Below are 72089 nucleotides of genomic sequence, written 5' to 3'. Positions count from 1 at the left end.
AGTCTTTTCAAGGATTGGCCATTAGGATGACAAAGTCTGAGTTACATGGGCTTCCACTGCTCCCAGACTTCCACTTGCTGCCCATAAACCAACAGTTTAATTCCTTGTTTTGCCCTATGACATCATCCAGCTACCAAAATTTCTAATGCTGTTTTATGTATGAATCTTGCTGGAGTTCTAGGCAACACCTCTTTTCTCACATGGAAGAGTGATCTCTTTAATGGGATTAAAGAGAATATAAGAAATACTAGAGTACCTTTTGAGGCTGTTTTTCAGCATAGGCTAATATCCTCAAATATATGCCTTGGCTCCATGCTTTGAGGAAAAGAGATGGGAGTAGCAATGGAATATTTTGATGCCAAAACAGTAACTGGCCACAAGCAGCAAGGTCACTGCTGTCGTGGAAACTGCCCAGGTTTTGGGTTCTTCTGACAAGTAATGCCTACAGCACGATGGTCTGAAAAGCCATGCCATGTTCAGGATGTGATCCTGTGATTCCTGTGTCTTCTGTGTAATGTAAATATTTCCTTACACAGTTTTTAAAAGAAGGGAAGACTAAGCAGGGCTATTAAACAGCCATCCAGTACCAGAGCACTTGGTGCATAAAGTAATCCTGAAGAATCTTGTGAATCCATGCATGTCATCAAAATGTATGCAGGATTGCCCAACAGAGCTCTTGATTCATGGGACTTGGACTAATGAACACCAGGAAAATAACAGATTGCATTGGGTAATCTGTGTGTTTGGATACCCAATCCTTCAAGCCAAGTCATTCTTGTAGGCCTGGAAAATCTTTAAATGAAAAAAATCTGCCATTGCTCTGCATTCCACCCACTGTGTAACACTGAGAAGAAAACACTGTGAGTAAAATGCCAACTAAAAGTAGATACTTTTTTCCCTTATGTCTACAGAAACTAGACCTTGGATGAATTTCCTGTGAGTCTGATCAAGCACTGTGCATCTGACAGCCAGCCTGGCACTGCCTCATCACACGCAGCAACTGGGCTCCAAGGGATCTCATGTGCAAGGCCTGAAAGGCATATTCATTTTTAATTAAATGTTTGACTTTCAGGTTTAGAAGGCCTCCTCAAGATATGTGTCAGTAATATGTATAATGTTGTGAATAAGTAGGTAGGTCCTTCCCCACTGAGAATAAATATACATATGTGTGTACATGTATATAAATGTTTTTAAAGCAAGACATCTGGCCCAGTAACACCTCTGCAGCAATGAATGCAAGCCTCCTGCCCTGCTCTGGTTGGCCAGTGCTGCAGCAGATTCACAAAGAAACTTGCTCAGGAGGAGGAGTCCCAGACGCTGGTGCAAAGAGTTTCAATTAGAAAGAATAATCCTAAAAATAATGTCATAAGCTAGTGCTGACATGTGTGGAAAGAGCTTGGCAGAATTATGTAAAGAATTGACTGGTGTGGTGTAGATTTCTGTGTAGGGGCGGCTGGCTTAGTTGGGGTTTTTTGGTGAGGAATATCTGGGAAAGAGACAAGAAATGGAAAAGAACATGAAGAGAGAGACAGAGTGTTAATGGTTTGTGCTCTGGAAACTAGAAAATTTATGTTCCCTGTGGAGAGAATTGCACCTGTTTCACCACATGTTTTTTTCAGCTATTTAGCTCTCTTCAGATCATATGAGTATTTTTGAAATTTGGCAGAAAATACACAGAGTCAGACTTTGAAGCCACTCTCTTCTTTCTGGATGCTTTCCTACAACTGGGAAGTTGTAGGAAAAAAAAGCAACTCCAGAATATCATAGCATTTCTTTTCCTAGGCAACTGTACATGTTTTTTTTGTTAGTAAGCGCTCACTGTATGTCACTCTTTCCACAGCCCAGCACTGCATTTACTAGAACCCACATGTGTGTGCTAAATGCCACCGCTCCTGTATATGATGTACCAGTTACACCTTACACAAAACTCCAGTAAGTGAGTTATTTCTCCCCTTTTTGGAAATGTGTTCTCCTGCTCATGGTGAGGACATGTTTGGAATATATTATTAAGGGTAACATTTGTATTTGAATAAGGGATGGCCATTCATTGGGATAAACCCTTTAAGTCAGAAATGTGAAAGCAGTATTAAATAAAAAAATTTAAAATCAAGGAAAAAAAACATAAAAAACAAACACATGCCACTCTCTCTGGGTAAAAATCTACAATTAAATGAATCACCCTTTTAACTAATCAAAAAATTCTTTATACATGTTTCTGCTATGGCAACTGGCCCAGCATTAGGCTGATTGATGGAGCTTGTGAAATGACCTTTAGGACTTTCCAATCTGGTCAAAAATCTTCCCAACTCCAGCTGGCCCAGAGATGGAGCAGGGAATGTCTTCCTAGATCCTGCCTTCAAAAATCCTGCAGTCTTCCTTTTGGCAATGTAAGCATATAAAAGTCTTTGGTACTTTTCCAGCCACTCACTTAAATGAGACCATGTACTGAGCACTAAGTGTGAAAGAAATATGCATGCCTTTAAAAGTCAACAAGAAAAGTAATTTTGTTTGTTTAATTTGAAAGCTGGCATTATGCCTCATGCTCTTTACAGCTGCTAATAGCTGACAGCCTCGACCTCTGCCAGGCCCTGAAGGGGGCTAGAGATGCTGGGTGCACAAGAGGACAGGATTTACACCTTTCCTTTTGGCTGCCTTTGTCTAATTTGGCAGAAGAAAACTCTTTGGCGTTCCTGGTTTTAAGAAATCTGCAAACTAAGCTAGGTTTGCTGAGCTGTTGCCTGATGTCTAGGAGTTGCTAAACTGTGATAGCATTTCGACAACAAAATGGCTAAAATAGCACAAGTGTTGCTCCTCTTATTTCTAAAACACCTCAAGACTACCCTAGAATTTATTTACTTCTATTTTCCTGAAAAATCTGGTACTTGACACAAGGTTTGCAGTTAACTTTCATCCTACATTCACTTGATTAATACACACATTTGTTAAATTAATGTTCTGCTAAGATGCTTGCTTTGCTTAAAAAATAAAATTGGAAATCTTTGAGGAGAATTTCTGAGGGTCTTTAGGTAAGGTGAACCCAAACCCTTGAAAGTTAATTAAGAGCCTTTTTAAAGACAGATGGATTAATGGGGTTTCCAATAAATCTGCATACACAGAGTTCTCCTGCATACTGCAGACATCAGAAATAGCCCTTAAAATGGCCTTTAAAGTAAAACAGAAGGAAATTTGAAGTGATGTTGACCAAAAAATGAAATTGTAGTGTTTTGAAAATGCCAGAGTATTGGTTTTGCTTTGTGTTTTCATGTCCTTTTTGGTTTTTTATACTACATTCATTAAACCAATAGAAATTAATAGAGCACATAACTGGATCCATGTTACCAGTTGCAAAAGGTTTCTGATAATAACATGTGCCTATGCCTAATTGTTATAATTTCTCAATTAGAAGAACCTAAAAAGTTGGTGAGGGAGATTAGGTTAAGCAATTTGTAGAATTTTTTTTTTTTTTTTATTCCTCCACTCCCAGCTAGATATTGGAAGAATTCCATTAAACAGAGAAGAAGAAAACTATCTCACAGAAATAATTCTTATTGTCTGTCTTAATGTTACTACTATTCTCTCTCCATACTAAACCAGAAGTGTTTTACAGAGTCATGTTTTTTACAGTGGTATTGAACTTGCTGTTTGCTCAAATTAAGAAATATCAATGGTGTATGCAATAAAAATTGATTTTCAAGAGTGCTATCTGCAACACAGCTCATTTGAGGAATATTGCTTGGCTTATCCTCTATGGGCAGAATCTGCAGACTGTCTGACAGCATTTTAAATTGAAGTAGTGATTTTAGTAATTACATGAATAAAACATCCCCTAGCCATGAAGCTGGAGCCAAATAAGGCTTGAGATCTGGCCACAGCTGATTTCAATCCCTAGAAAGAATTTGGGTCAGAGAGAGACATTAAGAAATGTGATTGCCAACCTGAATATCACCTTGAAAAGGTGTCACTGTTTGATCAAATATTTATTTTCTTTTCATCAGCACAGGTGGCATGAGTAAAGTGCACCAGTAACAATGAACTTTTCATGATACATTGTATTTATATTAGGAAAATATTGCCTTGCATGTGATACATCCATCCTAGGAAGATGGTCTTGCATATAGATTTTTATTCAGGTGTATGTAGCTCTTCATTGTTTTTTCTGCACTTTGTCTTTTAATGTCTTGAGAAACTGTAGCCATTTCATGGGAATGCTCTCTCACAGGGACATTATTTATTTAGGTACTTCTCTAAAATCAAACAAATAACTCCTTGGCATCCAAAGCGGCTTTCTTTTTACCTTGCATCTGTGTCATGACTGTTCCAAAAGCCAGGCTCAGCACACGTGAGCTTTGCTTTGCCAAACCCACTGGACTCTGCACAGGAGACAGATGCATACCAAGGTGATCTCATGCATGTTTACACCAGGTTCAATATATCTACTGTGTGATCTTTTTCTCATTTGCTTTAGGTCTCCTTTCAGACTGTAAGGACCATAATCCCGTTCCTGAAAACACATCTTCCTTCCTGCCACACCTTTCCCATAACCTGCCTTATCTGCATCATTTGTAAAACTTTTTTTCTCTAAATATTGTCTATTTTTTGTGCTTGTCTAGTGCCAAATAAAAGTACTGTTGGTTGACTCTCAGATGACAGTGTAGTAAAGATAGTAGTAATAACCTTGTGGTTTAAAGATCTTGTCTGAGTTTATTGTCATGGAAGAATAGCTGTTAGAAGATCATTTCTTGCATTGAACTCAGCCTTGTGATTTGAGAGCTGTTGAAGGGCTGAAAGACAGTTGTGTTTTTCATGGGTGCTTTGTATTTTTTAAGCAGAACTTTAAAAAAATGGACAGTTGTACTATGCAACTTGCTTGACTACTTGATGGTCATGTGCCATTACCATTCTGCAAACCTCTATGACTGCTGAAAGTTTGCTCTCTCTGACTCCAGTTTTGCATTTTCATCACAATCAGGAGTTACCAACAGCACAACTCTGCCAAAAAGGTGTATCCAGGGCAATTAATGCTCACTATTCTGTTTCAAGCAAGTTCTGCTGGGTTAGATCAAACAGCTGCCAAAGGCAGGCTTGACTAACCAGCATGCTTTGTCTCAGGCAGATCAGGAAAACAGTAGCACAATTCCAGTTCATTCCAGGGAGAGCCTGGTTTCTGGGAATGCCCATTCCAGATGCCTGGCAACTTTAGCCTGCAGAACCAGGTCTGGAAGAGGATGTTTACCAGCTGTCTGTAAAATAATGACTGTTTTCTGAGGCTTCAGTCACGTGTCATTGTAGAAATGGCTTTGTGGCACTTGAAGATGTCCATCCCAGCCATAAGCTGAAAATTACCTTCTTCCTGGTACAGCTTAGATGTCAGAATAAATCACCTGGGCACTCATCATGGGTTTTAGTGCAAAGACAGCAGGTTAGTAAGTGCTGGTGGGAGTGATGCGAGTTCACCCATCTGACTTTTTCACTGGAATTTAGACATTGATTTTTTTTATTTTTTTTTATACAGCCTTTCATACTCTGGGCTTACTGTACAGCTTCTGCAGAGTGATGATAAACACCTGGATGTTGGTCACATCTTAAACTGGCACAGCTGCTTGCCACTTAATACCTGAGGTGAGACTGAACATGAGTCGTTTTGCAGCACAAGACTTGCTGTGGCAGTGTAAAGGACCTGGGAAGGATGCAAACTGCACCTGGGTAGCACCTTCTCCCATGCAGAAGTAACTTCTGGAACAATGTGTACATTTTACAAGAGGAAAATTCCCATATGGGAAACCTAGAGTTTTACCTAGATTTAGAGAATGTGAAAAGGCCACAAATGTACAGGCATTTTAAGCGTGCAAGGCAAGCAATTCTCTGCCACTTAGCAAACAGGAAACGTCAGAATAGTTGAGGCGTGAAAGTCAGTAACAGCCACAAATAATCTCTGATGAGTGCAGCCATGAAAAATGTGAAATGTGTTTTTCCCTCAAGCTTCAAAGTAACTTCCTCCAGGCCCAGAGAAACTGAATTGGTACTAAGACACTAGATCTCATAAGATGGAAGATTTGTCAGCTGTCTCAGACATTCTCCATCAGCCCTGTCTGTGCCACGCAAAGCTGAGGGTAAATGCTCCCAAAAGTCTGCATTGCACACCTGCATCTGCAGACGATGCCAAGAGCTGCTGCTACTACTAAAATGAATAAATCCAGAGGTTCTTGAAGAATGTGGCACTCCTGACAGAACTCACCCCATTTGGACTCTGACTTGGTATTTACTAAGCTTCATTTGACAGGCTGAATAATGAGGGATCTGTCACATATGTAAGTAAATAGTTGTAAGGAATAATTATCTTTGGTGTTGCATTGTTTTTGATCTTGCTTCAGTTTCCAACCAATTTGTAGGACTCTCTTCCTACTAGATTTAAATGGCAGTACTCTCAGAAAGCACTTTCCCACTTGGGTGCTTTATACACCAAGAACAAGTTACCCCTAACCTTTTGGTGGGTGCTTGTGTAGTATGATGGCACTGGTGCAGCTTTTTTAATTTTCCTTGGGTTGGTGCACAGTATTTTCTTCTGTGGTTTGTAACAGAAAACATGTTGGGTTTTTTTCCTGAAAGGTTGCCTTGAGTGTTTTGAAGCATCTGGCTCTTTGAGACTATCGTCTGACACAATATATTCACATCTGTTCAACAGAGCAGATTGTTGTGATGGGATAGGGAAAATATCTGAACCTGAACCATTTGTCTGACCGCACCACTGCAGCTTTCACTCTTGGCTGGAACTCTGTAGCATGATTTTTTTTTTTTCTAATGGGAGCCTTGCACAAATGATTTGCTCCGACTAAATCTCCTGTCACTACAGAAAGGCTGTTTATACTCTGCACTTGATAGTGAAGCAGTGGTTTCACAGCTCAAGAACAGGGCAGTAAGCCAGGAGCCTGCCTGTTCCTGATGAGAACCCTCTCCTGCAGCAGCAGTCACAGCAGTGAGGACACACACACAGCAGTGAGGACACACTCACAGCAGTGAGGACACACTCACAGCAGTGAGGACACAGACACTCACAGCAGTGAGGACACACACACAGCAGTGAGGACACACTCACAGCAGTGAGGACACAGACACTCACAGCAGTGAGGGCACACTCACAGCAGTGAGACAGACACTCACAGCAATGAGGAAGGACACAGACACAGCAGTGAGACAGACACTCACAGCAGTGAGGAAGGACACAGACACTCACAGCAGTGAGGAAGGACACAGACACAGCAGTGAGACAGACACTCACAGCAGTGAGGAAGGACACAGACACTCACAGCAGTGAGGACACAGACACTCACAGCAGTGAGACACAGACACTCACAGCAGTGAGACACAGACACTCACAACAGTGAGGACACAGACACTCACAGCAGTGAGACACAGACACTCACAGCAGTGAGACACAGACACTCACAACAGTGAGGACACAGACACTCACAGCAGTGAGACACAGACACTCACAACAGTGAGGACACAGACACTCACAGCAGTGAGGACACAGACACAGCAGTGAGACAGACACAGTAGTGAGGAAGGACACAGACACTCACAGCAGTGAGACACAGACACTCACAGCAATGAGGACACAAACACTCACCCACGGTGCTGCTGCAGCCCCGGTTAGACAGAGAGCAGGCAGGGTGTGAACGGCGCAGTCCTAACAGCGATCGCTCCCATCAGAGAAGCTGCAGTGCTGGGGCATTACAGGCCATCGTTTGCTCGTGTCTTTTGCAGTCACATTGTGCAAGATCACCGTCAGAAACCTGCACCAGAGATGGGAGTTTGCACTGGAACTGACACCTGACTTAGTCTGTTAAGGACTTCAGTATTATTCCTACCATCTTGGAAGTGGGTCAGGTACTGAAAGGGAAGCCAGTGGTGTTTGGACAGCATGAATTTTGGTTATTATGTGCATTGTCTGGTTAGACCTGTTTTTGAAATGTGCCACTACATGATGTGCTCATTACAGCAAGCTCATCATCTGCTCCTGCCCGTGCTCAGCACTCTGCTGTAAACAGTCCACTGCGAGCTGGCCGGCATTGCAGGCAGGTCTTGTGCAACCAGTGCTGCTGGAGCCTGCTCCTGCAGCCTGCTGCTGGAGCCTGCTGCTGGAGCCTGTTCCTGGAGCCTGCTGCTGGAGCCTGCTGCTGGAGCCTGTTCCTGGAGCCTGCTGCTGGAGCCTGTTCCTGGAGCCTGCTGCTGGAGCCTGTTCCTGGAGCCTGCTCCTGGAGCCTGCTGCTGGAGCCTGTTCCTGGAGCCTGTTCCTGGAGCCTGCTCCTGGAGCCTGCTGCTGGAGCCTGTTCCTGGAGCCTGTTCCTGGAGCCTGCTGCTGGAGCCTGTTCCTGGAGCCTGCTGCTGCAGCCTGCTGCTGCAGCCTGCTCCTGTCGTGCCAAGTGATGCACACAGCTCTGAGGGGCAGCCTGCCTTCAGCTCTGCCCATCAGCAAGGGTTTTGTCTCTAAGTCACGTCAGTAACAGAGAAAATAGGGTTGAGACAGTACCTCAACATCTCTCTTTCTTCCTACTTGCAAAAAAATATTTGAAAGTAATCTAGTCTGATTTAATTTTGAAACTGTTGAACTATTTAGACTGTCATATTTTAGCATTTACTGTGTTTGTGGTGGCATTTAAATGCAACAGGAATTAAATTTAAACGCATCCTAGCCAAATATTCCAAGCAACAAGTTTCCATGAGTGAGCAAGCAACTAACTTTATGCTGCTTGTTTTCCTTCTTGTCTTGCCACTCCACAGCCTTTAACTGCATCCCCAGCCCTCTTAGCCACCCCTACTATGTCAAAAAGAATCCCAAACAAAACAAAAAAATAAAACCCAGCTGTATTCCTTGTTAAAGCAAACAAAATACTTTGTATGTTATTCCAGAGAAGGAAGAAATAAGGAAACAAAACAATTCCAAACTTACAGATCTACCTGAAATGCAAGTACGTAGCTTTGTTATACTTCTGCTTAAACTCCTCTGAAATAGTGATTGAGGAAGACAACAAGCTTTTTCTTCATCCAGGACATATATGAAAGGAAGAAAAGTGTCTAAATGGATAGAAATAATGTGAAACGTTATGCCTTAAAATTGTTCTGTTTCTTCAATGAGAAATGTAATAAATGTCCTGGTAAATCTTATTTCTGAATATTGATCCTGTTTCTACAGGAAGCTATTGTTTTTATACCTACTGAAATCTAGGAGCCCTGTACACAAATCAGTTGGTTGTGGTTAGCAGGGAAGGCATTAAGGCATTACACATATACATTTATCTGGTTATCCTGAGCTTTTTTTGTTCTTTCAGTGATTTAGAATAAGACTCTGCTTTTGGCAGAACCCTCAATACAATCAGTTAAAAGCCAGACTGTGGTTCATTCATCAGATGCTTGAACTGTATATATGGTTACTGTGTCACATATCAATTATGCAAATCTGAAAGCAACCATCACGTGCAAAGAAAAAAAAGTGAAAAAAAAAAAAAAGATTGGGGTGGGAGGGAAAGCCCTCCTCTTGAATCTGGGCTTTACAGGGAGGGATCTCACTGTTTTTCCCACCACATAAGGAATTGGTTTTTTCCTACCTTACAGTGAGTTCAAGCCCTGAAATGCTTGTCCCTGTGTTTGCAGTCGGGCATTTAGGTGCTCTGCAGACCAGGATGTGGTCATTCTGCATCCTTCTGTGGTATAAATACTTTTTTTCCTTATGCTTTTGTATTTCAGTCTCTCACCCCTGTTTAAGGAAGACCTGAGATACACATGTATGATTCCTTGGAAAGAATGGTTGCTTAAAAAAAAAGTAAAAATCACAGTTCCTGGCTTTGGTGAAACACAATTAAGCCTTACTAACCAGAAAGTCACCATTTGAAATGAAAAAATCATATTTGCACAGGTACCTAGTGAATATTTTTCTCGAAGTTAACACAAGCTATGTTCTGCCTAAAGGCCTAATTATAAAAAGGTAAATTTAGATTGATTCTAAAGTAATGTGCTATTTACATTCTTCTAAAATTTCCAATGCCTTTCACATGATTAAGATTATATGTTAAGATATAAATCAGATTTAAAACCCAGTATTTAAATAACTAAAGATTTGCTGTGACCTTCAAGACATACAGGTCAATGCAAAGGGCCATCCTCCTGGTGCTGACAGCAGGGTGGTGACGTGTTCTTCAGATGGAGATATTCTGTGTGGACTGGCAGGCACCAAAGCAATGTCCCCTGCCATTCAGTGATATCATCAGTATCTAAAATCAGAAGACTGATAGGACTTCAGGAAAAAATAAAACCCAAACTGTAAATGACTTCTTGAGATGCTGAGCTCTTCTCTGTACTAGGGTAAATTATTCTGGGGGTGTACATAGCTCTGCCTGTTGTTGTGGTTGCTGCGAGCTGGGTTTAAGGCTGCTCAATGCTCAGGTGTGAACTTTCCAGCAGGGGTGACCTCCTGTGCACAAGAACCATTCCCTCGTGGCCGGACCACAGAAGGACATGAGATGTTTGGGAATAGCTGGGGTGACCCAGGTAAGCCACAGGGTCATCACACTTCCTGTGCTAATCTGTCCTCCTCCACCTGTTTGTCTTCCTTCTGGCTTTGACCCACCTGGAATTAGCATTAAAAGCACTTAACAAACATCTCAATTAGTTCTCTGTGTAAGCTCAAAAGGTAACTTCTAGTGAAACTTCATTTTGTAGATTGTGTATGGAAATAGAAAATCTGCACTAAAAAATGGTAATTTTCTCCACCTTGGACAGTCACAGAACAGACCTCAGACATGAAAGGAGGAGCTACAGACGAATCTGTGTTAGCAGATATAACACACTGGGTCATAAATCTGCACCTAAAGAAGGCTTCAAATTCAGCCTTTAGTAATAAAATTAGAACTATCATTACACTTGTGCTAGTGTGTGGTAGCTATAAACTCATGTGTAAAAGAAAGCTATTTGACATGAGAATTGAGATTACTTGGTAGGAGCATAATTTTATTTTTTGTGCAGTGTAATGTGCCAGCCTGAACAGTGTCTGAGGGTGAGTCAGCTCTCTTCCACTTTTAGATAAAAAAATATGCATTAAGAGCAACTTAGATTGAGAAGGCAAAGAGGCTGGGTGTCCAGGGCTGCCCTAAACATAAGGCCAGGAAGCACAGAAGCAATCATCAGAGAAGTTAATCTAGAGCATCTACAGTAATGGGGGACAGTAAAAGTGGTTTTTTTCTTCTTTCTTGAAAGAAGAAATGCCAGTTCCTCAAAAATGGTTTCTGGAGAAAGTTTTGGGTTTTGAAAACTGCACTAAATTTGTTGTGTTCTTGCAACATTTTCAAAATGAAAAATCTGTGTTTTAGTATAAATCTACTTTTACTTTAATTCTGCAAACTTTTTACAGGGGTCAAACATTTTCAAATTTTTTTATTTTAACTGTTATGGAATGGGAAAAAACCCATATTAACATAAGAGGTTGTCCTCGTTTGGCAAAGGAAGTACTTAGGAGTAGAAATGACATTGAAATTATATTGAAACAATGTGTAAGCCATATTCTTCATATTAACCACTGGTAATCTTTCTCATCTCATCTTTGTTTGATCTGCATTTTGACTATACTGTAATTTTGAAAAGGACTGGTTCCTATTGCATAGTCATGTTGCAATCACTGTTTATTGTGCTGCTCTTATATAACACCTACTCTAGGCGTATATACTTAATTCTGATCAGGAGATTAAAAAAATATGTTGTACATGAACACGTGTAGTCCCAATAGGAAGTGTTTGTAACCAGCTCCAAGAGACAAAACTGGTGAAATCACTGTTACAGAAGGTAAACAGCTCAGAGAAGGAATGCTGCTTCTGTGCCCTGTGAATGTGAGCAGTGTACAGCTACCTGTAGCAAAACACTGATGATGGAGGTACGTGGAGCAGGATGCAAAATGTGCATCAGACAATGTCCTGATATTCAGAGTCCAGTTCAAGAATCACCTGAAAGAAATTCTCTTCCTGGCTATGCCACCTCCTTCCTTGGGGGGATCTTGAGCAAGATGTGTTTTGACGCACGTTTCAACTTCAAAACCCACTAACTTTTCAGTCAGTCCCCTGGTATCTGGGACTTAGATTCTTTCTGGTTGACCAGCCTAACTTCCAGAGGTGCCCCTCTTGTTAACTTACAGAATCTGACATTTTCTAACCATTCTACCACGACTGCTCTTTGCTCAACGACCTATATTTAACTCTGGGCACATGTAAGCATTGCCTCAGGTGGCACCTTCATTTCCCAAGCATGCATTGCAATGCAGACATAGAGCATTGGTGAATACACCTGCCTTGCATCACAGCACTGTGCAGCCACACAGCATTGCGGGGTACACCTGGCACTGTGCAGCCACACAGCATTGCTGAACACACCTGGCACTGTGCAGCCACACAGCATTGCTGAACACACCTGGCACTGTGCAGCCACACAGCATCGCTGGGTACGCCTGGCACTGTGCAACCACACAGCATTGCTGAACACACCTGGCACTGTGCAGCCACACAGCATTGCTGGGTACACCTGGCACTGTGCAGTCACACAGCATTGCTGAACACACCTGGCACTGTGCAGTCACACAGCATTGCTGAACACACCTGGCACTGTGCAGTCACACAGCATCGCTGGGTACGCCTGGCACTGTGCAGCCACACAGCATTGCTGGGTACACCTGGCACTGTGCAGCCACACAGCATTGCGGGGTACACCTGGCACTGTGCAGTCACACAGCACTGCTGGGTACACCTGGCACTGTGCAGCCACACAGCATTGCTGAACACACCTGGCACTGTGCAGTCACACAGCATTACTGAACACACCTGGCACTGTGCAGTCACACAGCATCGCTGGGTACACCTGGCACTGTGCAGCCACACAGCATTGCTGAACACACCTGGCACTGTGCAGCCACACAGCACTGCTGGGTACACCTGGGGCACTGTGCAGTCACACAGCATTGCTGAACACACCTGGCACTGTGCAGCCACACAGCATTGCTGAACACACCTGGCACTGTGCAGTCACACAGCATTGCTGAACACACCTGGCACTGTGCAGTCACACAGCATCGCTGGGTACACCTGGCACTGTGCAGTCACACAGCATCGCTGAACACACCTGGCACTGTGCAGCCACACAGCATTGCTGAACACACCTGGCACTGTGCAGCCACACAGCACTGCTGGGTACACCTGGCACTGTGCAGTCACACAGCATTGCTGAACACACCTGGCACTGTGCAGCCACACAGCATTGCTGGGTACACCTGGCACTGTGCAGCCACACAGCACTGCTGGGTACACCTGGGGCACTGTGCAGTCACACAGCATTGCTGGGTACACCTGGCACTGTGCAGCCACACAGCATTGCTGAACACACCTGGCACTGTGCAGTCACACAGCATTGCTGGGTACACCTGGCAATGTGCAGTCACACAGCACTGCTGGGTACACCTGGCACTGTGCAGTCACACAGCACTGCTGGGTACACCTGGCAATGTGCAGTCACACAGCATTGCTGAGCACACCTGGCACTGTGCAGCCACACAGCATTGCTGGGTACACCTGGGGCACTGTGCAGCCACACAGCATTGCTGGGTACACCTGGGGCACTGTGCAGTCACACAGCATTGCTGGGTACACCTGGCACTGTGCAGTCACACAGCATTGCTGAACACACCTGGCACTGTGCAGCCACACAGCATTGCTGAACACACCTGGCACTGTGCAGCCACACAGCATTGCTGGGTACACCTGGCACTGTGCAGTCACACAGCATCGCTGGGTACACCTGGCACTGTGCAGCCACACAGCATTGCTGAACACACCTGGCACTGTGCAGCCACACAGCATTGCTGAACACACCTGGCACTGTGCAGCCACACAGCATTGCTGGGTACACCTGGCACTGTGCAGTCACACAGCATCGCTGGGTACACCTGGCACTGTGCAGCCACACAGCATTGCTGGGTACACCTGGCACTGTGCAGTCACACAGCATTGCTGGGTACACCTGGCACTGTGCAGTCACACAGCATTGCTGGGTATACCTGGCACTGTGCAGTCACACAGCATTGCTGAACACACCTGGCACTGTGCAGTCACACAGCATTGCTGGGTACACCTGGGGCACTGTGCAGCCACACAGCATTGCTGAACACACCTGGCACTGTGCAGCCACACAGCATTGCGGGGTACACCTGGCACTGTGCAGCCACACAGCATCGCTGAACACACCTGGCACTGTGCAGTCACACAGCATTGCTGAACACACCTGGCACTGTGCAGTCACACAGCATTGCTGAACACACCTGGCACTGTGCAGTCACACAGCATTGCTGAACACACCTGGCACTGTGCAGTCACACAGCATTGCTGGGTACACCTGGCACTGTGCAGTCACACAGCATTGCTGAACACACCTGGCACTGTGCAGTCACACAGCATTGCTGAACACACCTGGCACTGTGCAGTCACACAGCATTGCTGGGTACACCTGGCACTGTGCAGTCACACAGCATTGCTGAACACACCTGGCACTGTGCAGTCACACAGCATTGCTGAACACACCTGGCACTGTGCAGCCACACAGCATTGCTGAACACACCTGGCACTGTGCAGTCACACAGCATTGCTGAACACACCTGGCACTGTGCAGTCACACAGCATTGCTGAACACACCTGGCACTGTGCAGTCACACAGCATTGCTGGGTACACCTGGCACTGTGCAGCCACACAGCATTGCTGAACACACCTGGCACTCTGCAGTCACACAGCATTGCTGGGTACACCTGGCAATGTGCAGCCACACAGCATCGCTGGGTACACCTGGGGCACTGTGCAGCCACAAAGCATTACTGAATACACCCGCCTTGCATCACGGCACTCTGCGGCCGGACCCGCCTGCCGCGGACACGATTCACAGGGGCAGCACTGGCAGCCGGGAGATTTCCAAGGGCAAGGAGCAGGGAAAGGAAGGCAGTGCCAGCCTCGCACCAGGTACCAGGCACGGGGCAGGTGCTGCCCGGCCGGGGCCGTGTCCCGTTTGCCTGTTTGCTTTCTCGGTGCTGCACAGCCCACTGGCGCTTCCCTGTAGTGCCACCAAAACCTGCACTTTAAACCTAATGAAACAACTGCCACAAGCCCGACAAGTGGGATATGGAGCAGGTGGTACAGTCGCCATTCCTGGAGGTGTTTAAGACGCGTCTGGGTCTGGCGCTGGGTGATATGGTTCAGCACTGAGCGCATGGTTGGGCTGCATGATCTTACAGCTCTCTTCCAAGCGCCGCGATTGCCCACCCTGTGGCACACCGGGGCTGGAAACTCTCCCGGGCACCCGCGGCCCCTCACGGGACGCACCGCCCGCCCGCCTCGGCCCCGCCCCCGTCGCGCGGCGCTGCTTTCCGCCAATCAGCGGCGCCCTCCCCGCCCGCGCGCCTTCCCCGCCCTCCACTCCCCGCCCGCCGCGGCCGTGCCGGCCCGCCGGGGACGGGACGTCTCGCGAGAGCGGCGGAAACCTCGCGAGAGCGACGAGGCCCCCCTCCGCCCCCGCCCCCGGCCCTCCCGCCGCCCCCGCCCCACCGCGGCCGGATCCGAGTGTGCCGGGCGGTGGGAGGGGAGGGAAGGAAGGGAAGGAGAGCAAGGGAAGGAAGAGAAGGGAAGGAAGGGAAGGGGGGGCGCCCGGCCCTGCGCAGTGAGCGATGTTTGTCCGCCATCGCGGCGGAGGCTGAAGGAAGCGCCGCCAGCGGAGTGAGGGGCCCGCGCCGCCGCCTCTCCCGCCCGGCCCGGCCCGGTCGGCCCGGCCCCCGCGCCCTCCGCGCCCCCCGGGAGCCGCACTCGCAGCGGAGGTCGCCAGCGGCCTCCCCCGGCCCCGTTCCCGGGTCCACCGCCCCGCCGCGCGTCCCCCGGCTCTGCCGCCCCGCGCCGGAGGCGCCGCCGGACCCGAAGATGTCGAACCTGAGCAAGGGGACGGGCAGCCGGAAGGACACCAAGATGCGGATCCGCGCCTTCCCCGTGAGTACCGGGCCTGGGCCGGGCCGAGCGGCCTCCGCAGGCCCCGGCGCCCTGTGGGCCGCGCTGTGCGCCGGGGCCGCGGGCTGGGGCGGCCGCGGGTGCGAGCGGGGCGGGGGGAGCTGTCAGCCGGCCCGGGGCACCCCCGAGGGCCGAGCGGCGCGGGGGGAGCGTGCGGAAGCCGCTCCTCGGGGAAGCGGGGCCGCACGGCGAGTGGGAGGCGGAGGAACTGGTCCCTGCGATTATCGCCTCTCTCATCAAACAAATCAATTATGAAAATCCACGTACGGCAGTGGGGAGGGGGGCAGTGGGGACTGATTTCTTTGTTTTCAAGGAAAAGGCCTCAAAGAGGGAGCCGAAGGTTATGCGCCTTCATCAACAAAATTAGTTAGCCCCGGAAGGTGTGGGGGGGAATATTTGTTTATGTCTTCTGCAGAGTTTCCTCTTGCTAAATTTGTCTCTCCGTTCCGTAGAAGAGGCTCTAAGTCGTATGATTATAAAATTTAGGTGGCACAATGCCAGCTGTTCAGAAGGTGCTACTATAAACATGTAGGCATAGGTAACTTGCTGCAGGTTCGGTGGAGTCGTGAGCGTGCCTTTGCTTTGAGTTACAGAAGGGACGGAGCCAGATTATTAATTTGAAGTGCCATAACGCTGCTGTGTTTTGACAGTCGACTCAATTAGAGCTTACGACAGAGTAACAACTACAACAGGAATAATGGCGTTGAGGAACGAGAGGAATAGGAAAGGTTCAGTCTGCCGGAGGATGACCAGGAAGCGTGTCTATGTTCAGCAGGGTGTATGTTAAAAAGAAGATACTTAGTTGAGTCTCTGGCTTTTAAGGGTTAGCGCTGGCTTTTAAGGTTTAGAGTGAACTTTTCAATGCTATGTCTGATTGCAGTAGGCAGTGGTGTAGAACTAATGTGCTGTGCCTTTATAGAGAAACTGGACATACCTGTTTATCTCATTTCACTGGCAAGGCATGTATCAATATATTTGCTTCATCCAAACTCTTGCTGATGAAATGGGAAGATTCTTTATAGTCTCAGCTGCCAACTTTACAGCAATCTGAGTTATATTGTTTTACTCTTTGCTCTACTTTTAATCATTGATAGTTACATTTAGTGGTAAAAGTCAAAAGAAAAAAGTGGGCTATGAGAGTAGGAATTGTAGCTGATGATAGGTTTTTCTTCTCCTTATTTCATTTATTTCTTTAAAAAGCCTTTTTCAAGAATGTCAGTTTTGGAGAATAATAAAGGAGAAGACTAGCTGCCATGTGGCCACGGTTTTACTAATGAGTATTAGGAAAACCTGTACAAAAATAAACCATGACAAAAATAAATTTGTATGTTTTGTAACAAACTGCACCAAAGATAGCAGTCTTTTAATTTGATAAACACATTCATGTATTCCAATTTGAATATGTCGCTATGGGTCAGAAAACAAAGGCAGACTTAACAACTGGATAAACTTAAGTTTATATTTTTCACCTCTTCTGTATTTGAAATTTGTTTTGCAGGGATGAGAAATGCTCTAATGGAGCCCTGTTCTTACATAAAGTTAAACATTGTCAAGTTTTTAAAAACTGTTTTTACTAGCATTCTCCTTCTTTTCAGTTGCTTAAAAAATATGTAGGTTAAACTGTGAAAAACCAAGTGTCTTCTCCCTAAAATAATAAGTCACAAGTCCTCAAGGCCTGCATCTGTTTGGGGACATCTCTTGATAGCCACTTTCCAGGTGTCCCCTTAGATGCTTTTCTTACCTAAGGCATTTTGTTGACAATCCTGTTGTTGAAGTGTTTATAGAAAAGAAGCATGTGCTTTGTTGAGAGATTTTTTAATTGCAGAAGTTAGCAACTGTAGTTGATGTAAAAATCTTAACACACGTTTTGTGTCAGCCTAAGTGTTTGTAAACTTGGTCCAGGAAATGACTTGGTGCTAGTGACTGCAGTGGGATTATTTGTGTCAGTGAGGTGCATTTTTGTGGGGGGTACAGTCTATGTTTAGAAAATGTAGTACTCATGCAGCAGCTATGGATCCTCGCTCCTTTGTCCCAAATGTGGTGGTTCTGCTCTTGGGCTCACAATTAACAGTGCTTCCAGAGGTGGTTTTGTAGGCTGCTTCAGTTCATCTTCTTATTGATCATCTTTCCTCAGGAGGTCTTCCTGTTTTAGATTAGTTTGCTGCTTGCATGGAGGTAGCTATTTACTATTACATTAGGCTAGAAATAGCCAAATTGGTGGTGTTCCTGGAGCAATATTAGCATAGCTTCCTCCTTGTAGGTAATGTTTTTTTAATTTTTTACATTTCTATAACATATTTCATACTTTGGTTATTATGTTTTATAATAGCTAAAGGAAAGGAGAAGTAGTAATTTACCAAACATTGGCAAATTTTCTACCTTAAAAATTTAGTCAAAGTAGATCAAAACATTGGAAAAGCACCAGTCTTCTACCTGGAGATCTTAATACTTAGGAGTTAGTTTTATTCTAGATTTTTAAAATTACTATTCTTGTAATTAGTACCAGTTTATCTGTCATCCCAAGTATGCATTAAGATTTGCTAGCTCCTGGTGCGTGCTGTGATGTGCTTTTTCTTACCTCAAGGGCAGGGGCATGGGGTACACTGTTTTGCTGAAGTGGGCTGTACACTAATCAAAAGTAACTGAGAAAAAACGGTTTTCTGTATGTTTAACCAGTTTTTCTTTTCCTAATTTACAAACTATCTTACTAAAAAGAACTTTGTTCTCTTGTTCATCGTGACTTAAAGACAGTGGCAATGTTTGCATCAGAAGTAGTCCAGATGAGGATGTGTTCTCTTGAGACTTCAGACTTGAGCAAATTTCAAACCTGGGAAGAATAACAGAAATAAATTTCCAAGAGAGTTTGTTGTATATTCAGGAAAGCAAACTCATGAGGTTAAGCTTGTGCAGTTATCCTTATGTACCACCACAGAAGACTTCCAGTGTGCTACTTTCAGTATCCACTTCTGGAACTTTTAACACCTCCATAAAATATAGCTGTTCCATATTTATATAGGGTCTATCCAGGGGAGCATTCAGGGTGATGCCAAAGCTGGAGATGGAGCTGTGGAAGAGGGCTATTGAGAGACAGAAAGGTTCCTTTTTCTGAAGCTGTCTTCAAACTTTGTTGTTTCAAATTCATACACACTGCAGCAGATACAAATATGGATGCTAAAAATAACAACGTTTCAAAAATGTCATGTAATTGTCAATGTTTTTTAATTATTTAGAAGAGTGCAGTGGTCTACTGAATACATGTGCATTATATGAAAATACAAGTTTGATACAGCTACAGAACATGAATTGCACCTGTTTTGAAGAAGTGTTGGGGGTTGTTTTCTTCCAGTTTTAAAGATATCCTCGGGGTTTCAAATTGGCTCTCATTCCTTAACTCTTAGTGAGCCCATTACTGCTGGCTACAGGAATACTTTCAAAGCTCTCAAACAGATTTGCAGCAAATCTGATTTTAAGATGATTTAGTTATCTGGGAGAAGTTGTGCCAAAAGTGGTAGATTTGCACTTACAACTTTTGGAGAGTTGTAATTTCTGTAAGGAAGATCTAGAATGTATAAATTATGTTTCCTGCAAGTGTATATGAGTTGTTTTGCTGTGGCTGGTTAGCTAGTGGAAAACTGTAGCCTTAAATGTGTTTTGATTGAAAAGTTATACATAGTAAAAAAATTTCACATTTCTTATATAAATAATCCAAATGTGAGAATTCAGAAAGCATTTGGAGAATTAATTTTCAGAATTTAAGCAAGCAAGATGAAGCTGTGTTGAATGAAGTTTTTTTTGCAGGAGCTCATTCTTCTCTCAATGCAGGTGTCACCATAAAATTGGTTGGATGGATCTTTCTGAAAGCCAGCATGACCCAGCGTAGGTTGTTGGGTTTGATCATTACAGTTGGAGGGGTTTTTTTGAATCCTTTCAATAATTTTCCTTTCCTGCAGAGATGTCTTTCTTCTCTAGAGCAGTGCTACATAGTGTTTTGCCAGTTCTCAGAACTATTTTGGTGGATCAGTGTTACACAGTTACATTATGAATTCTGCACAGCATCTAGAGATATTCCTTTAGAGATACACCTGCTCTTGCAATAGAACAAGTCTTTAAAAAATACCTGTAAAATTCTGACTAGTTTTATTTGGAATACTTGTGGCCAAGAAAATTCTCATTTTGTTCAATCTTGTGCAGAAAGACAACCTTTCATTTCCTTCAACTGTTTATCGATTGATGTTACTCCTTTTTTGGAGAAAGTTACGTAAACTTAGAAGTAAATAACTCCAGCTCTTCCATGACAAAGTATTAGATTCATATTTTCATTGCCAGCACTCCTCTCTCTGCAATCTAACAGCCACTTGTTCTAGGCTTTGTGTAGGCAGAAGACTTTTTTTTTTTTTTCAGGGAGCACCAACTGCTTCTGTGGTTTGTTTTGAGTCTTGGGAAATTGATGATGCAAGTTGAGATGAGGTGTGTTAAATTTATGTTTCAACCTACAACGTGTAGATCCATCAGTTCCAGAAGTTGGTGTAAATTTGGTCCATCTTGGTCCATATCTGCTCTGAGATAGCCCCTAGAAAAAGCACTGAAGTGTGGTTAAATTTTGAAGCATTCAGGTTATGTAAGCAGTACGTGAGGATCTGCTTTGGCTTATAACCCTCAGAGCCTGCATGAGGTGTTGGGGAGAGCATGGAGAGGCATGGAAGGTGGGAAGAGTGGAACTGGGGGGTGGTTTACTGCAGGCTTTTTCAGCTCTGAAAATAATAATGTGAACATACCAAGTGCTACAAGATCACCTGGTTAACTGCATGTTTACACACTTAGCTTGTGAATCTTGATTACTTCGTATTCTCAGACATATTTATGAGAGCATCGTAGCTAAACCGATGTAGTGTTCACGATCATAAGTTCACATTCACAACTGAAATTTTGATTGACTTAAAAACCTAGGAATAAAACAGACCAAAACACTATAACACTCTTTCTTATTCAAAGGAAGGGGGTTTTGTGCAAATTAAGAAGAACATGGAAATACTTCCTAGTTACTGGACAGTTAATCTTAATTCCTTCCAGTTTTCACAATTTTCTTTAATGAAATGCTGTGAGCGAACTGAATGTCCTAATAATGAATTCAGAATTTTTAAGAGGTGAGAGCACTTACTTCAGGGCAGTCTGAGTAGTTAGTTGTAGATGGGTTTTTATTTGGTTGGGTTTTTTTGTAACACACTGTGCATATTATCTTTTAGTTTTTGCCTTACCTAATCTCGTTAGCATTCCTCAGTTCTGTAGATATTCAGGTTTCAGTTACAAATTTTCTTGCTTAGCCTTGTTAACTGGCTTTTAAGTTCTGAGCAATCATCATTTGCCTTGGTATAGAGTTTTGAGCTGTGCCTCTATATGGCTCAAGAAGGAGCAGTGCCATTTATGAATCATGCTGTATTTGAAATTTGCTTGATTTTGCACAGGACTACAAGGCTAAAGCTATCTGTTAGGATTTTTATACTGGCTAATTCAATCATAGCTTTTTCAAGTGGCTTCATTAGGTTTCTCCATCCCTGCACTGAGGTTGTATAGTAATGCATTGTTAAACAGGAATTACTATTTTTCCCTGGTAGTGGTAGATAAAAGAACTCTATGAGAGTAGCTAAACTGATGAGGAATTTTTGATATTCTACATGAATAATTGTAGTAGTAGTATGTAACGTAAAATTAGGCTTTTTTCTGTAAAAGATAGTAAAATTTCTCAAAACTTTCTTTTTAATCTGTTCTGGACAGGTACACAAAGCACAACTGACCCCATTTTTCAGAATTTCAAGCAGGTATTCTGAAGTCTTAGGCTTTGATCTGTAGGGCAGGTAGTCCAAGTGCAGTTTCTTCTAAATTTTCATTGCCACGACTGATGTGCAGTGTCAGTGTGTCTGTATGTGGTAAAAACATTCTGTGATAGACTGGGACAGATTTTTCTTAAGATAGTTTGATTGAGTCCATTCATAAAACAGAGTGATTGTGTTACAGTCTAAAATAGGTTCTTGACCTTGTACATATGCTCACTGGATCTTATCTTGATTTCTAGTAGCTGTACAAGTGGAAAAGCAGCTCTTGAGAAGTAAGGTCATGCTTTTCATTCTGAGTCAGGTTTTGTGGAAACACAGAGCAGGAAAGTAGCATTGTAGAAAACTCCAGCATGGCTAAGTGTCCTTTTAATCACATGATTATTTTATTTTTCTGAAGGTCAGTTAAAGCAAGTAGAATTTTTAAATGGCTGATGTTTCTTTTCTGAAGGTGCAAGTACTGACAGCTCAGCATAAGGAAATACTGTTAGATGGCTTAGCAAAAGAAGTTCCATATTGATTTTAACATTTTAGGAAAGGTAAAAAGTGCACTTAGTACCTGAGTACTAGTACTATAAGGAGGACAAAACTGTAATAAACATTTATGTGTGGATGGAGTGGCCTCAATTCTTTAATTAGCTGTGTATAAAATCAGTGTTTGAGGGCTGAAACTGTCTTGCTGGTAGTTTAAATAAGGTATAGTACTGTGCAAAATGTGAGCAGATAACTTGCTTTATTGGTTTATGATCATGAATGAGATGCATTTGTGGAAAACCCAATTTTTGTTTAATACTAATGAGAATAAACATAAATTAAGGCAATAACTTAAATTATACATGTGAATGATATAAAATTGGACAAGCTTGTATAATAAATTCATAACATTAATCTCTTAGACTGCATGTGGTCTGAGCATAGGCCGTGCATGTCTTTTTCTTACATTTTATGTGTGAAGAATCTTTGTTGAAATAAACATTTTACTTCCACACTAGTTTTGTTTTTAAAGCATTTATAGCATCTGAGTGGACCTGTTTTTTTATATTACATACATGGATTTAATTTTCTGTATTACTGTGAATTTTTTTCTTTTGCAGTCATTTCAGTGTTAGTCTTAAGTCTTCCAGGCACTGCTGATCTGTGCATCTGCTCATGGTGTTTGCACTGTGTGGTACAAAAATTCCCCAGAAAGAGGTTATTGTCAGGACACAGGGGTATTGATTATCTGTAAATTTGTAAGAGATTTATTAATTTTGTATCTTCCTTCTCCTACCTGAAGTAAGCTGAGGCTAGAAAAAGAATCATCCTGTATTGGCCTCTGTGTTGTTTACCATAAAATTTTATCTTTCTATTCCTATGCAAGTTCTCAAATTTTTCTGCTGCTGTTATTATTATGAAGGAGTTTTCATCAAGCCCCCAAAATCTCTCAAGGCCCTTCAGCCCCACCATCTCTTTGTTCCTTCATCCCCCTCATCATTCATTGTGTTCCTTGTTTTGAAATGACTACAGGAAGTGTGTGTGCAGTCTGTAGAAGCTGGTGCGTATTTCACAGATTTCCTCTTTACATAGTGTTGATTTTTGGTCAATTGTAAAATACTGAGCTACTTGTAGGTTAATTGAAAAAAGCCAGAAACAATTCCTGTGGGATTTGCCTTCAGTGTTTAGTAGGCAAGGAATGGGCTATTTGTGGTTCAGGGAAGCTTTCTGAATTCAGGTCATCAAAGCTGGAAAGTTAATGAACTAATAGATTTTTTCACTTGGAGAGATGATACCCCTGAGGAGACTCGGTGCCTTCCACAGAACGTATGGCTGTGCAGAACAGCATTGCTCTTTCCTTTGACACTTAACTGGGATTGAGGCATGTAGCATCTCTGTTATTTCTTAAGGTTATTTTAATGTTAATATTTTAGAAGTCACCAATACAAAAGATTTGCCAAAAAATCCTAATTAATTTAATCCCATATTAAATTAAGACTTTTTATTTCTACTTTGTAGTGTTTGTTGGATGATGGTCTTAAAACTAAATCGACATATGATCACGTACTGAATCAAAGTTTTAGTCTGTTCTGACTAGGTTAAAAACAGTATTTCTATTAGCTTAGAGTTAGGAATAATCTGAGTGGTCTGGGCTGTAGTGGTGCTGCTTCTGCTGACAGTGACCTGTTGGCAGGTGTGGCACACTCAGGACAGCCTGCTGCTTGTCACCTGCAATGCTGAGCTCCCACTCTTGTAAAAGGAAATGAAGAGAGTCGAGCCTAAATCTCATTGAAATTTGAGATTTCCAGCTATCTTCAGTCTTTGCTAGTAAATCTTGATAGGTTATACGTAAGCAAACAACTTCCCTTTCTGCTTTCAAGTCTGTGGGAAGTTGAAAATAACTCCAGTGCAAGAGGAATGAGCCACCTTCCTTCTCCAGTGTAAGAGCCTGCACATGGGCCCTTATCCCAAGTAAGCAGCTTTGAGGAAATTTGCAGGTGAATGTAATTTGTGTAGTTTGCTCACAATCACACAGTCCTCAGGTTTTGAAAAGCTTGTCCTTGCCTCTTACAGGCTTTTATTGCAGTGGAATGCTAAATATCTTGTATGAAATGTTGAGATTTGGCCCTGTTTGTAAATGGGAAAAGGCATGCCCTGTAATTTATAAAATTTTTGCCACTGTTTGCACTGTCTTGTCATTTCACCTTTGCCAAGATCCTGTTTGACAGCTGCAGACACACAACTGAACTGTACCTGTCCCTTCCCACACCTTATAGACCTCCAGGATCCTACTGACAGGTGAGAGGGATGAGTCACTCCCAGAAATCCAGGTTTTCTTTGTTCCATATTCTGCTGTTCTAATTAGGTTCAAATATTTTCTTTTGACACCAACTTTGTTTAGCATAGAAACAAAGCTATTGTATTTGTTTCAGGAACATATTTCCTCCTGCTCCACAAGCCTTTTAAATTTTTTTTCCACAGCTTTAGTTTGAGGAAAGCTTTTTTGGGATTACTACTTCTCATTAGTCTTCAAAAGTATTGATAATAATTTTTATTCTTTTGGGTAGGACAGAGGAAGTAGATTGATCTTTGGCATCAGATCCTTATATTTTTCCTCTGTTTCATTCAGAATGGGTTTTTCTTAAGTTAAGCAATCTTGACACAATACACTCTTCTTTTTCCCATGTTATTTGCACCATAAGAGACAGTACATCTACTATAATAAGTCAAAAACTTACTTGAGATCTGAAAATACTTCTGTTGATTTGCAGAGCTAAAGGTGAAAGATCTGACTTGTGACTTAGATCTGAGTTTGCAGAGAAGTAAAAGTGTTGACAGTATATAGCAGTACACTGTATATATGGAGAGTATATATACAGCAGTATAGACAGCTCTTCCTTACCCTTGTTAGTTTGAAGTGCTCCAGGGAAATCCAGAGTTTCATTGCAGGTGTTTTATAGTCCTCCTCTGTTTTCAGGTGCTGGAGTAATGAGCACTGTAGAAATGTCACTGCATGTTTTTGAAAAGAGCCTTGGTTAATAATGTCACTCTTTTGGCTGTTTAAGCACTTCCATTCTGTATCAGTGACAACAATCTTTTGAGCTAGAACTTCCTAGATTTAGCCTCTTAGCAGTTCAGTTCTTCTAGAAGCTTGAACAAAACCAGTTAATTGTTTTCTTTTAAATACAACTTTTTAAAAAACAAGTTTCATAACATAATGTCAGGTGGGCAGAAGCTTGCATCATGGCAGGGGAGATTTACTCATTCACAGCTAATGCCTTTTGTTATTTGAAAGGCATTTGGATTTGTCTGCACATGCTGGGAAAAAAAGATGTTTTTTAAAAACCTGGATTTCTGTATTTTAATTAAATACTATTCTGGTGTCTTCTTTGGGCAAAGCATGCAACTGTAGAATAAAGTCTTTAATGTAAATAGTAGCACCTTAGTTTATGTTGAAAATAAGTTAATTTTTGTGTTTTCTTTGCTTTTTCTCAGTATCCAGCCCTTTTGGAGAACAACATCCATTAATCCTTGCTGAATAAAGCATATGTTTATTTCAAGCAGTTTGGGTCTTGTGGGAAATAAGTAGCAAGGCAGATGAGTGAGGAAGAGACAGAGTTAAGCTTTGTGTAAACGATCACAGATGCAGGTATTACCAACTTTGATTATCCCCCGTTTTTACTTAACCAGCTGATAGAGTTTTTAAAGAGAACCTTGAAGACTGATCTGTGAATCCATATTTGTACCAGTAAGTGAATGAAAAATGAGGCTGGTAAGCCAGCATCCATTTTTCATTGGCCCACTCAGACAAGCAATATTCTGCTTTTGTCTGTATTAATAACAGTTCTTTTTTATCTGTATTAATAGAATGACTGAAAGTGCATTTTTGTAAATTGAACATCATAAATTGCAAAGTGAACCCATAAGTTGATTGTTGGGGAGTGTAACAGTTTTTAGTTGCTTATTAATTTGGGATAGTGTTGGGAAAGTGTGCAAAGTTCTGTAAGAAGAAAGTTGTCTGTGTTCACAGAATCACCACTGTGTAACTTTGTGTTTCAGTTTGTTTGCCTCTTCAGAGTGTCTCTGGTTTTTGCATTTTTTTAAAAGAAATTAAACAAAAACTTTATGATTATATTTTGCCTTGTGCTTATCTGGTAAGTGAAGGCTGCTCAAAATTACATAGTTCATAGTCTTAGTTCAGATGAAGCAGGTGTTTGGGAGGAGTTGGTTTTCTCAATTTTTTCCATAGATTCCATAGATTTGCAAGACTAAAGATGAGGAAGGGCATTTGGGGAAAAACAAAGAAACTGTATTAAATGGAAATTGAAATCTAGAGTAAGGGAGGTATGTTGGTAGTTCAAGATAAGTCTCATTCTTCTGAATTGGTTCCTAAAATGTGACAGATAAATGAGTATCTGATCCTTAATTTTATTCAGTTGCCTAAACGTGTCAAAACTGTTGCTGCAGTATTACATATTCTATTAAAGACTTGCTTTAAACTTTTCGTACAAGCTGGCAAATTTTGCTGTTGTGTAGTGAAAATCCTGTCAGGCCTAGCTATAATGCAGGCAAGTGTTACATTTTGAGAGAAGAAACAAATCCTTTTTGCTGGGATTTACTAGAAAAGGAAGTTCTTGGAGCGTATTGCATTTTACTGTAGAGCTCAGGTCCAATCAGCTAACCCCCTTCCTCTTCAAGCTCCTACCCCAAAGCAGCACTTGTTTTGTAAGGAGACCAGCATGTTACAATGCCTTGGAGGTAAACCAAATCTGTCAACCATGGTGCAGGAGGTGACTCCTCCTTTTAAGGCTGTTTAACCCATCTGCTCTGTACTGGCAGAGCAGCTTTTCAGTGCTGCAGAACCCGTTCAAGCAAAGGAAACAGTTTTGCCTAAAATACTGCAGCTCTTGGGATGTTTCAGTTGAGAAGCAGGACTCCTCTTTGATTTAATTGCATGTTCTGCTTGCTTCTGCCGAGTAAAGCTTGGAAGGAGAGGTGGATATTGCAATTCTTGCATTTCTGTTACTGATTGAGTATTGTCATGGAGCCCTGCCTGCAGAGGCTCAAGCCTCTCTGAGGGTGAGACTAGAGCTGATTCTTCCCTTGGCCTTTAGAGGATTTCACTCAGTGCTGGTTACTCAGCTCGTCTGCTGAGCCTGGAATGGGACATTGTTCAGGCTGTGAATATTCCTGTAGAAGTTTATTGTAGGTTTGCCCACCCAAACTACGTCAGTGCTTGAATATCAAGGGAAGAGTGAAGAACAAAACAGAGGCATTAAAAATTGTCAGTATTTAATCTTGTAAATGACAACTGCCAGATGTCATAAGCAAGTTTAAAGGCATTGATTCCCCCCCACCACACACACCCTCTGAGAGAGTATAATAGTGTAATAGGCATTTCCTGACACTCCTTAGGAGACATGGATAATACTGTATTGTCATCTTTGATTGTTGCTAAAGGTCACCTAGGAGCAAAAAGTGTCCTACTTATTAGGATAGTTTTGGTAGAACATTTCTATGACTTCCTGTGACTCTTTACACATGTCCTAAGATTAATAGCCCAGATTCGGAAGAGCCATGAGATAGGGTGCCCCTTACTTTCTTCATGCTCCTTCTCTTAGCCTCCAGTCATGTTTTTGATGTGTCACAGTCAACCTGAGATAACATGATTGAGGAACTTTGTGGAACTTTGTGTGTGGTGGTTTTGGTTGTTCAGAGATCAGTTGTTTATGTTTGTGAGAGAGTATTTAGCCCTTGTGTCCTCTTCCAGATACACTCCTTGTTACATGGTGAGGAAGACTTAAGAACTCAGAAAAGGGTGGATATTGAACTCTCCATTTGACATAAATGGGAGTACATTTTATCTGCTCTGTGGTTGAAAAAATGTAGTTCCATATCTTAATATGCCATTTTTCAGAGATATTCTTGGAGCAAATGCTAGACAATATATCTCTGCCATTGTAAATTCTAGTCTTTTAAATTAACAATATTCAAAGGGTTTATAAAAATTCAAATAGTGATTAGGTTCTGAGGCTGGAAATATGCTGCTCTTGCCCTTTTCTGGATAACCTCATCCAAACTTCATCCAGAATGGAGGATACACACTCAGGGTACTGAGGTATTGTGTAACAGACTATTTAATACCATCTTGATGAATGCCCTGTCTTGGAGTGGAAGGGAACATTGTTGGTGACAGTCTCCTTTACCTCAAGGACTGTGTCCCTGTGGTGGCAGTTTTAGATTGCAGCAGTTGGAGCCTTCTTGTTTTTTCTGTGGAGGGATAGGAAATGGGGGAAGAGAATAGGTGGCAATTATTAGGTGCAAATGTTACTCCCAGCATTGCTAACTAACTCTAATTGTTGGCATCCACTCAGTTCCTTCAAGGTAGAGAGCATAACCACCTGTATTCTGTCATTTCACTTGGTTCTTGTCCCAGTGCTGTGATATTAGACTTGTGAAGGATGTCATGCAAAGGAATGAGGCAGATGATTGCTTTTTTTGAAAACTTTGAGAAACCTTGTTCTGCAGTAATCGCTGCTAGACTGACATGTTTCACCTGCTAATGTGTAGAATCATGGTAAACACTCTCCAGCTATGCTGTAGAAAAACTGAGTAGTAGTGCTTGTAGCATTTTTGAGAGTAAATAAACATGTCCAGCAATGTGTTGACAGTCTGTTAAAACCTCTGACATTCAGCAAGTTTGGTCTGAGATCTTCTTGTGAACTTTCTAGGTCTTGTATAGAAATTTCTTCTGCAAGAAGGACAAGAAGCTGTGTCTGGTCACTAATCTTGAGAGTACTGGTTCGTGTATCTCCTGTTGCTGCTGGTGGACTTGTGTGGGTACTCCTGCTGACACTCTGTAGGACATCTGTTTACTTCTTCCCCACTGCTTTCTTAACTACCTCTTGTTAAGAAGACTAAATAGCTACTTAAAACTGCTGTAAACTATGAAGATTTCAGCGGGCTCTTAGCAGTTTGCTTCTGTAATTTTTCCTTGAAATTCACAGCATTTCAAGTATGGTTATATAAGAGGAGCGAGCTCTGTAGTCTAAGGGCAAAATGATGACAAGGAAAAAAAACCTGATGAATATGGAATGAAGTTGTGTTCAGGGGAATCTACTGCAAAAGTTAAAGTAAATAGAATGGAAAATATACCCCAAAACATTTATTTCTCTGCAAAGTAAGTGGATTTCCAGCAACAGATATGTTGGATGTTTCTGGATCTGGGAGTTTCAGTGTTTTTTGACTGTAGCTGGAAGAAGCTATGGAGTAAAGAGCAGGTTCCACTGGTGACCACAAGTATTTTGTTGCTCACCTTTGTTACTGTACACGGCATTTCCATTGGAAGACTGGTACAGGCAGTTTGAAAAGGTCACGTATACACAGGGAGCCCTGGTTTCCACCTTCCTCAGCCTACAGCTGTGTCACCAGATCACCAGTGGTTAAAGTTGGAAGGTACTTCTTGAAGTCTCCCACTGCTCAAGCAGGATCACTTTAGAGCTGGTTGCTCAGGACTGTATCCAGATGGCTTCTGAATGTCTCTAAGCATGGAGACTCTGCAGCCTCTCTGGGCAACCTGTGCCTGTACTAGGTCAGCCACACAACGAAAAAGTTGTCATGACAATCGCAAGGAATCTTCTGTGTTTGGGCCCACTGTATCTGCTTGTGTCACTGAGCACCACTGCAGAGGCTGGTTCCCTCTCTTTGGATTTTACATACACTGATTGGATCCCTGCAGGGTTTTTCTAGGCTGACTCTGTCCTTCCTGTTCGAGCAGCTCCAGAGGGTTGTTAGTGGCCCTTCACTGGACTCTCTCCAGTATGTTTGTGTCTCTCTTATGCTGGGGAGCCCAGAACTGGGCACAGTGCTCCACATGTGGCTTTCCCGTGCTGAGTAAAGCCCTTGGCCTGCTGGCAACTCTTCCATGTGCAGCCTAGGATACCATCAATCTTCCTTGCCTCAAGGGCCCTTTGGTTTGTCATCAGCTTGATGTCCACCAAGAGCCCTGAGTTCTTTTCTGCCCAATGTGCTTTCCAGCCATTTGCCCCAGCAGGCGTTAATGCATGGGGTTGCTCCTTCCCCCTAGGAATGGGATGTTGCACTTCCCTTTGAAGTGCATGACTAGAAGGGGGCCAATGACATTTTGTGAGAAGTTACATGTTGATCGGGAAATAATGAGAGTTGAGCTGTTTGCTCGTTCTGATTGAGTGCTGCTAGGTTACTTGGAAGAGTTGGTGCCTGTAAGCTTCCAGGAGGGAGAGACTGAGAAGTCTCTTCAGGATTGTTGCCAGCTTCAGCTGCTTTACAGGTGATAATGGCAATAGATTGCCGACAGTGATTGCTTATTTGACTTGATGATTTTAATAGGATAGACAAACATTGTTAAAGCGAGGAGCTTGAGTGTATCTGATCCTGCACTGTGGAATAAAGGACCTTTTGAGTCCTTTGCAGTCTCTTTTTTGTGAAATGATTGTACTTTTGTGTACACGGACATTTTAGTCTAATTTCCTCAAGATGTACTTGTGCTACACTCTTGAGTTCAGATGTTTGTGCTCGAGTTGCATCTTTGAATCATTAGCATTTGGGCAGCAATGTGTGGAAGCTTTCCAACCAGCAGCTTCTTATAAACAGCTCTCTCTCCTGCCAATAGCAGACTTGGTCGCTTTCCCATTCCCCAAGAAAGGTAATGTTCAGATAAGCGCGAGTACATTAACACGTTTCCTCTGCTTGGACACTGGCTTCTTACTATCTTGGTGAATCTGGGTGTAGACACTCCTGAAATTACTGACATTTTGCTTCTGAAAGCCTTTCCAAACCTGGTAAATTTTTTTCATACAACAGCAAAAGCAGCAATCTGGGTTCTGCTTAGATGCAAGAATACAAAGACATAAGCAAGGCAACAGTATTCTAACTGTGGATTTCACTTCTAAAATATAACCATTAGAAGAAATCTGAGCACAGAAAAACATCTGGGCTCTGATCCTATATTTCTGGAAGTGGATCACTTACAGTTTTTGTTGCTAGGTCTAGAGAGTTGGATAAATCAGTCTTCATTGTTGGGTCAGACTGGGGAATTAGGATTGCAGTTCTGTTGTCAGACATGCTTTTGTAGAGAATTCTGAAAAAGGCCAGTGTTCTAGTAGTGTCAGCATGTTGCTTACTGGTTATTTGTTTGGATTTTAAATCTGCCTACAAGCCTGACTTAAGGAGTGGGATGAAAAGAGATGAACCTATGAGTTAAATAATCCAGGAATAGATTCAGTCATTGCGATTCTCACATACACTTGAGAATACAGGAAGACCTCTGCTGCTCAAATGCTAAGCAACTGTTCAGCAGCAGGGAGGAAATAATGCATTTTTGCTCAAACTTTACTGCAGTGACTTACTGCCAAATAGAATGGAATTATTTAAAGTATTAGGAGTCTTTGCTTTGTTAGAAAACACTGCTGCAAACAAGTTAGCTATGCTAGATCTTTTTGGAAGACTAGAACTTGGGCAAACCTGTTCCCATAAAATCTCACAGATACACATCTGAGTCAGAAGCAAAATAAGAAGCTGCATTGAAAAGCAGAGTTTTTAATGCTTAATCCTAAAAGGAATAAGATAATTTTATAGTACTTTAAAAAATATTTCTGTATATTTATCTCATGGAGATGTCTACTCCTTAAAATTACCTTCTATGGACCTTTCTTGTGCTTTCAGAGTAGCTCATGGTGTGTCAGTTGTTAAGTGGCACAAAGCTCTGTGTTCTTGTTTGTATTCAGGGATTTTGGAGCAAATGATGTTGTAATCATTCCATTTCCTATAGCATTTGGATTAAAGGTACAAGAATTAAACAGTTTGCTTTTAGCTTTTTGCTGACTGGACCTGACTTACCAGATGTCCTGCTTTATCTCTGTGTGCAAGGTACAGAGATGTTCCCTGGGACCAACCCAGAAACAACAGGGGCACTGCAATGCCTTTGCAGACCGGTGCCCCGTGATTTTCCTGATTTATACAGATCATACCTTTGCTTAGAATACAGTGTGCAATTAAATTGCAGTTGAGATAAAAAGGTTGTGTTGGCTGAGAGTTTTTTAATTAGCAAGGGGAGCCTCTGCTTTGTTTGAAAACAAAACTTGGGTTTTTGAAAGGAAAGCTGACAAGCTTTTACTTGGATTGCTGTCTGCAAATCTAAATGGTTGCCTTCATTATCAGTACTTGTAAATTGCTGGTTCAGGAAGGCTGTAGAAAATAACTTCCCCGAAGGAGCACCAATGTAGCAAATGCAAATTAAAAACAAAATTACTGTCCTTTCAATGCTGTGTGTAGCAGAATGAGGAAGAAGTGTGGAGGGAGCTGTGACATTCCATCCACCATTCCTCTGTGACTCTGAGGGTTTGCATTTGGGAGATAGGGAGCTAAATTTTTTCAACATGTTTGTGATTTTTATTTTGGTTTTGCTTTTAGATATATAATGGCCCATCTTAAGTTTGGGGTACATGGAGTTTAGTAGTCAAGTGGATCTGGTATCAGAGGAGTGGAAAAAGGATTATTTTTATGATAAAAATCCTTGTATTTAACCAAACACCAAAAGAGGAGCAGCATATAAGATTGTGTGTCTTGTTTTCATTTGATTCAGCAGCCCATTCCTTCCAAGGCAATGAATGCCTTATCTTTATTGTGACCTGTGTTATTTATCGTGCCTAGGAAACCTGATATGTTATTTTGAAAATACATGTAAAAATATACTTGGAATAAAAAATTTCTGCTGGATAATTGCATTCAATTACAAATGGAGTCAAATTCATTCTTTGTCTCTGTTCTCTATTCACTTAGTGGATTTTGTGGAAGGAGGAGAGGTAGATTAGGGCTAGTCATGATTTTCCTCTATAATGTCATACCATTATTTTTTACTCTTTTAATACTTTCAGTTCCTGTTTTCAAGACTGCTTTGTCAGTATTGATAGGCTCTGGGATATTTTCATTTCCCGTAGTAATTCTGGGAATAGCAGCTTTTTTATCTTCTTTCTTCAGCCCTTTTCTTTAGCTATAAAATGCTAAATCCGTTCCTGATTTTGTATAAACTAAACCAAACTTAAGTTTAAACATTGCTTTTTAAATTGGTTCAGTTTAAAAGTGTTTGAGTTTTTTTTCATTTGGGTGATGAAACTTGGCTGAATCACAGACTTTAAGCAATACTAGCATCTGATTTTTTTTGCTATACTTACTTGCAATCTCAGATGCTGCTTTGCCTATAAAATATCATATATTGAAGTGCCTTTGCATTGGTAAAGCACAAGTGTGAAATGATTCACACTAAATAGAAGTTTGCCTTGGTGTTGAGGCTATTTCTTCTAAGAGTTTTTCTCCTTCTCTGAATATTTTTTTCTTTCTTTGTGTTTACTGAAGTTTACAAATCTGAATAACAGGTCAAAGCAGATGCTTAGTGCTTGGTACATGTCCTTTAGGAGGGTGTTTAATCATATGAAGGGAATCATGTGAAGGGAATATGTTCAGTGCAGGTGTTAATGTTGGGCATTTGTGGGGGTTTTCAGTGGTACTTGTAATCATTTAAATTGTAGGTAGGTGTGTAATTCTTTGGCTGTTAGTATCTCAGCTAGTCCCTAGTTATCTCAAGCAGATGACCAAGTTTGCTAAATCTGTGTCAGACATTATCTTTTGTTGTACGTGTTGATTTGGAGTCTAGTGAAGCAGATCAATACTGCAGTACAATTTATGAGGTGCCAAATAATCTGTTAATATGGAATGAGAGTTAATCATCTATCACTGTTAACCTGTGGGGGAAGAGGCTCTTGTCCACAATTACCACACCTTTACACCGCCAAAGGCTCTGGCATTGAGTTCTGGGGATTTGCAGTTCTGAAAGAAAAAAGCATTAAACTTTTGCAAATTACAATTTTCATAAATATTTCTTGAAATCTGTAGTAGTATCATAAATACTGTTTTAATAAAGTTTGAGAAATCTTGTGGTAGTAGAATCAACAAGATGGGGCAGAGCAATTACCTCATATTATCTATATTTTTTTTTTTTATTCGGAACAATAACGTAATGTTTTATTTTTACAGATGACTATGGATGAGAAATATGTGAACAGCATTTGGGATCTTCTGAAAAATGCAATCCAAGAGATTCAGCGTAAGAACAATAGTGGTCTCAGTTTTGAGGAGCTGTATAGAAATGCTTATACAATGGTGTTGCATAAACATGGTGAAAAACTCTACACTGGACTAAGAGAAGTGGTCACTGAGCATCTAATAAACAAGGTTTGTCCATTTGTGAATTAAAATAGGAGTGTCATGAAAGAATTCTGAACAGTTATTTAAATGACAGAAAATCTGAGTTTATTATGTTACTTTGTGTTGCAGTTGTGTAGCTTCTCTCAAAAATGTTAGCATAGAACTAACATCAAGCTCAAACGATTTCATGTTCCAGATACCGTTTGTTGTAAGTTACTGATGGAAGGCAGACCATAGGAAGCACTTGGAAGTGTGTAACAGGAAACAATTTTTTTTTAAGAATAACTGTTAAGAGCTGATAATTTTTTTAAAGGTTTGTGTCATTTTTGGTGGCATTTTGTGACTTTCTTAGGCCAAATTTTCTCTTTCTTGCCAGTCAGTTTTTTAATCTGTGGTACAAATAAATACCAATGTTAGAACTTGTTTTCTGTGGGCTGATGAACTAATTCCCAAGTTAATGAGGCAGTTGTGCTGGGATTATGCTCTTTAAAGAGGCAGTAGGCACTGTTCAAAAACAGCAGCTTAGCAATAGCAAAAGTCCTGAGTAGCTCCCACTCTGCCATGTCAGCCTTTGCAAAACCATCTAAGTCAGTCATAATGACATGCAAAAACTTTCTGAAGATGTAGCATCTGAGAAAAAGGAATCTTTGGGTCTCGTGTTAAATCATGGAACCACTTCTTTAGTCTTTGAGAGAAGTTTAGAATTGATTAATAAATGCGTAAGTGGAGAAAGCTAAAAGTCACTTTTTAGGACTCCAGATAATATTTCATGGCAATAGGATTCTAAGCCTATGGGAGGTATCTTCCTTACTCCTGGTAACATCCATAGCAGAGAGGTATGTGTCCACTTATCCATATTTGATCCCTTGTTCTGGCTGTGGGTTCAGATGGAGTATCAGGTTTTTGTCCTGTTTTTACAAGAGCTGTGAAGCAAAGTCGGAGACCATCGTGTGTCTTGGATGATTACTTCTGGCTGAATTACAGAGAATGGATGGGAGATTTATGGCTTAATAATGGAGGATGCTTGGGGACTTTTTTTGTGCATTCCAGCTGAAGTTACTGCTGTGGCAGAGAAATGTGTTATTTCTTTTCTAGAATCTTAGTTTTCAAAGGCGTGGTCCAAATAAAGTATAGTCTAAAACTGCTTTGAATGTGGGACTTTTTTACTGTTTGCACCAGAGGAGACATCCCCTATGAAGTGGCTAAATAATTTGCACTTCTTTTCTATAATCGTAGCACATCTGTGGCTCTCAAAAACTTCTGGTTTCATTATGTGTGCATTCATAATCTATACTATTCATATAAAAGGTGGCAAATGACTGAGGCGCTTTTTTTTTTGCCTGGTTCTTATATACGCCTATGCACTTAATAATCATGGCACTAAACTTCTATTATTCCCAGGCTTTAGTTTATCCTGGTTTAATTTGATGGGTGTTTTTATCTTTGTTCCTAGGTATTCTGCCACTTATCTTGGTTCCTAGCTATTTTGCATATTAAAAATTATGCATTTGCAGAATTAGTTATTCTGAAGTGCTGATTGTGGCAGGCTGACAAAAGAGCAGAAGATTGAGTTTGTACTTTCAGTGCAGAGGCTGAGAGGACTGCACAGATAGCAGTGCAGAGAAATACCTTTCTGACACAATACTCCTGTATCTGGTGCTTTAAAAAATCTTCTCTGATGACCAAATATGCTGATCTTTAATGTGATTAATCAAATTGTATCCATGTATGTGGGTGATAAATAGATGACCAAAGTTTTTTCAAATTAAAAGGTTGACTGAGTTTTAGTAGTTAATTGCTGTAAAGTTAAAAAATGCCAGCCTGTAAACTAAATAATCCAAGGAAAAGACTAAAAACATGTGACTAATGGCAAAAACTTATGTACAATAACAAAACTTAGAGAGGCTAAAAGCTCCTGCTTGTCCCTTTTGAATGTTTGCTTAGACACATTATGTTGAGGCATATATAGATGGAAGTGTGGAAAGAAATAGTGCATTGTTTATTAAGAATAGGATCAATTTTATAATGACATCTTGTTTGTGTCATTAGTCCTTGTAAAATAGATCCAAAAAAAGTAATTTTGTTAACCTCACATTTTGTCATAGAAATTTTAGCTAAATCTTTTATGTTTACTCTCTCTTTCCAAGAGCAATTCTCTGGTAATTTTTAAGTAGCTAGTGAACAGTAAATGCTCTCATCACGAGTCTTTGTAAAACTTCTATTCAGAGAATCAGTGGTGGATGCTAGAATTTAGAAGAGGGTGATTTTGCCTACTGAAATATTGTTCATTAAATTTTGTAACTTTCATAAAAATGGAAATGTTCACAGATGAATAGATTGTACTGAAGGACTTTTACTCAGTTCAGGGAGCACTGCTGAGGACCCTACCCCAAATTTGCAATAATCATTGAGCCATAAATATCATTTGTTGCCCACATCTCCAGGTTATCTTTTTGGAAAAGAAGTTCATTCTTGTGGTATTCCAGTCATGCTGGTTAATTAGGAATAGATGAAGAGACAAGGTAGAGGCAGTGTTTATTTTCCACGGTTTTTACAAATAGTTTTAAAGCTTGGAAAGCACAAGCCTTCATTTTTGGCTAGGCATGGTTAAGAGCTGTATTTATGATTTGTGCTAGTTTAATTGCCAGATGAAAGTTGTGCTTATACACACACTTATACAGTTTTAATTAGCAATCAAACACTAATGACAAAAGTATTTAACTTCTCAACAACAAAACAGTGCAGTGCACTGTCTTGACAGCTTAATTGTAAATGAAATAATAGGTGCAAATATGATCAATACAAGGTGCATGCAAGCAAGTTATTACCAAGACTGCTTAGTTTTAGACTTGCAGACCCCATTGGTTTGCAGTTCTAAATCACCCTGTTCTGGCTGTGGGATAGAAGCTGAAGTAAACCAGGTATTCTGCATCACTTGAGACGAGTCAGCTCTCTTGAACCACCTTGTTTTTGCTACTGGGGAAGAACATGCTAAAACTTGTCTTTACCTGTCTGTTGACATCATTATTTAAGTATGGTGCATGTAGAGCTATTTAAAAATACTGTTGAATTTTGAAAGTACTGAAATCTTTAATCTTAATTCAAGTATTTAATTCCTGTGCATTTGATACTTCACTAATTTCTCCCTTTCTTGCCCATTGACAATCTTGCAGCTTGATGTGGACGGTCTTCTTTCATACTTCTCAAGCCTGGTGTTATTACTTCACACAAATGTCAAGTGCTTTTTAAACACTCAGAGCTTAGTTTACAGCTCTCTAAACCATTTGATGATAACAACATAATTTGTATTACAGTAAAAAAATTGAATTTAAAAAGTTTACAGAATAATATTTTAATGTTCCTTTTATGCATAAGTCAGTGGGGCCAATGAGGTGCATCCCAGAGTCCTGAGGGGAATTGGCTGATGTAGTTGACATGCCATTCTCCATGATATTTGAGAAATCATGGCAGTCAGGTGAAGTTCCAGGTGACTGGAAAAGGGGAAACATTGTACCCATCTTTCAGAAGTGTGGAAAGGAGGACCCTGAGAGCTACAGCCTGTCAGCCTCACCTCTGTGTCTGGGAGGATCATGGAACAGATCTTCCTAGGAGCTGTGCTAAAGGTAGATGGATAACAGGATTTGGGACGGCCAGCACAGTTGCAGCAAGGGTGAGTCTTGCCAATCCAGTGCTCGTCTATGGAGGAGTGACCACATCAGTGAACAAGGGAAGAGCTACAGATGTCATTACCCTGGACATCTGTAAAGGTTTTGACGTGGTGCCCCATAACTTTCTTCTGTCTAAATTGGAAAGAGTGGAGTTAAATGGGTGAGCAATTGATTGGGTAGTCACACCCATTGGTTGTGGTCAATGGCTCAGAGTCCCAAGTGGTGCCCCTCAAGGGTCTGTCCAGTACCTGCTGTTTCAGAGTAACAGTACAGGCAGGCATGTGGTCAGGAGGGGACAGAGCTGCTCATGGTGTCAGTGTTCATTGCAGAAGGAATGTTCTGGGGTGTTGGTGCAGGTGTAGGCTGAAAGAAGCATGTCTACTCTGGGACTTTGCAAATTATGTCTGGGGTCCTTTGCAAGCTTTAAAATTTGCTATCTTAGTATTGCAGAGAAAAGGGAGAGATGAGAGTCATCTCCATCAGAGAGTTTGAAATTATTTCCAAAACATCAATGAAATAGGGAGGAATCACACAAGAAGTTGTGTAGGAGGCAAATTACCTACTGAGCAATAGAGTGAGCCTGACTGGCAATGTATGCAGTGTTATCTGCCTTTGTATTTTCTTAATCATGTTTTCAGACGATCTTGAACAAGTCTGCTATTATATGGAGGGCAAAAGGATGTGAGGGAATTGCTCGAAAGTACAGAATCCCCAGTATTCTTCAGTGTTTGGTTTTTCCTTTTAGCAGTATAGCAGCTGCAGGGATGAACAGACATTTCTGGTAGTCAATCCATTAACCTACTTGGGACTCCTCAGATTTTAGAATAGTCTCTTTTAGACTACTTGGATTTTTCTAAAAGAAATTCTATAATAAAAGTTCTGAGAGCTTGAGGCCTTGGTTCAAAAAGTGCTGTTCTGTACTGCTACTCCCCTCAGGAGGTTCTGGCTGTCCTTACAGTAGTGGAAATTACATAATTGAACTATTTGTACTGCTGCATCAGGCCAGGCACTGTAAGATAGAAATAGTAGGCCATAAGTCTTCTTTGTGTACACTTAATCAAGAGTTATTTAAAGGTATTGAAAGCTTATGCCAACAAGCTACTCTTACTGGGGGGGGAGGGTTCTGTATTTCCTGAAGACCTGTATCCAGTAGAAAATACAGTTGAGCCTGAAGTTATACACAAAGTTATATCCTTGTAACTATAAAACCTTTCATATATTATGAAGTTGCTAATTTATTTTCAAGTACTTCTGTATATGGACAGTCCTATTTAAGCTGGCTTTCCCTGCAATTTACTTCATAACTGCAAATATTACCACAGAAATCATCATAAACTCAACTAATTTAAAGTAACATTCTACTGATAAAAATCCTTGTGATTTGAAATTTTTTAAGGCTTTGGCAGAGTAGCAGCTGTGTCTCTTTGTTTGAAGAGTGTGAGTATGCACATTTTTTTACTTCAGATCATTTTTTCTACCAAAGTGGTGTGACTCTGCACCTTTGCATGGCTGTTTTGTGCGTTATAGCAGTTTCCCTGTAGTATTGATGAATTAATGGCCCATACAAGGAGTGTGTTAAACATTTGTTAACTATGAAGTTGCTGTAAATGATAATTTGCTTGGCAATAGTTTGATTGGCTTTTGTAGCAGCTGGAAGAATGGCTTTCCAGACCTCCCTGCAGTTTCCAATAAACCTAGAAGAATGTCGTGGAGAAGCTTCACAGGGAAACTCTGAAGGTAGTGTTGTACAGCACCCATTCCTGAGTTTCAAACCCATTTCCAGAAATCCACGTGGCAAACCACATGGAGCAGAGGTGCCACTCTGCAATAGTGCCAGTGTCTGCATGGAAGCAAGTTGTCACTGCTACCTGGTGGCAAGTATCCCCTTTTGTGTGACCTGGCACTGGCTGGCCCAGCGCCATCAGTGTGATGGATGTGGGATGGGTGCAGTTATAAGGGCATGCTGCCTCTGTTGTTAAAGGGTATCATAAAATTGGTCAATAACTAGCCTTGGTTATCTGTGCTTGTAATCTAATCATGCTTTGGTAAATTTTACCAGTGTGGGTGAGCTACCAAGTAATGTTTATAATGTTTTTCCATACTGAACCAAAGAAGTGAAAGCAACCATGTCATGTTTGTTTCTCTTGTTCTGGGAGATTCTGCTTGTTCTTCATAAGTATATGCAAGTAGCTGGTGAAGTTTGTAATGCATATTTATGTTTTGGCTAAAAATTACCTGGATTAGGTGACAACAGAGCGCATATTGGGAGACCAAAGGGTAAATGGTGTTCATGATCAGAAAGAATGAGGCAGCTAAGCAGTGCTTATAATTGCATATTATGTTTTCCAAAAGCAAGGAGGAGAGGCCTTGTTCAGGTGCAGGGTAGATGTTTGAAGATGTAAGGAATCCTTTTGAAGAACTTATGCATACCTATATTCCTAGATGCAGTAACAAGGTGAATATTATTGGGATAAGTTTCCCCTCCTTTATCTTTCCTCTCTCCCTCTTGTCTTTCCCCTCCTTCCTCCTTCTCCTCTTCCTCCTTCATCCCTCTCCTCCTTGAGACCATTTTGTTGGATGATGTGCCACACTGTGTGTCTCTGGTTTGCTCATCTGAATTTGTGAGTGTGTATAGTAGTGTGGCAGACAGAATTGTTAACCTGGTTTGGCCTAATAGCTTCATAAAACTGGAATGACAGATTGAAGCCTGTCAGGTGATTACATGAGACATTGGTGCAGCTTGTGGCTGCTTGGTATGTGTGTTTTGTTTCCCTGTTTGAATTTCTGTACTGAAATTTACACTATCAACCAGGAATTAGTGCAAATCCATATATGTGAACATTCTGTTTGGGCAGAATTTTTTTTACTTCTTATGTCAAAAGTCAATTCCCTGTTTATTAACTCTGGAACTTTTTTTTTTCTACATTCCCACATGTTTCTTTTTGACATTAGTTTCAAGTTTGAGGACTGCAATATATGCTTACTGGAAAAAAACAAAATATGAAACTGGATGGGGTTTTTTATTAGTAGGGAAAGAGGTGGCAAAGAGACACACAGTCTGAAGTTGATGGGACAGATTAACTTGCAAATTGCAAATACGTTCATAAAAAACAAAGAGAACTTCTTTGTTCTATGAAGTCTTGTTGTATTAATGTAAGTCTGATCATTACCAAGCAATTGGTTCCTCTCAGAACTGTTGTTTGCTGTATCTTTATGATGTTTCAGCTTGTCTCTCTAAATGTCATTATGGCAAATTTTCCACCTGTGCTTGTTCCTGTTTGTAGCATTTACTGCTACTACCCAATGTTCTGAAATTACTTGTGATAGTAAAATTACCAGCAATTGAAATACTCTAACCCAGGAAATGAAGGCTTTGAGGAGTTGTCAATGACTCTTTTTAACATTTGAGATTTTAGGAATTCCCTTGAAATTTAAAATCCATTTTATTTTCTTTCTCTTGTTTCTAGCATAATTTTTCTTATTTTTCTACAGAAGGGAAATACAAGGTAGGTATAGTCAGCACCCAGGAAAAGCAAGAAACTGTTCTCAAAATTCAGGTCCATAGAGGAGCAAGAATTCTTGTGCTGCAGCTAAGTTTTAAGATTTAAATGCTGCTGGAGAAACTGACCTGAGCTTATGGTAATATATCTTTTTTTTATTATTTTTTTTCACTTCAGGTGCGAGAAGATGTGTTAAACTCCTTGAATAACAATTTTCTACAAACACTAAACCAAGCATGGAATGATCATCAAACAGCAATGGTGATGATTAGAGACATTCTGATGTATATGGTGGGTATTCTGCTATTTCACACATTTAACAGTGTAGTAAATAGGGTTTTTTTCCAAAAACTGCTCTCTGTCCCTTGTTTTGAATTTTCTCTGTGCGTGCAAGACTGCTACAGGTGTTTGACAAATTATAATTGGTTTCATGTTTTAGGTTCTCATTATCACTTGAAAAATTGATCTAAAAATAGTTGAACTTTGTAGTTCTTAAAAAAATAAGACCTATTCTGACAGAGTTTAGTTCAGCTAGTGATGTTTTCTTACTGTGGAAAGCACTGTGGTGTAAAGCCTCCTGAAATTTCCAGTGTAGTTGTTTTTTAAGATTTAGGATTTAAAAAGGATAACTTTGCTTAGGTACAGGGTGTGTCCTTGGATGATACATTTTAGTTGGATCCTTTGCTGTTCATGACGAACTTGTGTGGAAGATTAAGCAGTGTACATAGAATGTGATTTTTGTTGCATGCTTGCCATTTCTTAGCTATATCCAACAGAAAAGACCTTTATTTTAAGAGGGCCTAACATTTTTTTGTGTCTGGATTGTGTTATGCTTTAGGTAGCTGGTAAGTATTGAAATTCCTATAATACTGGGGATGTTCTAGGATGCAGGAGAGTATTTTTGCTTAGCTTCTAGACAAAGGTTTTGACTTCAGAAGGAAGTGTTGTCATGCTGTGTTTTTTGTGTAATTTTTTTTCCTCCAAAGTATCCAAAATACAATAATTGAGGCAGTACTTGACAGTGAAGGACAGACAATAATGGACTTTCTTGGTCCAAAAAAGCAGATTAACTGGAATTGTACTCTGTTTGCTAAACAACAGGAGTTAAAATCTTGTCTTGCAGCTGTTGAAGGTCTCATGCTGTGACATGGACTGCATTTGTGTTAGCTGCAAAGTCCTCTTTGGTCAATAAACCACTACAAGTTAAAGAATTTGGAGTAATTACAGAATCACAAACAATTCTTTTTAATGGATTTACTGGCCTTCATGCTGGAGGAGTTGGTTTATTTCAGTAGGGAAAAGACCACATATCAAAAAATAGTGCTGGATAGAATGCCATTAGCGACACTGAAGGATTTGTGTATCTTGCTGTGCCAAAAGGAAGATGGACAGATTGTTTTGAAGATGTACTGTCTTTGCTGTGAGAGATCCTGGACTCCCTAATCTGTTTGTGAAGGACAAGTACAAAGCAATTGCTACTAGCTGCATCTAGGCATAGTCAAGAATAGTTCATTATTAGATTAATCTACCAAAGGTAGTGGTGAATTTTCAGAAAGGTTAGGAGATGGAATCCAGAGCTTTCTAGGGGAGCAGCTGTTGAGCTTTAGCCAAATATTATGTATTGTTTCAGCAAAGGAGGTGGTGGTTGGTCCAAAGTAATGGATAATGCGGTGTTATCTGTTGCTCCTAAAATCAATACATTTCTGATCTTTCAAACATTGGCAGAGAAGACTGGCTTATAAGCTTTCCTTGTTGTAGTGGCTTGACCCAGTATATTAAAGGCCAGAACGTTTTCTCTTTGAGGAAGGGTTGCCTGCTCCAGTTATCACTCCTGGGGGAACAGGAGAGTTGTTTCCTGAGCATATTATGAACTCAGAAGAGAAATGCCTTGACTTTGTTTTGAAGCTTGAGAGTGCTGTTCAAACATCCAGCCAGCCTTCTCTTTTTCACCAAGATTCCAGGAGAAGGAAATCCACAGCATTGCATCCATGTGTAAATTGAACTTCATTGGCCATCTTTTAGATTCAGAACAGAATAAGTAAGCTTGAATACCTCTGGACTACATAGCTGTGTGCTGTTTGACAGTTCCTAATGATTTCAAGTGGGTGTTCAGTTGAGCCCTCTGCTTGACTAATTATTTAACTCCCCCAGATTTTTTTTTCCCTTGTACCACAGAAATAGGAAAAAACCTATCCACAATAAAATATATTTATAGTATAATATTAAAAACAGAAAACAATTTCTTTCAAAATGCTTATATAAACTTAGGGACTCTAATGTTTGTTAAACCTCTATAATGTAACATGGGGTTTATAGTTGTAATTTAGATTTTTATTAGTTTGAACTATCTAGTGTGAAGATCTAATGCAATGGGCAGGCTCTCTGCTTTGACTTGGAGGGACATAAGACAAATTGTCAATAATCCATGTTTTGATTACACATTAGAGAAGAAGCAATGATTTAAAACAGGACCAATTTGAAAGATTTGCAGTTTCACCTTTGTCACTGGGATGTCCTCTTGAGTAAGACTAAGAGTAAAAAACTTCCAGTCTTGAATGTGTGTGCATTCAAAAAGTTTGGTAAAGCTGCCAGTACCACAGAATTATAAAGCACCTATGAAAGATCAGACCTGACTGCTTTTCAGAGAAACAATCTTCAAGAATTTTATAAAATGAGGAATGATTTGTCCTTATTTTCTGATGTTGAGTCTGAATGACATGTAGGTTTATAATGATATGCTTATGTCAGAAATAATTTATACATTTTTATTCAAGCATATCTAATATAACTGGCATTAAAAATACTTTATCTAATAAAAACACCAAACACTGTATAACCTGAGTCACCAGGCGTTATTAATTAATATGCTTGTTTTCCACCAGGAGAAGTATCTGCAATTATCATGTGTTTGTAAGTAAAGCGTGACCCAATCTGTCTCTTGTTTTGTAGGCCATCTTAATTACACATCAGTTTCAGGAAATGTACCTATTGCCCAACAGACCACACTGTGACATCAGTGAAAGTACTCTTGTGAATTCTGGTCTTACTCTCTTGAATTCCTGCTTCAGTCTAGTGATTTTACACATTAAACATATTAAACTGAATTTTGTCTGTTTTAATGCCACGTTTGTTTTCCAGCTTCATTTCACCCATTGGCTGCCATATGACTTAAGTCAAACACCTTTTCAAACCACCTTAATTTCTTTCCTCTGCATAATTTTGCTGTTTTTAAAATAATCAATATAAATCTATGTTTTTTAGAAAGGCGTGTGTTTTGTATAGTGGGCTTTGTGCATTATGGTGCTTAATGACTAGAACACTTTCTGTTTGAGGTTATGGCAGGATTTCATTGTTCATGCAGAACATCCTCCACAAGACACTCTCAAGTTTGTCTTACAGTCGTTTTTAAGAATGTGCGTTACCTTGTCTCTTGTGCTCACTCTCTGGTAAAAGTCTATTGCTTTCATTTCTGTTGCAGGTATGAGGTTTTTGCAACCATTTGCAATTATTGTGCAAGATTTGTCTTGATTATTTTGAAACATTCTGAGTTCCCTGACTGAATTTCAAGTTTACATAGTTCCACTGGATTTTGTAGGATATAACATGAACTCTCTTCCTTTTTATGTGTTCAGGCTGCAGTAATTGGTGCCAGAGTAGATGTAATACACTCAGTAAATTCAGGCACTGTCTGCAGCAGGCAGTGAGGCACTGAAGCAGCAAAATCATGTGCTAAGCAGCATCTTTGCTGAGTCAAGTCAAGTACTAAAACAGGTTGAAGTAGTGAAGTACATTTGGGCATATGTGAAATTCAGCCTCACAGTGGCAGTGCAGGTAAACATACCTACAGTGGGCTTTATTTAGCTGCTCTGTGGAATGGGAGCAATGGAGGTGGAGTTGTTGGGCTTGTCATCAAGCAGTGTGAGTGTGTGTATTCTTAGAACATCAAATGGAAACTGGGTTAAACTGGATTCTGTGGTGTCTCTTTACTACTTGTGCTTGCTAAATTTAAAGCAATTTCAGGTATGCGAGTGCAGCAGTCACACCCCTGGCTGCATTACAGGGCTCTGGGTAGTGCCAGTTACACACTGTCAGAAGTGAACAATTGCTCCTGCAAATCCAGCTGGACTTTTCAGAGGGCAGAGCATTCCCTCTCATCTGTGCTGTGCAGAAAGCTCGTGTCTTTTTTTAGGCCAGCACTGACACATTGGATACATGAGTTTTGACAAATGACTCTCATTGTCCATGGCTTAACCACAAGGTAATGGGAAGAAGTGTTGTTTTTATTTCCAGAGCTAGGATCAAAGACACTTACTGTATACACAAGGGTGTCTGTACACAAAGATGTCTGAAGGCTGCTGCATCATTCAGGTAGTGCATCTGTGCAGAGATGGGAAATGTGGCTACTGGTATCTTACAGTAGGTGACTTCAGAATTAGTCTACAGTGTAAACAGGATCGTAGTTCATTAATAATTGCTGTCAGAAACTCCATCTTTGTCTCCTGAAAGTTACTCTTACCTTTAAGCACCCACTGCTTCTCCCTGTGGGAAGTGGTTTCTGTTCAGTTGTGTGTAGCCTTGTCAGTCAAACCTGTTCCCAAATGGGGCTCTCTGATTTTCTTTTTTAGACTGGGAGAGCTTCTAGCAAATGTGATTTGTTACCAAGGGTGAGCAAATCAGCAGCATCAGAAGTGTTAATGTTGCTGCTCTGATTTGGGTATTGTAGAGAGGTCTGGCTTACTACAGAGGGTGCTGATAAACTGAGAGGAGTGTTCAGCAATGCCACAGCAGAAGCTATGCAGATGAGTCATGGCCATGGCTTTAATCCTTTTAGATACCCTGCTGCCTGTGCTTCAGAGGCCTGAATATTTTTTAAAAATAATAATTATATTCTTTTCTCTTCAAGTTGTATAGTATTGAACACTATGTTTTAATTTGCTCTTTCGTCTCTTAGAAAATGTATTTTAAGCTTGTCTTACTTCAGAATCACATTTACTTCTGTTCTTGATGCAAGTGTGTAAATAAGGAAGTGAAATAAACAATCCTGTTTCTAAAAAACAGAAAAACAAAAGTAACCTGTTCCAAAGACCTAGCCCACCACACGTCACTGATCTGACTTCATGAGAGTAATTAGTAAATGTTGTGCTTTGTGACAGCTGAGCTTGCTTCAGGAGCCACAGAGTAGGCATATCTGACATGTTCCAATCTTGTTTTTTCGTTTGAATTAAGGGCTGCCTGTCTTCAGAGAGTGGGAAATCGCACGTTAATTGCTGAACCCATTAATTGCTTTCCTCTGGTTGCCAAGTGGCAATCTGGCATATAATTAGTATAGGAATAATTTTACTGTGTGAATACAGGTGCTAAGTGGAGGAGTGTCTGTTCTTGGTTTTTAGGGTTTTTTTTGAAATTGCGGAATTTATGTAAACTTGCAATTTTTGAATATTTTTTCCATATTCTGAAGCATGACATTTGTTCTTTTAATGGTTTCATTTTCCAGGTGTTTGAGTAGCTTTACTCTTTAATTCTACCTTTGATAAAGCACTTAGGATAGTGATGGAACCAGTGGAGAAGCTAATCTTTATACTCAATTTCATAAATTGACCATCCTCCTTTACAGAATTTGATTATTTTTAGTGTTATTAATTTGGTATAGCCGTGTGCATTCTTAGAAAACTTCATCCCAGCCAGATTTGTGAGTGGATACAAAGCTTGTAGCTTTTTCTAATGTCATTGTCCTGATGCTTAAATGGTAGCAAAGCAGTATTTTTAGTAATTGCCTGAAGTATGTTATTAAAGGAATGGATTGCACCCTGACAGAAATTAACAAAAATGATTGGTCATCTCAGATGAGTAAATGCTGTAAAAACTGTTTTTCTGTTCTTAATATTGTTTTAAGTGGTCTGACCCAGTAGTGGCTATTAATCAAATACATGCATTTTCTGTCCACTAGTGACTTTGAAGAAAGGAAGGCTATTAATAGAGTTAAATTAGGAGAGAGGAATGGGAAAGGAGAGACGAGTTCTGGAGCATTTCTTTGGGTAGCAGTAAGAGACTTGGGGTTTGCTTAGCACTCTGTCAATTCTGTGTGATGGATTTTGGGTTATGCAGTCTTAAATGCTGATCTGAGGATCAGTGTGGGTTTTTAAAGGTAGGTGGATAAAAAATGGGTGGTTGAGGAGCTTGATCCTTCCCACAGACTGAGCTTATATAGGGAGATAGAATTTAAACATGCATGGAACTGTAAAAACTATTTTCTTCTCTCCCTCTTCTTTTTTTGGTGGGGGAGGTGGTGTATGGGTGAGATTATAATGAAACATAACATGGCTTTGAAATATTGGTAAAGTTGAATGAAAGTGAATTTGGAGAGGGTGGAGGGGAGGGATGACTACAGAAGTCTTATGTATATTGTTGTAGTACTAATCCATAAAGATTTTGATTGTAACTCTTCTTGTTTTGGCTCTATATTAGCCTAATAATGCTATTTCAGGAAATTTCACTGAATATTGAATATTATTTGCTAAAAGGAGTGGTAGGAAGATGCATGGAAGGGAGGGGGAAGTTTAAATCATTTTTCTTAAAGATCAGAAAGAGATGGAAGGGTTTAGGTAGGTAAGTAGAACCTCTTGCACATAGTGCTGTGGATTTAGTCAGTCGTTGGAGACTCCTCTACACCCAGACTAAAAAGTTGAAAGGCTGTAGGCCTGTTCTGTCATGCTTTAGTAATAAATGCTGTGCTTATACTCCTAAGCCAAATAGAACTTCCAGTGTAAATGAAGTTTTGGTAAATGGGACTAATTTTGAATTTTGAAGGATATACGTAATTTCTTCCTATTGAGAGAAAAGATACATTTGGTCATATTTCCACTGTAGGGTAGCAATCATTTGCTTGTATTTTTGAATATCATCAATGCAGTGAACTCACAGTTGTATTGCTGTTTATGCCCTGCTTATAGGACCGAGTGTATGTGCAACAAAACAACGTGGAGAATGTCTACAACTTGGGCCTGATAATTTTCCGAGATCAAGTTGTACGTTACGGCTGCATCAGGGATCACCTGAGGCAAACTCTGCTGGATATGATTGCAAGAGAGAGGAAAGGAGAAGTTGTAGACAGGTAAGATGTTTGTAAGTGAAATCTTCTGTTGTAAATAATAGCTGTCAGCTTTTAGAGTGACTCAAGAACATACACAAATAATTTATTATTTAAGACCACATTTGTGATCACATCTTAAATTTCTTCATATGCTGGAGTAACATACTTGTTTGTGTATTATATTTTAGCATAATGGTAAACAGGGAAGCTTGTTAATATATACTTTTGATATTTATCTTGCTACTCTGCCTGCATTTTTGTGACTAAGATTGCCCAACATGCAATTCCAGAAAAGAAAGACTCCCCAGATACAGCTGTGTATTGTCCCCTACTGCCAGAAAGTGGAATCTTTATTAACTTGGTGATATATTTGAATTTTGGTAGCATTTATTTTATATTCAGTTGGGGTTTTTTTTCAATTTTTTACATTTTTGTGGGGTTTTTTTTTTAAGCAACCAACCATTCATAAACCTCAGACTTCATGTAGCTACTTCCACATGTGCAGTTGTTTTGAAGTTGCAGTTGCTCAGTTCTGACCTATGTGTGCAGTTTTCTTTGAAGTAGTATTTTGGGTTAATTTCTTATATGTTAATATATATTCTTCATCATTTTATGACTTAGTAGAACTTGAGATGTGTGTCCCTGTCATTGCATTTAAAATACTTAATAAACATTGTCAGCTCTTTAGTTTTGAGCAAAACCAAACAACCTTGCTCGTGTAGTGTTCTTGAAAATGTATGTACATATTAGAATGGACTTTGTTACTACATTTTATTAAAGTTAATACTGTGTTATGAGTTGTTATTCTGCTCTGTCTTACAAGCACATAGATTTCTCAAGTTGTTAACAACTTACTTTTTGGCAGAGGCGCAATAAGAAATGCTTGCCAGATGTTAATGATTCTAGGTCTTGAAGGAAGGTCAGTCTATGAGGAAGACTTCGAGGCTCCATTTTTGGAGATGTCTGCAGAATTTTTTCAGGTACAGCAATATTCTAATACCATATTTGGAATGTTGTTATAACGTTCTGGAACTGTCAGTTTTGGTGTACTTTACATACTTGTTGCTTTTTTGATGAGTGTGTCCATCTCCATTAAATGAAATAAGAAAAATAGTCACTAACTTAGAAGGAAAAAGTAACACAGGTTTTACAGAATTAGCATAATTTCAATGTAGTTTTGAGCTATGGGTGCCAATGACATGTATGGTAATCATCATCCTAATCCTGTGCCTGCTTTAGGTTGTATTATGTAACTTAGTCTACATCTGCTTTCCCCCCACAGTCTTTTTGAAATGCCAGTAGTGTGAAAGGTCCAAACTGTTTCAGGCTTGGAAACCTATCAAACTGCCTTTGAGGAAACTTTGTTTCCTTCAGAACTTCCACATTTTTGAGTTATTTTTTGTAATAAAATAAACCAAGTCAAGGAACTAAGCATATCCAAGTGGCTCTCCAGTTGTTGATCAGCCACCAAATAATACAGCCTGAGTATTTTCTGAGGGAGGTTTTTTGTGAGATACTTGGAGGAAGAAAGCCAGTTAAGTGCTTGTTGAGTGTAATCAGGATCATCTATTGCTGGAAACAGAATACTTTAGATAATGATAAAAATTCTTAAATCATGTTAAAAAATATCAAACGGAGGTAATTTATGAGCCTCCCCTTTCTTATGCAGGATCAACTGTCATATGCTCTGGTCTCCTAACTTCCTTGAAAAGCAGAATCATATATTGCACAGCCATTTAAATGTCACTGTGTTATCTTTTTCATTGGTGCTTATATAAAAATTAAGAAAAATAGTTTCTTTCATTTAAGTTCTATTACTTAGCTCTGTACGAAAAATAAGACATCTTTTTTCCAAAGACTCTGCTGACCAGTATGAATAAAAACAGTTTGATACAAAATAATATGCTCAGCATTGTCACTAATGAGAATGAGAACTACCACAAACTGGTATTTGGAAAAAATTTTTGGTCCTTCCCTTTCCCTGTTTTTGTTTTCTTTGAACCTGTAGCCAAAGCTAGTTGGTTACTGGAAACTAAGTTGGCTTGGGTTGTTTTAGTATGAAAAATACCTTGTTTATATTGCATGTACCCCCTTATGTAACACATTTAGTATAATAGAACCTTTATTTTGTGTTAAATGTGTCTGTGAATCTTGGATGTGTTGGACATGCTGTGTTTGAACTTGCTTATAAATGCTTATCTGACATGTTTTCTTTTTACCCTTTACAAAAAAGTCTAAACTATTAATTTGTTTTAATCACAGATGGAAAGTCAGAAATTTTTAGCTGAAAACAGTGCTTCTGTATATATAAAAAAAGTAGAAGCTAGAATTAATGAAGAAATAGAGCGGGTGATGCATTGTCTGGATAAATCAACAGAAGAACCTATTGTGAAAGTTGTTGAGAGGGAGCTTATTTCCAAGCATATGAAAACTATAGTGGAAATGGAGAACTCTGGGCTAGTTCATATGCTGAAAAATGGGAAGACAGAAGGTAAGATTGCATCATTTGTGAGACACAAATGCTTCTGATACTGCTTATTGTTTTTAAACATGGGATAAATAATTAACATTTGTGTTCCTGTGCAATTGTGGAAACATTTAGTGACTGTTTCACAAACATCTGAGAATATTCAGTGACTATTAGATGACTCTTAAAACAGAGCCCATACCTTTAACTTGTTTCTGTTTAGTACAGATACAGGTAGTTTTGTGGTAAACCAAGTATCTCATAAGCAATGTACAAATCTATTGTAGTGGTTTTTGTCACCAGTTGAGCATGAGGCATTTTATTACTTCCATTCCTCTAATACGTATTTGTGAAAATGCATCACATTTTTTTTGGCCCATAAGCGGTTATTAAGAAGCATTTGTGTAAAAGACTTAAACAGAAGCAATGCAGGATCAATTCTTGGGGAGGGAGCAGAAAGGAGTTGTCAGTTCCTAAAGGATAAGAAGCAACTTATTGAAGTGGTTGAAACAGAAGGGCTTGGCTTGATTTGCTTTTCCCCAATAGGGGTTAATGTGAGACAGAGTGACTGAATGAAAGTTATTATGGAAATAGAACCTAAGTTTCTAAAGCAGCATAACAAAGAGAGGGATTGTAGTATCTATATTTAGAAATCAGTGCTCACTCTAAAGCCACGAGAATGAGGAACTAAGTCTTGCTGCTTAGATTAATGGCCTTTGTTCATTAAAGCAGCTTCACAATTACTAGGTGATAGTCAGAGCACAAAGTGAGCACATTTCCTAGCTGTAAAAAAGAATTACTGTGTTGAAAATGAAAGTGATGATACTATACTTAACACTTTCTTCTTTAATATCCAGTTTAGATAACCTTCAGACTGAGGGTGCAAGGATATTGAAGGGTATTCATAAAATACAGGAATCTGTTCAATTTTTAGAGACCCTCAGTTAACTAGTACCGTGGAAATGCTGCTTTCTGAAGATGAGATTTTTTGTAAAAGGACAGATTGTTCTTTTGGAAAGCAATGTTTAACCTAAGCCACTTCTCATTATTTTAGGTGGAGGAAACATGGTAGTGTAAAAGTATATGACTGGCTTTAAGACAAATATAAATTAAACTCTAAAATTTTACCAGTTTTTACTTTTAATACAGAAACTAACATATCATTAGTGCTGTCCTATTTGGTTTAACTCAGTTTCAAAAAAACAAAAGCAAAAAAAAGATAATGTGCTTCATTTTGGGAATGATAATCTTGGAGGCTGTTTTTAAATACCTCTGGAAAGCATAATCTTGCTGAAGGTCTAATAGGTTCTCTGTCCTGTAGCATTAGCATCATCTGCTGGCCTGGAGGTCAGCAATGACAGGTTCCCTGCTACAGACAACCTAGAATACGGTCTCTGCTTTTCATTTTCATCCTGCTGCAGTTAGCATCTTGTCAGGGCTGAAGGAAAGAGATCAGAAGAATCTGGTGCCTGAGCTGTTACAGGATGCTTTCTGTGGCTCAAGTGGCTGAACTTGAACTGTCAGCTTTAGCTCTGAGATGAATGAGTTACAGAAGTGTAACACACAGGTGTCCTGCATAATCTCTCATTCTTGCTTGCAGACCTTGCTTGCATGTACAAGTTGTTCAGCCGTGTGCCAAATGGTCTGAAGACGATGTGTGAGTGCATGAGCTCGTACCTGAGAGAGCAAGGCAAAGCACTGGTTTCTGAAGAGGGAGAAGGAAAGAATCCAGTTGACTACATTCAGGTAGTTACACACTTTAACTTCCTTGTCTATCCCACGTTCCCCACATTAGCAGTTTGCTACATACACACTTTATAAGGTATACCTTAGTATTCAAAAGGGGTTGTTATTAATAAGCTAAATTTATAAGTGTTTTTAATGTATATTCTCTGAATATCCAGACATGTTTAGGACTCTTAGTTAAGTTAGTTGGAAAGTACTTACTAAGTTTTTGTGCCTTTAGTAGTTGCTTTTAATAAACAACTTATTCAGCCTAATTATCTAACCTCTTGGAACTTCTTGGATGTCGTTAAATGCTGTGTCTCCAGAGTGAGTTGTATGTCTGCTGACAAATAGCTTTATAGTGTCCACTTTGTTTAATTTTATGTAACATTAGCTATCAGTGTTTATTGAGGCAAAAGTCACATGGCTGTATTTCATGGCAAGCTTAGCTGTGACTGAGAGGTGAATGTGTTTATCAGTCATAACAAATTACTCATTCCATTCTGTCTCCCTAAGAAACAGAACAGTTCTGCATGTTAAAAGATGTGAGTGTTCTTTCTTGCTCTCTCTCACTAAGTGATGTGTACCATTAATTTATCAAGATCACAAAATATGCTTCAGAACTGTTTGTCATTTTTCTCTTCAATTGTCTCTGAGAAGATGGTTTGAAATGTGCATGTAAAACCTTCAGAGTTCATTGAACCTTAAAGCTGTGTTTCTTTAGCTGGAAGATGTTCTGTATTTAATGTGGAAGTGTGTATTCATTAAACATTGTTTGAAGTTTTTTAGAATGTGTGGTTCAAGTCCTTGTGTCAGTTCTTCTTGAGAAGCATTTAATGTATGTCTTTCAACCTCTGCTGTTTTGTTTGAAAACAATAACTGTGCTAGAACTGGTTACTATTCGAAGAAGCCATTTGAGTATAAAAACATTTTTGATTGGATTATTAATTTTCTGGCAATGCTGAAGCAAAATTCTTACCAGGCTTGAACAAGAATCACCTCTTCAAGGGCTGGTAAAAAGAAGAAAGAATGCCCTTGAAAAATTATGAGAGTCCTTAATCATTAAAGCTAATAATAGTGGTGGTGTGATTTGGGAAAAAAAAAAAAAAGGGGGGGGGGGGGTGTAAATGATGTGGAAAATAAGTGTCTGGATTACTTTGAAGTAATTTTCACTCCTGATGGGCCTGAAGAGGTATATCATAATAAATTTAACTGAGAAAGATCTAAAAACTTAATTATAAAGATAGTATCAAGGTTTCCTGTCACAAAGGTGAAAAGCAAAATGAGGCTGAGCAAGACTTGCCCATGTGCTTTGAAAGTGCTCAGCCCCTTGGTATGGACCCAGCATTTCATGAGGATGTCCTAGGACAGGGACTGACATTCGATTACTGAACATCCCCCAGAAAGGCTTATCCACCACTTCCACTGGGGAAATGGAAGCAGAGAGGAATATCTATGAATTGAGAAACCACCTTCTTCTTTTCATCTCAGCCAAGTTCATGTGAATCTGTCAAGGACAGCAGCACGAAGGAGGCAGACATGGAAGCTGCATTAAACCGTAAAAAACCTCCCTCATAGCTCAGCACTGCTTCCGCAACATGCCATCACCCTGAGTGTAATTGGTGAGATGATTGCAAAAGCATTGCCAGGGGATTAGATTTCAAACTTTGTATAATAGTTTGAAGGGATGTTGAAATGCTTTTGTAATTTAAGGTACTAACAGTTTCTCCTGTTTAACACCAGGTTGTTCAGATGGTGTACTCCTGGAGAGGAGACATGAGCTAACCTTGGTAAACAGAGAGATAGTGGGATTTACTTTGAATTTAAAATTTCTATTACGCATTAATTAGCCTGTCTAAAGATCATTCCTTTAAGTGAGATGGTGAGTTCCTAAGAAACATTACTACTTCTTTGAGTAATTCTTGAATGGCTTCTTTAAGTAACCGCACATGAATAATTTCTGAAGAATCTGAAGACATAAATATCCTCTAACTTGTAGAGTTTGCAGGCAGTGGTTGTCTATGACAAATCTAATTCTCGAGTGAAATTTTCTCCCTCTGCCTGCCAAATGCTTTTTCAATTAAAACCTGTATGTATCATATATACTTAGCAAGGTGCTCAGGTGATCTTAAGATGCTTCCCCCTTCTAATGTCAGTTGCTTTAATCTTGGGTGAAAATGGTGCAAGCTCTAAAAATTATACTGAGTGTCCAATGGTTTAGTTCAGAGGAAGTGGTTCATGAATGCTTGTATCTGAATTTCACATGCTCCCAAGTGACTCCTAATGATCAGCAAGAAACACACGACTGAATAATGCAGAACATGTCCTTGGATTAAATTAGAGGGAACACAAATGCTGACAAGTGTAGGCCTGTTGCTGCAGTGTGTTTTCTCCTCAGACTTGTTCAGTAGCTCTAGGGATGCACTTAATGTGTGCTTAGCCTCAGCTTTCCTATATGCTGTGTTTATGGTACTGACTTTGTCCATGTTGTTTGAAATAGAAAAGTCTTCATAAGTGCAACAAATACCTACCTCCTTTAAGTTGCTCATTCAAAAAAAAAGGAAACCAATCTGTTTGACAGGCTGTTTAAAAGGCTTTCTTAGTCTGAGAAGTGTATTACAACAAACTGCACTAGTGTTTGACACCAATATTTTAGCCAGTTTATGTGAAAATTGCTTCTATAAGAGATTCATGGCAGCAATAGAAATTTAAAAATGGAAATGAAATTTGAGATACTTTCTAACAACTCTGAACAGAGTGTTGCAGAACCTCTGACTGTAGATCTGGTCTTCTGTATGGCCTCGTCTATTATTATTGTTTCCAAGCTTACAACTTCACATCAGTGAAAATGGGTTTGCTTTCTTTTCGTTTTTGAAAGGGTTTGCTGGACTTGAAGAGTAGGTTTGATCGCTTCCTTCAAGAATCTTTCAATAATGATCGGCTCTTCAAGCAGACGATTGCAGGTGACTTCGAGTACTTCCTCAACCTCAACTCCAGGTCTCCAGAGTACCTCTCATTATTTATTGATGATAAACTGAAAAAGGGAGTCAAGGGAGTAAGTATAAATCAACTCAAAATATCATGTTTTTTGCTCTGTAAACTTGGATGGAACTAAACTAAGCTACTTTTCTAAGAATTGTTATATTAAAAGGAATTACAATTTTGCCTTCAAAAAGGTGTATGTAACACATCTGAGCTCATAACACTTTAGATCTAAACTTACAGAAAAATCAGGTGACAGAGATCTGTGTGCCTTGTCACCTGAAGCAGCATACCTGAACTACTTATAGCACGTACTACCTCGAAAAACAATTAGGTTGTGTTAGATTCTGTAGCTCCTTTCTTTTGAAACCTTACATATAATTTCCTTAAGTATATTTATAGTTTAGTTTGGCAGCTATTCTCATTATGTAATAACTTCTTTTGAAAATTAATTTGATTAGAGAAAAGGGTTTGTCTTTGCTGCTTTTCACTGTTTTTACATACCAGAGAATTATTACCGTATCTGTCTTCTAGTTCTGAGTACATCTGTTGTCTTCAGTGCAGCTTCTTTCATGAGATTTTCTGAGCTACAGAGCCCAGAACTGGACAGGATGGTTCAGCTTCAGTTACTCTAAATAAAACTTAGTATTAGCGCATACAACTTAGGCTGTGGGAATCAAATAGTAAATTCTGGATTTTTATAAAACAAATAATCATTTTATTTGTATGGCACTAGATAGGCTTTGCAAAACATGTCTCAACAGTTAAAAGCTTTCATTCCAAACTAACTTTTCTACTCCTGATACTGATTTCCCTCATTCTTTTTTAAGCTTACACAGGAACTTTTACTGTCTTTATCAAGGCATTCTACCCATTCATTGTTTCCCTTTTCCCTTGTTCTTGCCTGTCCCTATCATTTTAGATCTGTTTCTTACTCTACTGAGTTAGTGCACCATTCTTTCGGCTGTCAATCATATGTTGGACCAGTTTTGTTGGATACTGTTAGACCATCTGCTGCTGTGAATTACTTTAAGTACTTAGGATGTGTAATACACTTGTGCTGGAAGATTAAAACCAACAAATTATTTCTTTTACAGCTAACAGAACAAGAAGTAGAAACTATATTGGATAAGGCAATGGTTTTATTCAGGTTTATGCAAGAGAAGGATGTTTTTGAACGCTATTACAAGCAGCACTTGGCAAGAAGACTTCTCACAAATAAGAGTGTTTCAGATGACTCTGAGAAAAATATGATCTCCAAATTAAAGGTAAGACAGTACTTACATGCTTTTTAGAGGTTTCTTCTGTTTTTACATGAGTCATATAGATAACGTTCATCTTGATCACTGCTAAATACAGAGTTGATTTTGAAAGCCCCCAACAGAAAATGCAAAAGGCTTTTTGAATATTTTCATGGAAATAAAAGGAAAGAAGTACTGAAAAGCCCCTGTCATTAGAGGGCAATCTAGAAAACTTTTTTTCTAATTTTTTTAATAATAGGACAGCTGTGGTGACTGAATTTGAAGACTGTGTTTTTTCCTAGATTTTCTGTTATTCACGGTATGATTTTGTTATTGCTTGTGTTGTTTTTAATTGCCTCCATCAGCAGACTGATGATAATGCTCAATTCCTTTTTGATTAAGTGGTTTGAAAAAAAATAAATCTTGTATCAGTCTCTAGAAACACATTTTCCTTAGCTGGTTAAATACTGATTAAATAGACCAAGAGATGGAGAAGAAGGTAAAACCTAAAGTCGAAGAGACTTTAAATGAAGTTCTATTGCAGCTTCTTCTCAAGTGGCATGATAAATGATGAGAGCACTTCTGAAGCAGAGGGATCTAAAATGAAACTGCACTGATCCTTATTTTTGACCTTCATATTCTATCAGTGAACAAAGCCTGTTTGTATCAGATTTCTCAAAAATTCTCAGTATTAATTCCTTCTCAATTACCTCTCCACCACTTTTAGCTGGTGATTCAGAAGGCACAGGGCACACACAAATTTGCAAGATGAATGAGTGCACATGAAGTGTGCACTTTTCTCACAGAACTGCAGAGTGGTCAGGATGCTGAAGCTAACAGCTTCCTTTCCCATGTATTCACAGTATGGGTCAGAAATGGGCACACAGTCCTGCATGTGCACATCCATTTGTGTCCCAATGTTCCTGATTCTCACGAGGTTGCTGGGTAATCTGCAGTCAGCCTTTAAAGTAAAATACTCCTAGGACAACAGGAGTTTCCCTGTGATATAAATAGGGCTCATTTCCCTTTACAGGACTGTGCGAAAAGCGAGTAAAAGTGTATGTCCTGATTTGATAAGCTTTCACGGTTCTTTTAAATTATATAAAAGTCAAAGACAAAAATACAATAAAAGAGAAGGAAAGTAAGTTAAGATCTGTGTAGGGTTACGTCTTTGTATGAGAGGAAACTTTTCTGAGATCTGAATGTAATGCAAATGGAAAGGCCAGTAACCAAAAGTACAGAAACGTAATTTTGGGGATTTAGTTTATAGATTTAGTCTTGCAGTTTGCCTGTCAGAAGCTTTGTTTTCATAGTTGCTGGTACAGCGAATTATTTTGTGTTTTTAGACTGAATGTGGATGTCAATTCACGTCGAAACTGGAAGGAATGTTCAGGGACATGAGCATCTCAAACACAACGATGGATGAGTTCAGGCAACATCTTCAAGCAACAGGGGTAAGTGCTGGGGTCTGTGTGCTTGTCCTTTTGCTTCAGTACAAACCCTGCATGACTGTGGTTCTGCATTTGCTGTAAATGCATGTGCTGAGAAGGACTTGTACAGATTGTTCCTTTTACTGTGTGTCTTATCTTTTAAACTGTATTATCAATTCCTGCAGTGCCAGAGTCTGTTCAGAGCTCGAGTAGTGCCGGTTTCATTGCACAGAATCCGTGTGCCCAAAGGGCTGTGCCGTGGGTGCGCAGCACCGCCAGGGGGAGCGCTGTGCTCTCCCCTCCCCCGGCCCCCATCCAGCTGTGCCCGCCCCCCCCGGCCCACATCCAGCTGTGCCCGCCCCTCCCCCGGCCCACATCCAGCTGTGCCCGCCCCTCCCCCGGCCCCCATCCAGCTGTGCCCGCCACCCCCCCCAAATCCAGCTGTGCCCACCCCCCCCTCCCCGGCCCAGCTGTGCCACACTCCAGGGACTGGCTGCTCCCGTACGTATTTCCTAGCAAAGCTGTCCCATTCCCGTTGTTCAGAATTAATCACCAATTGTGATGTGTAGTTTTTGCTAAGAGCAAGAAAAATGCTGTTTGCTGCAGGTATTTGCAAAGCACGCCATCTCATGTTGAGATTTCCTGGCACAACTAATGCCTTTGCTAAAAGCAAAACCGCCTTTTTATTGCAAATTTCAAAATTTAGTTTTTCAATTTTTCTTACAAATTGTCAAATATTAATTTAGTTGTTTAATTAGAAAAATTACACCTTCTTGTAGGAGTAGGCCCCTGGAGCATTTTAGGGAAACATCATTCTTTTTGAGAGATCAGTTTACTTGCTCTAAAACACTGTTTTTCTGTACTGATACTCAGTAGCACTTAATAGTGTATCATGAACAGCCAAGTAGTTCCCTGTGTGCAGGTAAGTAGGGTCTGTACATCAAACCTGTTTGAATCAGTTTCAGAAGTCTGAATGCCAGGAATATTTTCATGGATATCCTCTGTCCAGTGTTCCTGTTTGTGCAAGGTGATATGAAATCTTTGTTGTCTTGAAGCAGAAATCCTCCTCCTCAGCATTCTGTGACTCATGAGTAGGAGAACAGCATGTTCTCCAAGTGGATTCAGAAATGGATAGAGAGGAAGTGGATAAAGGTGTTTGTGTACAGGCAGCTTTACTGCTGGTTTGTTTGGTTTTTCTGCTTTAGAGGCTAGTCATGTTTTACTTCTGGAATGCTTGAAATATGAATTTCAGTAAAGATTTGTTGGAACGTTCCCATTTTTTCGATAGCATGGTGGGGGAAGAGGGGGTTGTGCTTAAAGGTTCATGTACTTTACATGACAGTCTTAAAATAAGTGAGTTAATAAATGATATCTCTAACTTTTTTAGCTATGTGCAGCTAAGAAGATTAATTTAAAATGTTAACAGATGTTCTGTTAGGTTTTATTTTTCATCTTTTAAAACTTCATCTTTCTCTTGGCAAGACATCAGCAGTTCATGTGATGGTTTCCTTTTGGTCAACCTAATACTGGCCTTTTAATGAAATTTCCAGAAATACTATTTATGAAATACAGGAAGAGTTGGGGAGTTTTGTTACTCTTAGAATGCTGGTGATGCTGTGTTTTATATGAAATAGTTTATTCTGCTCCTTTTTGAGCAGTTTGGGTACCTAGAATGTGTACAGTGCCTCCTAGAGGAGTCAGGCATCTGCTTTTCTCTAAATAATGCTACCTGCAAAGTTTTCTTTTGGATCCTCTGTCCTGAGATCCAGGCAGTGCCAAGGTCTGTGTAGATGATTGGTTTGCTCTCAGAAAGTGGGAAGCTCAGCACCAGGAAAAATCCAGACTGATAGATTGAGAAATTTCTGGAACTGTGATCCTAGAACATTTCTTGGAGTTTTGTAAAGACTGGATCACTTCAGGGCACTTTCCACTAATTTATATCATTTTTATGCTGAAAAGACAACTTGTAAAATAGAGTGCTTCCAAAACTTTTTTGTGTTACAAACTGCTTAGTGCTCTTCATAATGTATTATGGGAGGCATTCTAAGTTAGTGCTGTGTTCTGGTCTGGCAAAGACCAAAAAATTTGGGAAATTGTTGCCATCTCCGCTCAAATGCTTCAGTTCCAGATAAATATATTTTCTGTATCCTTTTGTCTGCACTGATGGCCTTTTCCCACTTGGCTGCAGGGGGAAAACTGTTGAAGCTTGTTTAGGTTTTTCAGACGTTTCTGGGGGACAAGCTGGTTGGTGCACAGAGGCATTCAGTACACACAATACAAAAACTCTTCTGTAGTGCATGGGCTACTCTGCTATTGAATAGTGAAAGTTTCTGAGTTCAGGTGGTAGTTTTTGATCTGAAACTTAATGTGCTTTATTTCTGTGTAATGGATTTATATAAGTTGAATATTGTATGCTTTGCCTTTTTTATATAATGTGTGTTCTTTGAAGGTTTTGTTTCTACCTCCTCAAGCTGTGAAAGTAGTCAATTTTAAGCTTAATAATGCTCAGCTTAGTTGGGATACCTATTGAGGACTATGCATCACTAGTAGCCAGACTTTATCATCTGCCAACACATCTTTATAGATCAGCACCTGAGCTGGGGACTGTTTCCTCAGCAGTGCTGAATGTTCAGAGTCATGGCTGTCCTCAGGGAAAGAGAATAGGGGGCTCTGCAAAAGTGAGTAACGTTGCAGTCCACAGTTAAGCTCCCTGTGGTTCAACATCAGATAGTCAGTATTTCCTCTCTGCTTCCAGAGAGTACATTTAGAATGAGCTGTTTTGAAACTGGCACATTTCATGCAATCCAGCATTATTGCATGTCATCAAAAAAAACCTATTTACAAAGATTTGTTGCATGTATTGCAAGTTCTGTTTATGATCACAGCCATTTAGTTCTTAGTTAAGAATTCCTTTTGTTCAATTCTGTATGCTCTTAAATGCCAGAGGGGAATAATGTAGAGGATTTTTGCTGTAGCATCTACTCTGATAGTGATGAATCAATGTATTTGTCTGGTTTTATAAAAAAGAATGCTTACAGATGTGTCTATTTCTTTTGTAGTTAGGCAAAATTCTAAGTATTTTGCGCTGTTCCAGACAAAGTGGTGAAACATGGTCTTGTTTTTAAATAGTGTATGTTTTCTTCCAATTACTTTCAGGTCTCACTAGGAGGTGTTGATCTCACAGTGCGTGTCCTCACAACAGGTTACTGGCCTACCCAATCAGCCACACCAAAGTGCAACATCCCTCCAGCTCCCAGACATGCTTTTGAAATATTTAGAAGGTATGTATTACTACAGATTTTTAGGTAGAGTTTTTGAGAAGAAACTTCCTAAACTTACCTGTAGGATTTTTTTTTTTTTTTAATCTGTACAGGTTTTTTTTGACAGCTTTACTATTAAGGATGTGCTGGCAAACTGCTCTTCTTTAGCTCGCGTAAAAATTGGAGAATGCAATAGTTGAATGATGATGCTTGAGGTTTGGGCAGATTTTAAATAGAATTCTGACAAAAATTAATGTTTTGAAAAAGCAAGGAGTTGTAAATGTTTTAAGAATATCCTCAATAACTCCAAAAGGCTATGTAACTTTTTAAATGTATTTTCTCTTTCATACAAACTGTGAGCTATATATTGTTTTCTTCTCCATTCTGTTACAGATTTTATTTAGCCAAACACAGTGGGCGACAGCTGACACTCCAGCATCACATGGGTTCTGCAGATCTCAATGCCACTTTCTATGGGCCTGTTAAAAAGGTAGAGAATCAAGATTACATAAATATTGTATGTTTTTTAAAAGTAAGCAAATTAATATTTTTTTAACTTCAGAATTTTGTAAAATAAAAGCAAACCAATTGAGAATATAAGAATAAGATGTCTTCCATCAGCCTTATAGTCTCATTCTTTTTTGCAGCAGTTTTGCTTTGACTTTATTTCTCTCTTAATCTAATTTGAATGCATCACTCAGCATCATCTTTTACTTGTAGAAAAGTAGTAAATTTCATCTTGAAGGGACCTCAGTCATTTGAGTGGTTTGGATTTTTTTGATTGTCAGTAACAAGTGAAAAGGAATTTGTTAATTTTGCTAAGTCAAGTTTAGCCTGCTTTTCATATGCAGAGTGCAATGTAGACAGCATTTTTTCAAAAACAAGACTCAAGCAGAGTTTATAGAAATACAATGCTTAACTTGTCTGTGTACAAGAAAGGAATTTTGTAGTGATTAGACAAGTACTAAAATGCCAAAGTAGAACTAGTAATGGCATGATGCTTGGGAATGTAGGAGGCAATGCAAAATGAAAGCAAAATTCTGAGAACGAAGTATTAATAACATGCACTGGTGAGGATGTTGAAATTGTGTTGCTGTAGGATAAATATGTTGGTAACTTTAAAGAAAAGCTTAAGAAAAACTTGGAGGGGACAAGTAATGGAAACAGGGGCCTCAGAGGTGGAGAAGTCTCCATCCATAGCAATGGTCAGAGTTTGATTGGGGGCTGTAGATGGCCTGGAATGGTGGCTGGACCATGGGACCTCTGTATGGGCCTCCAAGCTCAGCCTCCCTGGCATTGTAAGGCAGCTGCTGGAGGAACATCCTGCTCGTGCCCCCAGGTGTTTGCTGTTCTGTCACTTCTGTAAGCTCATCTCCTCGAGAAATTTTTCATCATGAAACTTTCATCTTATCAGGACAAAATGTTTTTCAGTGAGGAATAATCTAACAGTAGTTTTGGAATTTTAAAACAGGAAGATGGCTCAGAAGTCGGTGTAGGAGGTGCCCAAGTAACTGGCTCAAATACACGGAAGCACATATTGCAAGTCTCCACTTTCCAGATGACAATATTAATGCTATTTAACAACAGAGAAAAATACACGTTTGAGGTAAGTGCTGTGGGTGTCTTACCTGATTCTAAATAACTGGTTTGGGCACTTTCTTGTCCTCTTGATTTAGGCATTTGAAGATCAGGTGCCTCTCATTCTGTTCAAGTATGGATCAGGCCAACTAATACAGGGAGCAGATCGTATGCAATGCACCTGGGAAGCAGTTCAAGGAAATTATTTGGGAGCAGGAGGCTTCAGAAGTGTTTGAGAATTGTGAGTGTGGTTGTTCTAGGCACTGAGGTGTAGAAAAGCTGAAGTTGAAATGCAGCAGGTGGCTCCATTTCCTCATTTTTGTCTTTGAGAAACTGGATTTAGAGGCCAAAGGGTGGAGAAGGGTTTGTATCCTGACTTCTTGAATACCTAAGTAAAACTGGCAGGCTGGACCGAACTGGAGGATGAATCAAAGAACTTTCAACCCTTTTCCGGGTTTATCAGCCAGAAAGGACAGTGAAGAAAGGTTTGGATATATTTTAACAAGGGGACTAGAGGGGTGTTGCTGGGAAAGGTCGAAATGTCAGGCAAGAAATGATGATAAAGGCTTTAAGAGAGGAGGAGGATCATATTCCTTGTTGTGTGAGCATTATATTAAGATAGATTGATAGTTTTGTTTTGGACATTATCTTTTGTTTGAGAGAGCATTGGCAGCCTTGAAAAGCAGTATGGGTGCAGATTGGAACAGTCAATTTCCAGGTTTTTTCATCTGCTTTTGTCTGTGCTATGCATAGTAATCATTTGCCTTTTTGTTTGGATTGTGTTTTCAGCTTATTTGGCACACTTCTAGCCTGTTAATAAAGAAAGTTTCTTTGAAAATGGTCTCAGTAGTGATTAAGGAAGGCAGGATTTGATAAGAGACTCTTAATAAACTACTGATAATTTAAAACATTATTTTAGAACACGAAGTCCTGTGTGTTGTGAAATCTGTTTCAGCAGCATTGCAGCTTTGAGTACTTTGCAGAATATTTGAGGGAGTGAAAACAAGGAGGAGGACTTAAGAGCTCATTTTTTTCCTTGAAGCTGATTTTGAAATTGGTCTGGTGGCTGCCTTATTCCACCAAATTGCAGGCTTAATGAGTAATAGAGCTGTACCCATAAATGAATAAATAACACTTGGGAGAGCAGTGAAAAATACAGTTTTAAATACATGCTCTAAATTATACTTTATTTTACCAAGACCAGATGATAGAGAAATATGTCCATCTGCTTTTAGGTTGTATGTTTTATTTCTGGTTTGGGAGTTTTTAAGCTCTTACTTTGTGTCCCACTTGAACTAAAACATTAAGGAGGCATATTTGTGTTGTTTGGTTTCTTTGGTGAAGTGTGTGGGAGTTGTCTTTAACTCCAGCCAGGAAAGCTTATGAAAACTTCAGAGGAGAATGAATTTTCTTTGTTCATTGATTATTGGATACCCTGATTAACTGCTGAGTGCTGGGCAATCATTCCTTCTCTGTTGTGTCAGATGAGTGCTTTCAGTGCAGCAGAGCGTGTGAGCTGACTTGTGTGTGCTTGTGTATCCTACAACTGTCTGATACACAAGTGTTTCTGCAGATTCGCAGCTCAACAGATTCATCTGAAGTTGCCTTCACAGCTGAACAGACTTTGCTCTTTTATTTTCCATCCAGTGTGATTATTAATTGCAAACTTGATAAAATCCTCATAATAATCCTAACAGCCATTAGGCCATGTGATTGAGGAAAAAAATGGGATACTGATAATGCAAAAATTATCCATAAAATACTATGGAAACTTAAGAGATTGTTGCATATAAAAATTTCTTCATAAAAGATGTATACATTTATTGTGTACCTGTACAGCAACATTTTATTTGTATATGCAAAATAGCTATAGGCCATATAGGTGTAGGTTAATCCTACTGAAGTTGAAGAGGAAGAATCTTCATGCAGGCCTTCAAAGAATGCTAATTTTTTTCTACTAATTCAGTTTTTTCTAATCAAGTCTTATATAATACTCAACTCATTCTTCAGTTGATTTACATTGCAGATCAGTATTTTAAAAGGTGCAATGTTCACTTTTCGTAATGACATCAAAAATAAGCATGGTTCTTTGTTTAGCAAACAAGAAATACAACTGTGACCATACTAGAAGTTAATTTGTGGAATAATTCTACAAAAATGAGAGATTAGAACTGTAAATTGTGCCTGTTCCCTCTTTTGCTGATGTCTGCTTTAGAAGTTACACAAGTTGCAGTCTGTAAATAAAACTAAAAATACTTTTTATTATTTCAACAAAATGGCAACATTCTTTTCCTTCAGATTTTTCTGCACATTTTCCTTCTAATAATTTGTTTCCTTGTATAGAACTGACAGAGTTCTATACCTGGAATGATCTCTTTTGTAGCCCCCAGCTAGAGCTCTCACTTGGTAATATTTTAGCAGTGAGATTGTGTAATCATTGCTACTCCTGTGCACAAATCTAATGTGGTCTTTAAAGTAAAGCATTTTTGGAGATGGGGAAGAAGTACATATTTCTCACTGCTACATCAAATATCTACATAAAATAAGTTCAGTAAAACGTTATGCTACAGACTGAGGGAAAAGAGCACAGGAACATCTGTTATCCCCATTTACATTCATAGCTCAAAATTTTTTTTATTCAGCTCAAAATTTTTGGCTCCTTCTGAGGCAACATATTGCAGTGCAATTCTTTGTGGTCCTTACTTTGATGCTGGCTTATAAATTCTAAAAGTGGAATGGTTCGAGTGTTCATGGCTCAGCTGCAGAGTGAAGTACAATAGCAAATACACACTGGTCTGTATAAGGATGGTAGCATGAGCCCCCTCAAATTCCCTTTTGGCTCTTTGTTTCACTTTTGTTAAAAGCAGAATATATATATATATGACCTTGCAGAACTGAGGTACTTTTAAAATTATTAATTTTAATTGTTGATCAAAAATCAAAGTTTGGGAGCCTGCATGTCACTGGTATTCCATCATTAATAAGCTGGGTTTGTTTTGTAGCCTTTAAGCTTTTTATCTAAGCTCTAAAGTCTGGCACCTTCCCTTAGTTTGTTCAGTTTTATGCTGATCAATCCATTTCAGTAAGATTTTTTTTGTTGTGACCATGTAAAGGATTATAGCTTCTTGGGATTTTTTTTTTAGTACTACTTTGTGCTGAATCTGAAGAAAAAAAAGTGTGAAGGTGACGACTGTGTTTTAAATATAGCAGCAAAGGAAAAAATAGTAAATTTCTATGAGCAGCTTGGGAAGAAGCATTTTGATGCTAGGAAATAGTTAAAATATAAGGATATTCACAACTTATTTCAAATGGTAGAAGTGTTTCTGAATGCATTATCCTGAGAATATTCTTAGGAACATTTTAGTATTTCCAATTCATCTATAAGCAAGGAAGTACCAAATATCCTGATTTTTTAAGTTTTGGACCTGGTGATTTTATTCTTTTTACCTCATTCCACTTAACTTGCCCTTATGACAAAAACACCTTCAATCAATTTCACATGAAGTCAACACCTCTGTGTGTAGTGTTGGGTGGAGTTGAAAAACAATGCCTATTTTGTCTGAGCTGGTAGTGAGATGCTCTGAATGAGGTGCAGTCAAAGTCCCAATAAAAGTCTGAGTCAAAGCCAGTACATCCAAATAATTTTTATTGTATGCTGTCAGTGGTGCCTGATGACAGAAAAGTGGCTGTTTTTCCTGGGTTGATTTAAGAAATAACTTGAGTATACTCAAAAATAATTTGACAAAATTTAGTTTGATTTTTCTGGTCAATCTTTGCAGAACTTTTAACAAGTTGTTTACAGTTCTTTATAGATCTTGATAGATAGATAGATCTTTATAGATTTTGATCACTTGGAGTTCTTAGTGCTGTTTTTAACCTAAGGTCATCACATGGACTTGTGTGCCATGAGAATCAGGAATTTATGGGGATAGTGTAAGGGCTTGATGCTGCCCTTGGAACCAAAGTTGGGGAAGCTGAGGAAGGGATAGCTCTTGTGGACAACTGCACATCTGCAGGGTTTGTGTTTTCCCTTTAGCTGCTACAAGTCCCTCAAGAGTCTGAATGGGAACGTGAAATCAGAACTGTCTGCAGTATCCTCAGGCTAGAAGTAGGAAGAAAAGAGATGAGGAAAAAGGAACTTTTACTGAATGGGAGCTCAGTAAGCACATTAGGTCTGAGAAAGCAGCCTAGTTGACCTTCTCCTAGAGCACATTAAGGCATCATTCTACATCCAGTGTAACTTATTTACTAACTCATGACCACTGTTGACTTGCCTAACATCCATCTCTCAACTGACTCTTAAGAGCACTGATGGAGGTGTATACCAGGCTATGTACATGTTTTACATGTTTTACCTGTTTTACTTCTTCAAAGTTCATATATTTTCTGCACTATAATGGGTTCTTCTTGTATTTCACCTGGAGAAGGCCTGGCCAAAGGCATCTGAGCTGTAAATAGAGTTATTCAAAAGGGAGGTATGATGAGTGCAGAGTATTTGTATGCTGCAGTGAAACCTGGCATTGTTTGCTCCATTTGTAAAGATCATCTTCTTAACAGTGTGGCTGAATGCAAAAGCATTTGTAGCTCTTGGTCAGGAATGGGCGTGAACATCATGGATGTTTCCATCACTGAGTTAGTCAGAAGGTTTGGTTTCACCCTGTTCAACAAACCCTGGAAACAGTTAACAAATCCTTTCACCTCTCTCAGAAATTGCAGGGAATTGAGGAGCTGGTTATTCATTCTTCCAGCTCATGGTGAGTGTTCATTGGATAGAATTCACTGAGTGCTGACCCAGGTGGATCATTTTGCACAGGAGCCACTGAGACCTTGCTGCTGAATGACTTCTGACCTTTCAAGTGCCACAACTGTCACAGTATTACGTTTTTAAGCAATCCCTGATGTTGCTTGCAACACAGGATACTTCTGCCACTGCCATAAACTAACTAAGTATTGTTCTTTAGGAAATTCAACAAGAAACTGATATCCCTGAAAGAGAACTGGTTAGAGCCCTACAGTCCCTTGCATGTGGCAAACCAACACAACGTGTTCTCACAAAAGAGCCCAAATCAAAAGAAATAGAAAATGGTCATATATTTACAGTGAATGATCAGTTCACATCTAAACTACACAGAGTCAAGATTCAGACAGGTAAGTCAGCTTTATATGCTACTCTCTTGCAGTCCCAAATCTGCCTTGAAACTTCAAATTATCTTTTGCAGGATTAATGTCCATGGAAGTGAAAGGAGACAATTTTTTTTTTCTTGAGGATTAGTTGCAGCGAAATGAAAACTCAAATGCCAAGAGAAGTGTAGAAGTCAGTTAAGCCTTTTACTTTACAAAATTTGTAATTATCTCTTACAGGAAATACTGAAAGAAAAATAAAATTCAAATTAAATAATTAAATGAAAAATACGCTACTGATTGATTCAGAAATAGGAAAATTGCCTCATAAGTTGCTGTACTGCAGTGAAATGAGTGATGTTTTTAGCCCATGATACAACAGCCATTTTCAAGTACCAGGTAGCTTATAATGGTTTTGGACAATGATTTGGGTTTAACAACTAAGGGAAGCTCAGTGTATAATACCACTTCATTATCTTATAGAAGTGCTGGTGCTTGTGCCTGAAAGCAGATTTGAGTACTGTTCAAATTTTAACATAGTAGTAATTAAATAACAGTTTGTTATCTTGTCAGTTGCTATCAAAATATGCCAGAAAGTGTTAATATGTTCTTGTGGCTGCTTTTCTTTTAAAAAAAAAAATCAACTTTGAGAATGTCAAAACTCAGGAAAATATGACTTGATGTCTAGATGAAATAAATAGTGAAGCTAACACACAACGAAATACATTTTAATTTTGCTAACATAATTTCCATTTTCTGTTTTCTTTAAGTTGCTGCCAAACAAGGAGAATCTGATCCAGAAAGGAAAGAAACAAGGCAGAAAGTAGATGATGACAGAAAACATGAGATAGAAGCTGCTATAGTTCGGATAATGAAATCTAGAAAGAAGATGCAACACAATGTGCTAGTAGCAGAGGTATGCCTGTACAGAATTTTGCTATTAGCTCATTCAAGTTACACAGCTCTTACTAGTATGATTCTGAGAGGCTTTTGAGAGATGCTGTATTTAACCCATCCTTTCTTTTTTCCATGTCTATCTGAAAGACGCCTAAGTCCTTACCCTTCACTTCAGGATGTCCTCATGATTGTATCTAAGTTTCCTTCCTATGTTTAGTGCTGTTATGATGTTAAATTGCTTGAAAAGCAAACCAGTGTGCTTAACACTATTTTTGGCTTTGATCTTGTTAGTGACTTTTGGGTCCAGGTTTGGGAGATTGGAGCTCTTAACAGAGAGAAACAATCCTGCTGCTTTTCACTGCAAAGCTCACACAGCTCCAGCACATTACACATTTTGCACTCTGAACTCCCTTAGAGCTGGGAAATTGGGAGCACTCTCAGGTTGTGACCATGCCTCTGCAGAGCTTTGAATCATTGCCCAACATGAGCAAACAAGTGGAGAGACTGTCAGAAGTCTGCAGGCTGCTTTTTATGCTTCATAGGTGTCACCATCTCTGTCTTAATACATTTTCCTAGTTGTGTTCTTTAGGGTACTTCAAGGTCTTACTTGCACTGTGATCTTATATTGTTGGGTTTTATTTTGTTTTAGGTAACTCAGCAGCTGAAGGCCCGATTCTTACCAAGTCCAGTTGTTATTAAAAAACGTATTGAAGGACTTATTGAGAGAGAATATTTGGCACGAACACCTGAGGATCGCAAAGTATACACTTACGTAGCATAAAATGCGTTCAGAAAATTTGATTTATTCTTGGACTATACTCTTCGCATGAACTGGGAAGTTCTTTTAAATCATTAATATTAAGACGACCATCTTCTCTATTAAATTACAGTACATGTTCTAGACCATTCAGATCAAGCCTTTTACTCCTTTTGAGAGTTTTTGACATGAATTAATTGAGCTTCAGGCTTTTCAACGTTATCCCTGTAGAGATCATCCTTACAATTCTTCGGGAAAATGTGAATGTGCCGCGTTTGTTTTCAATACTGTATGAAAACAGAGAAATAAAAATGACTTTAGAAAATACAGCTCATTTAAAAAAATAAATTTGTTGGAATTTCATTTCCCCAGATCTTCAGTGTTGATGTAAATGTGTTTCTGTAGTGTTGCTTAGCACTTCGCGCATTGTATAAGTTGGGTTTAAAAGAAACCACAAGTGGTAAGGCAAAATTCCCACTTACCTTGCTCTGCTTCAAATGTTTCTTTAACTAGACATGTTTAATTTAAATACTTGCTAATTTTTTTGAAGACCCAAGAAGACAACTTGAGCATGTTTCACTCTTCCAGCTGCACTCACTGTTACAACAACATGAATCAGGAACTTCTGGGGGCTCAGAAAAGACCGTAATAATTTTGGCTTTCCCTTCTGTAATTTGAGTTCTTCTAAATTAAACTCTATATTGATTAGGTTTTTTCTGGTTTCTTTATAGGAAAAAAGGACAAGATTATAGTGTGTATAAACTGTATAATAATTTTTGCTGTTGTACTCACTGCTGATGGTGGATTGTACAGGGCTATGTTTTTATTTCACTAAATGTAGACAAAATAAATTTAAAATAAATGGATTTAGTGTACACAAACAACTAATTCAAGTGTGTTAGAGTACAGGGTTGACAATCTTTTGGAACTAAATACTGTCCCCTGGGGAAATGTACTGGGATTATATTTTGTTAATAAATGTCATAGATGGATCTGTAGCCCCAGGGCTCCCCATCATAAATGCATATTTCAGGAGATTAAAGTGAAGCCAGCGTGCACTATTTGTTTTTGAAAACGCATTTTAAACATGCAATAAAAAATTGTTACTGTAATGAAATTTTTAGTTCTTACCCTAGAACTTTTTTTTCTTTTTGACAGTATGCTGCAAAAAATAGATTAAAAGTAGCAGTTTGGTGGCATCATTCTTCTCACAGTTAGAAATTTTTGAGTGTGTATTGTACTGCAGTTTTTATTAAACCGTATTTCTGACATTCCAATGCACATATTCTGTGCTTTCCCTGCCATAACTATTTTTCTGCTTTAATTCAAAGCAGTATTTTTTTGTCTTGGTTCGCATTACTTTCACCCATAGATCTTGAAATATGTAGTTGGGATGGGCTTTCTAATATGAAGAGCTGGAAATGAAGCAAAAAGAAAAGCTTGGTTATAGAGCATCTGCCAGAGCAGTTCTTGATGGGCTGCGCTAAACAAGTGCGTGGTACTGGTGCAGTGTTCCAATGGGGAGAGTGTTTTTCACAAGGTGTCCACGATTTTACCCCTCTCCAGCCTGTTAAGATACTAGTCCTGGCTGTTGTTCAAGAGTGGGATATTCTAAAGAGAGGGACTGGAATTAGGGTGATATTTTAGCTTGACTATTTGGAAGCTTTTTTTATGAAGCTTTAAGTTTACTGCACACCCCCAACACACCTACACACAGACAGAGTGGTTTTTGTATCAGCAGGAGGAGGTGGTGGCTGAAGAAC

General features: G+C 39.6%; 1 protein-coding gene across 1 annotated transcript; it reads left to right on the top strand.

Annotated features, from left to right (window-relative positions):
- The first annotated feature begins 15914 nt into the window (after positions 1-15914).
- On the top strand, positions 15915-70699 carry CUL3 (cullin 3). The gene is made up of 16 exons (XM_033068792.2): positions 15915-16050; positions 34440-34637; positions 41956-42069; positions 48729-48889; positions 49734-49848; positions 51131-51359; positions 52936-53081; positions 55939-56115; positions 57140-57310; positions 58630-58737; positions 61870-61994; positions 62367-62463; positions 63445-63579; positions 68513-68699; positions 69443-69588; positions 70219-70699. Exons 1-16 carry the CDS (start codon positions 15985-15987, stop codon positions 70348-70350), a joined length of 2307 nt encoding a protein of 768 aa, XP_032924683.1. The 5' UTR covers positions 15915-15984; the 3' UTR covers positions 70351-70699.
- The last annotated feature ends 1390 nt before the right edge of the window (positions 70700-72089 follow it).

Source organism: Catharus ustulatus, chromosome 10 (assembly GCF_009819885.2).
Source record: "Catharus ustulatus isolate bCatUst1 chromosome 10, bCatUst1.pri.v2, whole genome shotgun sequence".
Taxonomy (NCBI): domain Eukaryota; kingdom Metazoa; phylum Chordata; class Aves; order Passeriformes; family Turdidae; genus Catharus; species Catharus ustulatus.
Note: the sequence above shows the minus strand (reverse complement) of the source record. Positions and strands in the feature narration are given on the sequence as shown.

What these genes read in the sequence shown, in the direction of transcription:
- CUL3 (XM_033068792.2), top strand. Translation starts at nt 15,985, where the DNA reads ATGTCGAACCTGAGCAAGGGGACGGGCAGCCGGAAGGACACCAAGATG. An exon ending in TGAAAAAGGGAGTCAAGGGA is followed by an intron (nt 56,116 to 57,139) that starts GTAAGTATAAAT and finishes TTTCTTTTACAG; the next exon opens with CTAACAGAACAAGAAGTAGA. An exon ending in ATATGATCTCCAAATTAAAG is followed by an intron (nt 57,311 to 58,629) that starts GTAAGACAGTAC and finishes TTGTGTTTTTAG; the next exon opens with ACTGAATGTGGATGTCAATT.